General features: G+C 39.0%; 2 protein-coding genes across 2 annotated transcripts in view; both read right to left on the reverse strand.

The window, feature by feature from the left end:
* vtg3 (vitellogenin 3, phosvitinless) overlaps positions 1-174 on the reverse strand; it is a gene marked incomplete at its 5' end in the record, with an annotated part of 17,253 nt that extends 17,079 nt beyond the window's left edge. Inside the window, one exon of the mRNA XM_081357049.1 lies at positions 91-174. Coding sequence (XP_081213175.1) covers positions 91-174 — 84 coding nt within the window. The remainder of the gene's footprint in view (positions 1-90) is intronic.
* Positions 175-5,672: 5,498 nt separating this feature from the next.
* adgrl4 (adhesion G protein-coupled receptor L4) lies at positions 5,673-37,482 on the reverse strand. The gene is made up of 16 exons (XM_081357469.1): positions 37,369-37,482; positions 36,167-36,310; positions 28,304-28,453; positions 28,041-28,190; positions 27,805-27,875; positions 18,797-18,964; positions 13,905-14,088; positions 12,701-12,811; positions 12,407-12,606; positions 12,131-12,307; positions 9,194-9,397; positions 8,854-9,074; positions 8,325-8,391; positions 7,859-7,950; positions 7,451-7,619; positions 5,673-6,059 (listed from the first exon to the last, which is right to left on the reverse strand). Exons 1-16 carry the CDS (start codon positions 37,412-37,414, stop codon positions 5,997-5,999), a joined length of 2,217 nt encoding a protein of 738 aa, XP_081213595.1. The 5' UTR covers positions 37,415-37,482; the 3' UTR covers positions 5,673-5,996.
* Between the last annotated feature and the right edge of the window lie 34,607 nt (positions 37,483-72,089).

Raw genomic sequence — 72,089 nt, forward strand, 5'->3', positions numbered from 1 at the left:
TGAGTCAAGAATAAATATATCATACATCTTAGTTTAGAATAGATTTAAAAATATTACAATGTGATGGAATTGGAGCAAAAGTGTTAGTACCTGAAGGACAAAGGTTTGTGGCGTTTCACCGATGATTTTAAAAGTGCACCTCAGCTTCAGCGCTGACTCAACCAGGTCTGGCATATCCTGTCCCACTTGTACCAATCCCTCATATTTATACTCGTATGTTTTTTTAGAGTTCAAGAAAGGCTCTAAATTGTTGGCCATTGAGAAATAATGAAACAGTATGTATGAGTAACAGTAATAACAGTATGAGTCCTATTTATATTTATAATATATATTATATATATTATTTATAAATGATTTATAGACATATACATCATGTATAATAGTAAAAATAATAATATAGTATATCTTAGAATAAAGAGGCAATCTCTGTAGGTTTTTGTACATTATTTTGTTTACATACCATAATTGTCAGTCTCGCTGGCTAATGGAGGAAAAATAAAAACATTATTATTCTCCTTTAAGCATTAAAGTACAAGTTTAATGGGAAAATACTAATTTCTAAATAATATTTAAACAGAAATTATTATTACCACAACATGTGCATGCAGTTGAATCTGGCTTAACTGTTTTCTGTTTTTTTTTTTTTTTTTTTTTTTTACTCACCAGCCAGTGCTACCAGGAGACAGAGATACAACCGCCACATGTCTAAGTCCAGATGTGGTATCAGTCACTTGAACATCATCTTTTATAACAGGGAGCTCCCTCCTACTCCCTTATCTGATGCAGTTAGTGAGGTAAAGTGACCCTGTGGTATTGATAATACCTAGGATATCGTAATCATCTGCTGGCAGTAGATCCTGTTCCTATTTAGCAACTAAACTCTGAAACAGTCTTCCTAGAATTGTTCGGGAAGCAGACACACTCTGTCAGTTTAAATCTAGACCAAAACACATCTTTTTAACCTGGCGTACTCATAGAACATTATCAATTTCTATTTAAATCATGTAAAATGATTATTAGGCTGCATAAATTAGGTCAGCTGCAACCTGGAACACTTCCCATAACACCTGATGTAGGCCTACTTGTTACATCATAAGAAGAATGACATCTACGCAGCATATTAGTCTCTCTGTTTATCCAGAGGTTTACTGTTGTCAGCTGGATCCGGGCCGTTTCCAGATCTGATGAAGGACCTGCGCCTAGACACGACCACAACGTGTTGTCAACAAAGACCGTGTCAACCTCTGTACAGATGAAAACATTATCAAAATAACTAAACGACTAAAAATGCTGTATTATGTATACCAGACAAGTAATTGGCAATCTCACTTTGTAAAGAAAGCCCTCACGCCCGTGCACATAAGCATTCAAACGTGCATCCCTATAGACTAAACACGTAATACACATATGCATGCTGTCACAGTTTACACAGATTAACGATTTTGAAGTTTACATGGAGATTATATCGGTATCGCTTTCAAAACTTATTTTCAAAAACTACTTCAAAGTTTGCGTTATCAGGCCACCAAAATGCTGTTGTTGTGTAAATGAACGGCCAGAACGCACTCAAAGTTTTCTGTTTTCCGTGTGCAGTGTAACGGTGTAGTGTAAACGGCCCCTACATTGATAACTAACAATGAAATTAATCAATCACAAACTTACTTTAACTAGACAATGACTTTCTTCTAGAACTGTTGTATATAGCCAAAACAATTTTTGTTGTATTCATTTCCTATTATCAATGTACAGCTGTATTGTAAATCTGTATTGTAAAAAGGGCTATATAAATGAAGGTGACTTGATATGACACATTTGTTCTGGTGCAACAGGTATATATATATATATATATATATATATATATATATATATATATATATATATATATATATATATATATATATACACTTTTTGATTACTTATATATATATATATATATATATATATATATATATATATATATATATATATATATATTTTTTTTTTTTTTTTTTTTTTTTTTTACCAAAAATTTTAAGAATATACAATATAAAGTATATTTGTTATGTCTTATGCCTGGTCAGCAAGGATTTTCTGTAATTGCATGAGTATTGCAATAATATTTTTCAACATAAAAAAGTAGAAATTGTTCATCACATTGGCAGTATGCACATATGTATGTTAAGTACATAGGTACATAACCTATTTATGTAATTTAATGGAAAATGTTAGGTAATGGAAATTATTCTGTAAATGCTTGTCTATGAGAATGAATCACACGGTTTGTGTTGTAGAAATAGTTTGAGTAAACAGAACTAGGGGACAAAGGTGTGAGACAGGTCAGTGTGATCACAGACAGTGTCATCACAACTTATTACGAGACCATGTGACCTGCTAAACAAATAACAAGATCACACTACAAAATTTTAGTAGTTGGATCCCCTCCCAAGGTTTCTTTTTTTTTTTTTTTTTTTGCCTGTCTGCCTGACTGCTTTACAATGGCTTTTTTGACAGTCAATTTAAAGAAAACGACTAATAAAATAAAACTCACAATTTAAATAGAATTTCTCTCACGTAGCCTATCACTTGAAGCAAAAATCCATCATTCTGTCCTGTAGCTTATGTCCGTGTTAAAAGAGCATGTTTGGCCATTTAGTGAAGCCGCTGTATAGCCTTTAGTCTATAACTTAGGTGTGGGGCCTTTTTTATTTTGTAGCGGTTTTTCGAATGGTAGTGTAGCACAGCAGTCTGTTTGTAATAGTTGTGACTTGCTGTTTTCTATAGCACCAGCATTTATGGGGTTAATGCAGAGAGATTAGGAAGTGCTGTATGAGAAAATATAATGGCTGCTATGACTGTTGTTATGGTTGTTTGCGTTCTGCATTAAAGCTTTCAACAAAGAGCTCCTTTGTTTGTCTTGCTTGAGACATTACATCAGTTTGGTAAATTCGTTTGCAATCAAATATTCAAAATCTTCTCCATAGTTGATATATAAGCGATAGCAGTTCAAACTAATGTACATCTCTTCGTTGATTGGTTGATATACCAAGGGAGGCTAGTGTACCGGACGTAGACCTGTAAAGCCCCGTTCACACCGCCAGCAACACACAGCGACAAAGCGACATGATCCCATTCATTTCAATGGAGCACTGGCGACTTCCGGCAACACGAGCGACAGTGACCGTTGGTGACAGAATGAGGGCGTGTCAAGCGACACGAGACGCGCAACAAAAGTTCAGAAATTTCAACTTCATGCAAATGGGAAGCGATTTTCACGAGCGACAACCAATAGGAAAGAAGACTTTCAGTGGAGCTCAGCTCACGTCACCGTCTCGAGTGCAGGCAAGACAGAAGAGTTTGAGGGCGATTTCACTGTTTTACATGATTTAGTTTGTAACCACATACATGGATATAATAAAATGATGCATGGAAAAGAAGCTGTCGACAGTCTCAGTGAGTTTAATACACACATTTAGTACGAGTGTTGTAATTTTATGATGCAAGTTTAGCACTGCTGCAGTTCATTTTACAGTTTCCCCTGCATATCTTGACTATTAGGGACAAGAAAAATGATTATTTGTCAAATATCGAATGACGTTTTAATAAGTTATGACAGTATGAGTTATTCCCTTGATTGATCGATCGTTAACCCAGTAGGCTAAATGATTTAATACACTGAACAATTCTGTGGTAATATAAAAACACTCTCCCAACAGCATACTGTTTCTTTTGAGCCTAACTCCTAGTCAAATTAAAATGATATAGTTGTATATATCACTTATGATGGTATTTTGTATAGATATGGCCAGACGTGCAGTCTACCAATAACATCAGAGTGACAGCACTACGAATGCCCACAAGCGACTTCACAGTACAGAGACTAGCGACATATAGCAACAAAGTCGCTGGCGGTGGTAACGGGGCTTAAGAGCTATGCGTGTAAATCAGGGTGTAACCTATTGGGTGTAATGGCCAGTAAGAGCTGTTTATGTAAATCAGGGGAGTCCTCCCATGCCGGAGACCTCAGCTCGAATCCCGCTCGGAATGGGCTGAAGAGGACTAGTTATAATACCCTCCTCTGCCATGTTTCTTTTCTCAACTCTCCTAATAGCTGAAAGTGAAATACTCAATGGTGATTGGCTAATTATTATTATATTTATTGTTTACCAACAGAGGAACAAGTCTCCAGCTATGGATTTGCCTCCCCCGCCCCTTCTCTATCCCCACCGACTCACCTTAGCACAGTTTTCCGAACATTTGGAAAAACATCGGCAGATGCGGGACATTCGGGGAAGAGCTCGGTGGTTAAACTTACAGTGGTAAAATTACAACAAGAAACACAGATTCTGAGACATGAACATAATAATTGGGATTTTTTTTTTAACATCAACTTGTCCTCTGATTTTCACCTCAAAATTTCAAGTAGGCTATATTTTTATTTAAATATTTAAACACACACAAATGCAATTATCGTAATTAGGGGTCATTTCCCATTTTAAAATCTTAAATATTATTGCAATAAAACATTTTGTAAAAATATTCCTTCATTTCCTGTGACAGAAATACTTAAGGTATTAGTTTAACCATTTACAGTACTGATCATCATGCCATTCCAAATCCCTAAAACTTTTCTTTTACTTTTATATATACTGTATAAACTTAAAAACTATATATATATATATATATATATATATATATATATATATATATATATATATATATATATATATATATATATATATTCATTTAATGTCCATGATAGAAACAAATATGACACAAATTTCTAAATCTCTGAGGTCAATTTAAATATGTAGCATTCTTAATTAATAGAAGAATGCAATTCCTTGGATCCTTTAAGGATTATGTGGCTGCTGCTCTCTACTTTTCTTGTTTCTGTGTTCATTTTGTGCATATGGCTGTCTTTGGCTGTGTATGAAAGCTGAAAAATTTAAGTATGGAAGTAGAAAGGCATCCTGTCTACTGAGATACCTTCATATGATCGATTTTTGAAGGAAGCATATATATATATCCTTCGCTACACTCCCTCTGATACCCCACTTTCCTGTGCCTTCAATTCTGTGACTAAATAAATTACATATATTTTTTTTTTGTGTAAATGTAAATTTTGACCAACTTTTCAACTTTTAATTAGTACTTTAGTAATTAAATATCCACTGAGTTATTGTCAATCCTCCTTCTATTTTCTTGTAGATGTTTAAGCCATTATGCTTCTTCAGAAGTCTGTCCAAAATCAGTTTCATGCACAAACACTGCCTGCAGTCATTGCCTGATAGAAAAAAACAGAACCCTGCCTAAGCTTTTGAATGCAGACTTTTTGTCTCTGACATGTGCTCCCCTTGTCCCGACCCCATGTTTCATTTTGCCACGCACCCTCATTTAACCCTTGTCTAGTTCACGTTCTGTTAATTGCCAACACCTGTTTCTCATGGTTTTCCCTCTCTATTTATTGTGTTTCCTCCTATCCATAGGATTGTTTTGTGCAATACGCCAGGAGTGGATTGTGCCCTTTGCTCTAGTTCTTGTGTTGCTCTTTTTAAGTGTTTTTCTAGTCCTGTTCTGTGATTTGCCCCAGTTCTATACCCAGAAGGGCCTGCCTACTTGTTCTGGCTTTGTTTGACTTTACTGTGTATTAAATATAGTTTCAGATTTATTAACTCTGCACTTGGGGCGACATGAACACATCAAAGGAGATAAATGTTTTTATTAGTCCATAATACAGTACATAGAAAATCATCTTAGACAATCAGTTGTCAGAAAGAATTTTTTATTTTTTTTTTGCTATTGACTGTAAAACTTAAAGCTGCTGACTGCAATTGGTTATAAAACTTCTACATCATAGCATTCAGTAAAATTTTAGTTTTTATAACATTTTAATACTTTTCTCTCAAAAAATAAATATATTGGAACTTTTGCACATATTTTCATAAGTACATCTTTATAGTGCTTAGATTTAAAAGCATTTGTAAACTGGCGCTGAAGTTAATCTCTCTTGATAAAGTTTATCGCAGACACTCAAAACAACATGGAATATTCTTGAATAATCTGTAGTACTCCTCTTGAATCTGATGATAAAAGTGAAAACATTTGCAATTTAAGGTGTAGAATGGTAAACATTAATACTGAATAAGAAAAAAATGTACATCTCTGATTAGGTAACCCAGTTCCCTGATAAGGGAGATAAAGACACTGCATTATGATGACTAAAGCATGTGTGGAAACACAGCAATTTCATTGGCCAAAGCGAAGTCAGGTGACAGTGTAATCACATCATCAAGACTATAAATAGGCACTTGAAATAAAATTCATCAAATTCAAATTATCTGAAGGAAGACACTCAGGCATGCATAAAGTATGGCAAAGTGACTCAGGGTCTCGTTCCCTTCTCATGGAACTAGGTTACATAACCAGAGACGTTCACTTTCGAGGGAATTCAACGCTGATGTTGACGCTATGGGAATGTTAATACCCACATTGCCATACTGAAAAATGCCTGGCTAGCAAGTTTGTGAACTACGCTACACATAAACCCTGTGGTCCACTGAGAGACTGGAATCTGCGAGTTGACACCCTTTGGGGCCAAACCACAGCTTCCAAATCTTGGGTCAGGGGTGGAGAATCCTGAGCCTAAGACTAAAGATCCCTCCTGGTTGGAATCTCCAGTGGGGAGCCTTCCGGAGAGACAATAGGTCCAAACACTAGACTTGGGGTGGCCAGAACAGAGCCACTAGCAACAGGCGAACTCCATTCTGGCGAACCCTGGTGAAGCCTTGACCATGTCTGCATCATGGCATCCAGCCGTAACGGAGCTGGAGGTATGAGGGCAAACCATAGGGGACAGTGGGTTGACTCTGCTGAGCTAAACATGTTCACTTCCGCTCTGTCGTACTTCTGCCAAATTAACTTCACCACCTCCGGGTGATGTCTCCATTCCCTGGGCCTCAACACCTGTGTGGACAGGATGTCTTCTCCTAAGTTGAATGCCCTGGAATATAAACTGCCCCCAGTGAGAGTAGTTTGTTCTCAGCCCAGAGCAGGAGGGGTCTTCTGCATCAACATGAAAAAAGTCCCAAACGCAGCCCACCCTTGTGATTACATAGGAGACTGCTGATCTGTTGTCCATCTGGACTAACACATGGTAGCCCCTCAGTATTTCCATGCTAGAAAAACAGCCCTCATCTCCAGACAATTTATGTGCCATAACACAGAGGGTCTTCTCAAACACAACCCTGGCTTCCTAAAGCAAAGAAGCTGATGATCTTTATTTCAGGTGACTATTTATGGTCTTTATGACACGCTTACACTATGTCCGCTAACCTCACCTTTGGTCAGTAAAACTGACACTTCCACACATGCTTCAGACACTTGCTCATTCAGGGGCATTCCCATAGCATCAAAGTCATGATGCAGTGCTGAGTTCCATCTAAAGGGAATTGTAGAATAGTGTGCACCTTACCCTTCTGGATAGCACGCAAAGGAAAATGAAAATGAACATCCCTTGGAACACATTGGCGAAGGTAAAGAGATACGCTGTCAGGGTGGTCTCATATAAGATGTGCATGACACCAAAAGTCCAGGTAACTCCCAGAACAAATAGAAGAGCAATAGCTCCTCTTGCACAAGACCTGTGGAATAATTATTGAATAGCAAAAGTTAAAAATATGTTTGTAATATTTTTAAGTCAGCTGTTTGATTATTAACTTTAGTATTTTGCTACCCTGACATAAATAAAATAAAATTTTACTTTTACTAAGAGTGGGATATAAAGGATGGAGTCCAGGTTACTTGCAAACACAAAGAGTCATAACATTACAGAATATGAGATGTGACATTTGACAATTGAAATGATAAACAATTTCTTTACCTGATATTTTCATAGTGACTGATTTCAGGTATCTTTACTGCAGTGTGACGATAAACCTTAAAGATGATCACAGCAAATGCCAGCAGATTAACCTGGGAGGGAATAAATGGCTTCGATGTAATATTTATCCAACAAGAAAGTACAGTATGAACTACATGCAGCAATTAATTTGACTAATTAAACAGCATATCATGTTATCAATTAAATACGTTTTTTTCTTTTTCTTTTTTACATTTCTTGACAGCTCTAAGGAAATTACATTTTGGATATTATTTTATTTAGATTTACAATTTATTTAGATTGATTAAAAATACAGCAAAGTCCTAATGAAAAGGGTTGTATTAGTGTAACTGAGATTTGTTGCTGAGTGTACATGAGCCCAGAGTACTGTTCATATGGGTTACAGATAGTTTATGGTACAGTGTATATTACTGGATGTTACACTAACACAAGAAGAGATGCTCACCAGAATAATCAGACAAGCTGGTCCTATGAAACTCCATATGAAGTTATTTTCAGTGCTCAGCCAACACCTTAATAAGATTAATAACATGAAATAATAATTACAATTATTGTAAAACTGAATTTACATTGTTTGAAGAAAATGTGAGTAGCAATCCACCTTATTTTGCAACCTACTGTAGATATAAGCCATTTTTTTTTGTGTGTGTGTGTGTGAATGTATGAGAATTACGATTTGTTAGCCGCTATACAGTACATTAAATAACTAGAAGAATAAAGTTAAATAAATGGTAACTATTTGAGCTACAAACCTGTGTTTATGATTATGACAGTAAATAGAATATGTAAGCAAATACCAGTTTTTAATATCAAGCAGCATAAAATACTATATTTGTACAGCTAAAATAACTGAAGACAATGGAAGCCTTGCACATTCAAAATAATATTGGTGGATCAAAATAAGGTGGATTGCTCATAGTAATAGTCATACTTTCTTTAACAAATACCACTAAATTTAAATTTTAATAACTTACACAGTACTGGTGCCATAATATTTATATCCAAGTGTTGCAGAAATTGTGACGACCACTGCTGGGCTCCCATAACCAAATATGTAGAAGTTCCGGTGGAGGAAACCTTTGTTATAGATGACACCAACAACAATGAGATACAAATGGATCCCCTCTATACACATCCAGGCAAATGCAGACAAGAAGAAATAGTGCAGCAGGCCAGCGATAAGAGAACAGAACCACTGAAACACAAAGTGAACAAACATGAATCAACATTACATTGCGCTACATTACTTAAAAACTACTTTTGTAAAGGGTTTATGTTGCCATTTGACACATTAAAAAAGCCTGAGGAGAGAACCTTGTGTGCAATCTTGTTAATCCCGATGAGGAAGATGAACTGGGCCATGAAAAGGCTGCAGCACAGGTTCTTGTGGATCGTGGTTCTGGTGTTCTGAATGTCTCGGAAGAACCAGAATGTGAAGATACACAGGGACAGGCATATTATGGAGATCACCATTCCCAGCTGCGTTATCCTCGTCAGAACATTATAATGCGCAAGCAACTAAATAAAACAGAGCAGGAAAAGGCATTTAGGATTGTTTACAAGCCAATTGTGGATTCTGCTCTAATTGTACCAACTGACAATCTGAGTCAGTTTTTTTTTCACAAAGTAATAATAGCATACATTGAAGAAAAGGTGAGTGACACTCACCTGTGCCTTGTTGCTAAGGTGTTCTGGGTGGTTTTATAGCAAATTGGGTTACACTTTATTTTAAGGTGTCATTGTTACAGTGTAATTATATATTTAAGTACTGACTGAGTAATATTTAACAACTATGTACTTACTATAGGATTTGGTTGAGGGTTAGTTGTAATTATGCATAATTTACTGTTATTACTATGGTAAGTACATGTAACATATGTAACAAGGACACTGTAAAATAAAATGTTACCACACATTGTTACGTGGCTGTTTTGATGCCCTAACTGACTATGATATTTAAAGGGGTGATGAACTGAGAAATCAAAATTTCCTTGAGCTTTTGACATATAAGAGATCATCATACTATAATAAACCTGTAAGTTTCAGAACTGAAAACTACCTTGTTAGTCCAATAAAAGCTTTTATAGACATCAGGCTCAGCAAACGACTCGTTTTTCAAAGTGGGGAACTATGACGTCAAAGAGGATAAAACACCGCCTCCACAAAAGAAGATCAACGCCTGTTTAGCCCCGCCCACCGATTCGCCCAAACATGCTAAATAACATAGGAAGACATGATAATTGCTAAACCGGATCGAGCTTCTTCCAAGCAATAAACATGCTGTTTACTATTGTGCAGTGCCTGTTTGTGGAAGAAGACAGTCTGCATAAGCTTCCTTCGGATTCCAGCATGGTTAAACTTTATTAAATCAGTCAATCACAATTTCCCGACACGGATCTGCCAGCAACATGTAAGTAACCATGTGTATTCTAATGCCTGATCTGCGATCAGTGATTTCTGTGTAATTATTCAAGTTCAGATATTTCTCTTAAAATCGTTCAATACTGTTTATGCATCAGTGACTAAACGATCAACTTCACATAATTTCTCATAGTATTATGAAAATAATCTTTTTTAAACTGTTTTTAAATTATATACAGAAAGCGATCAAAGAACGATCCCTATTCAATCGCCCAAGCTGTCAATCAAACAGCACAGCGCCAGCCGCGAGAGCTTATCTGGACACTTACCAAACTCGTGATGAAATAATGACACTGTTACACTACACAACAAAGCTCTTACTGTGTATTCACATCGTGTTTGCATTGTGATTTGGTGTAAGCATTTGTGAGAGTGCAAAATTTGCGTTGCAATGATAAAATCTTTATTCACGCAATCAACAGACTGTCATCTGCTCAGTCAGTGCTCATCATGCTGCAACCTTTCATGTGATGGAATAGATTTAAATATAATGCTTTAAACGATACTGTTCACGATTTGTTAATCTCGATAGCTGTAATAGTAAAAACGTAGTAAAAGTTTTCGAGAAAGTTCATGTAATACTAGTTATTTCATATGCAAGCATGTCAGCCAATCACAGCAGTGGGCGTTTGCACTGCAGTCTCACAGCAGACACGCCCCTTAAAACAGAGCGTTCAAATCTGAAGCTGAAATCAGGCTTGGAAAAATGGCTTTTATTTATAAATTATGACAATTTTTGATGTAAAAATCATACTAACATTATAAGGGTACCCCAGGCAACATTATAAAATAATAAAACAATCCAGTTCATGACCCCTTTAAAATTCCTAGATATAGTTTAGGGTCCTGCATAAAAGTTCTATTGTCTGCCAGTGCCAGCTATTCTCAACAAACCACATAATTAAATGTTTCATAAACCGACGTAGCACAAACAATATGTGATGCATTATATGCTGATGTTTATAGGGTTAGTAGTTTGTTCAAATTCCTAACAAGTATGAGGGAGCATAATAGTGAGGTTTAGGACAGCAATCACCACTAATAAGATATACTGGACTGAGCAAACAGATCAACTATATTCTTTATTTCTAATAATTAAGGTAACTTCATAGTAACTTTAAATGTTACTTTAAGTAACATTTAAAGTAATGTTCTTACTTTAAAGATAACATCAGTCTAAGACATTGTTTTCTATGAATTTAGAAGAAATATAAAGTCTTACACAGTAAAAAAAATGGTCAGGTTTATTAATATTTAATTTGACTTAATCAATCATAAACATAGTGTGTGTGTGTAATATATACACCGTAAGTTTGGGGTCGGTAAGAGTTTTTAATGTTTTTGAAATAAATATCTCGCAGTGTTTTCACCTAGGCTGCATTTATTTTATTAAAATTAAGTAAAAGAGTAAAACAGTAACATTGTGAAATATAATTACAATTTAAAATAACAGTTATTGATTTTAATATATTTTAAAATGTAATTTATTTCTGTAATGGCAAAGCTGAATTTTCAGTCTTCAGTATCACAGATTCAAAAATCATTCTAATATGCTGACTTAGTGCTTAAGAAACATTTCTTAATATTTTCAATGTCGAAAACAGTTTTGTGGCATTTTTACTGTCACTTTTAATCAATTTATTGTATCTTCGCTGAATAAAAGTACTAAAAAAAATATATATATAAAAAAAATATATATCATACTGACCCCAAACCTTTGAATGGTAATGTAAAATTGTTTAAACGGTTCAGGTAGAAATAACAAGAAATGTTGGTTGGGCCACCGTATTTTGTGAGGAGACCAGTAGGGGACAGCAGTAGTTCACTTACATTGGCATGAGCAGAGGACATGAGAATAGCAAAGTGTGTCAGGTGATCACAGGAACATGAAGTATGAGTGGAATTCACATGAGTGCGTTTACAGCCATCCAAACTCCAGTGTCCCATCATGCTCTGGGAATACTCCCAGAATGCACACTTAGTCTCATCATGGGCAGGATCTATCTCCTTTATAAAAAAAAACAAAAACAAAACTTCAATGCATATTAAAATGATATTCAAAGCAACAACTATTTCAAGTTATTTAATCACTCAGTCACACTGCACCTGTGTGTGTTTGAGAGTGAAGGTCACGTTGTTCAGTGCAAATGTCTTTGGATTGCTGATGGCTGCTGCTATTACTGGCGAATTAACTGTAATTTCACCCGCTGCTGCATAGCGAGAGTAATCGGCCACACCAGGGTCATCAGTTGGCTTTAAAATATCCCCAATACTGTTATAGATTAGAAATACAATGGAGGTGCTTCCTACAGCAGAGACAGATGGAAGACATGCATTTGAATGAGTTGGTGCATTTGTATTCAATTTGCTATGACGTTAAGAAAGAACACTATTACAAACCATTATTGCTTTTGCTTTTTGCATTCTTAGGGGTCAGTGAAATGGAGTTTCCTTGGATGTTGGTTGAAACTGGATGTGCTTGGTGGGGTTCAAATGTGTATAGTTTCATTTCTAGAAATGATTCAACACAATGATTAGCACCTTCATCAAAAGCAGGTAAAAACCAAAACAACAACAACAACAACAAACAACAACAACAACAACAACAACAACAACAGGTAAATTCAATGTAAAGTGTGCTGCAAAAAAAACAAAAACAAAAAAACAAACAAAAAAAAAACACTGTAAAAATATGGTGACATTTTTCAAGTATTATGGAACAAAATACAAAAGGTATTAAAAAACAAACAAACAAACAAACAAAACAATCAAATATTATTAATCATGCAGGGACTTCTATAAAATGACTCGATAACATATTTATATTAAACAATCTCAAGAAATAACAATACAACTATAAAACATTTTACAATAATGTACTTTGATTTTATTGTTGAATAAAGCATTCAATTTTATTCAATCTGTATTTTCCAAAGATTTTCATACTTTTTATTTCTAAACGCTATTTAGGTTAACTAATTATGATGTGTTAATATTTTCAGTACATTTTTTAATAGTGTATCCTATAATTGATCTGTCATAAAGTTTAAGATTTACAGTATATATTAAAAATGAATAATGCACTGTAAGAAATAAATATGTATGGAAAATGGAGAATGTACTGGTCATTTTATGCCAGTGCATTATCCATTAAGTTTTTAGACATTTATTTTAAACCCTACACTCAAACAAACAAAGGTTATTGCTGTCTATGGTTCAATGAGAGCCTTTAACAATCAATGGAACCTTTCTATTTAACAAAAGTTTCTTTATAGTGGAAAGTTTATTTGGGAGACCCAAAATAATTCTTATATTGCAGTGCTGAAAACAAACAAACAAACAAACAAACAAACAAACAAACAAACAAACAAACAAACAAACAAACAAACAAACAAACAAACACAACAACAACAACAGAAAAAAAACTTTTGGGGAATGAGGTGTTAAAGTGTGTTAAATACAACGCAATGAAAGGCATAATATAAATGGTTAAATACCTGCGGAAAATCAAAATGGAAAATTTCCTAATTTGAAAATTGGGACCAGTTTTTACAGATTCTTCTTAGAGAGTGGTTGTTTATATTTTAGCCCACAAAAATCTCACCTACTTCACCGGCATCCACCTGCATCTGCATAGTGTGTGTGTATCCAGCAGACAGGGCCAGTGTTTCCATCTCTGCTGTGTGAAGGAGTGTGGTGATGTAATACTTCCTCAAATCCTCATTTATCCTGTCCCATTCCACCTTCTCATCCTTCTCGACTAAGTTATTCACACTAAAAACCAAATTCTACGAGAAAAATACAGAAAACACAGAACGTCTCAGGTTACGACTGTAACAGGCAGATGGAGAAAATGACAGGGCCTGCGAGTCTCCTATCCTCTCAAGGGACTCAATAGCCAACATAAAATACATCTTTAATGTTAGTAACTTCTCTGAAATTGAGTCCAGGGGCTTGAAGGATGCCAGAGACAAACCTTCCAGAACCACTGCCAAATCCAAGGCTGGAAGTCTTACATGGCAAAGTCCAACTAATGTTCTCTGCACCATAAAGTGAAGACAAGTGAAGGAGGAGATTGGTAGCTGCTACTTTCTTCTCAGTGTTGGATTATTTTGATATGATCTATCTGCAGCCACCCAAGCATTGTTTAAAGGCATTGGATTCAGTTCATGGAGCTTTAAGATTTATTACCAATTCAAAAGCCCTTACCCATCATTGTTTACTGTACTCTTGGGTTGGATGGCCCATACTGTCAATCTATAGACTCAAGCAATGGTACATCTTTATATACAACTTTCCTGGGTTTGCTTCCCTCCTGTTTACAGCAGTATACCATTCAAAAAGGTGTAAAAATGTATGGTCTTCGTTCACAAGAATATTATCTTTTAAACATCCCAATAGTCCAAATATGGGTAAAAGGGTGTTTAGTTATGCTGCTCTGTCTGATTGGAATCAGTTACAAGATAAATTATGCTTTAAAGAGTTGGTCTCTCTAAATTAATTTAAGAGTATTTTAAATGATTTAGTTATGGCTTTACCTATTGTTATTGTTTTAACTGATATTGTATATATAAAAAAAAAAAAAAAAAAAAAAAATCTATAATTTGTTTTCATGTTTAAACTTTTTTCATGTTTAACTAAGTGTGCTGCTTGTCTTGGCCAGGACCTTCTTGTAAAAGAGATTTTAAATCTCAAGAGTTTTTTCCTGGTTAAATAAAGGTTATAGGGCTCCCCAATTTAAGGTATAAAGTTTCCTCGTGAAGGGAGTTTTAGGATGGTTTCAACAACCTCAGCTGAGAGACCATAGTTTAAGTTAGTTCCCTCAGGGGCCAAACCAAAAGTTTTCCGATCATCCATCGGCCTAAAAAATGGCTTGTCGTTTAAAACATGTAAGTAGCAACTTTACATGGCTGCTCGCTTTAACATTAACCTATTATTAGGCGATATTCAAGTGTGTGGAGTGTGGATGCTAAAGTATAGCGCCAGCGCAATCCCTTGCATTTTTTCCAGACAACAGCAGAAACAACTTAAAATACTCTGTCATTTTTGGTCATACAGAAAAGAGTATCATTAGGGACTGTTCGTTGGGGCCACTGGAGGAGTTTTGAGATCTGTAGTCAAAAAAGACATGACCCTCCCTTCGCCAGCAATACATTTTTCTATGACCCTCCAAAATTTTGTTTGTGAAAAAAGGCATGACCCTCCCCGATAATTTATTGATTAACCTACTTCTGTACTGGTTTGCGCTTGGCAAAGGTGTTCAGATAGCCATTGTTTGTTTTTTTTACAACCATAAACTCTTGCTTTCTCATCTTACTAGGGCTGTAACGATAGACCAAACCTAAGATTCGGTTCGTATCACGATTTTTTTATTTTAGATTTGAAAAAAATCATGTTTTCGGTGCTGATGCGGTGTGACGCGTTCAACATGTGGGTGGCGCTGCCAACAAAGCATCTAAAAGCTGTCACAAAGAACCGGCAAAAGTAAGGATTATTAATATGTCAAATATAGCAAGGAGACATTTTAATTGTTTATTAATAAACAAGTGTTTTCTGTGTCGACTGTAAAGATGAAGTTGACGATGCATCGCAATCTTCTCAGAACGCGCCAGAGAGAAATGCACATTTCATAAGCAGAAAGCAGTCTGTTTTCCTTCGTTTTGAATTGTTCTGTTTAAAAGTAGACATTTCAAGCTTTCTATATATTTCTCAGTTCTGTGAGGCAAGTAGCCTACCTTACGCTGAGTTTCGGTTCATTTATGAGACAAGGGTCCAGGGCTGGGTTTCCCGAAACCTTCTTAACGCTATTTCGTTCTTAAGTTACACCTTAAGCTGTACCTTATCGTTAATACGTGTTTCCCGAAACGTTCTTAATTAAGTATGCCTTCTGTAAGTCATACTTTCGGAAGGTTGGTCTGGACCACTCTTAGCTTTACCTTATCACTGTTGCAGGTCTATATGAATATAATTCTGAAGTTTTAATACACCCAGACAGTGTTCAATTAGGCTAATTCAAGTGTTTTCATGCAAAGAATAAAATTGTCATTACACTGATTGTTAATAGAATTTTGATTATATTATTATATAGGCTATAATAAAATGTTATACATTTATTTTAATTAAAGAGCACTTTTAAATTAAAGCCAATGAAAGCATAGGCTACTGTCAGTTAAGTCCTATTCGGACGCTAATATTGTTTCTAATATGGGCTCGTACAGTAAGTCGGTTATTTTAGTGCCGTCCGATTCCATAATATCAGTGTTTTTTCTCACCCAACCCGCGTAAAAATCCCTGGCCAAATTAGTACCTACTGTTTTTTGACAAACATGTTGTACGTTAATTTAATTGCCGTCTGAATCCACATCTCCGAGTTTACAAGAAGAGATTCAAAATCCACTGTTTAAATCCTTTTTGATCACTGCCGAGCACCGTACGTAAAGAGAAGAAAGCACAATAAATAATTGAAATGGTTATTATGGCAGCAATATATGATACAATTTTAAAATATGTAGGCAAGGCTATTATAGGCTATTATAGTTTGGGTTATTTTTTATAATATCCCATGAGTCCTAATAAATGCAATTTCAACTATTTATGAAGTGCTTATTTTATAAAGATCACCGCTTTCTCACATAAACAGCCCCTGCACGAGAGAATAATTGATTCTCGAGCCATCGATATCAACCAATTCAGCACCATCGCCACGGACAGCACCGGGTAACTTCGCACGTAAGAAGGTATATCTTAAGCGGCTTCCTAAGGTATAGTTCGGGGAACACGCCTAGAAATGGTATACCTTCAGTTAAGTTATACCTTAAGAGTCTTCGTAGCGTGCTAAGAGACAACGTTATCGGGAAACTCAGCCCAGTTCACTCGCCCGCGCCTCCGAGTCATGATTATCTATTTTCTACTATATATATTATCTATTTTCTACTATATATATATATATATATATATATATATACTTCTTATTTATTAAATCCAGGCAATTGGTTGATGAAACATTGATCAAAATTAAGATACAATTAATAAAAAAACGAAATTCACTTTAAAGAAAGGCTTTGTGCTTTCTGCTTGAGGTCTCTGTGAAATTTTTAAAGTCGCTTTCAGAGCAGTCATGTCCGTAATGGAGAACTGTCACGCCCGTAACATTTTTTTTTTTTTTTTTTTTTTTTTTTTCACATAAATGCCAACTAAATAAAATAAAAATAATCTTTTATGCTCTGTGGAGGCCGATCTTTATTCATCCGGTGGGTAGCCTAAATATATTTTGGTTTGCACAGTGTAGTTCATAGAATTACTAAAACATATTTTGCCACCTAAAAGTTAACAGATTTTTTGTGTCACGTCACATGTGTATTTCCCTCATATTAAATATAAAACGCATGTGTAGACTGATATTTTTCTAATGTCTTGACTCCTTTCTTGAGGGAGTATGGATATATTAATTAACAGACGTTTCAAAATATTGGTATTAAATGCATTTTCTGAGAATTTATATTTCAAGTTTTAACTGCAAATGTCACGTCCATAACGCTGGAATTGCCCAATTTTAACGAATTTATCCTCCACTAGTTTTTGGGTGTAGGTCTACATATTTTATTATGTTAACTTAAATAATACTAATAGTAATTTAAAGATGTGGTAGCCCTACATCTTACACATCGTGGAAACAAAATAAGAATGGAAACTAAAATATGGTAGTATTGTGCTACAGCGCACATTCTATCAGCTGCAGTTCTGGTGCCTCAGTCCCAATACTGTAAAACTCGACGTACATTCACATCACATGTTAATACAGCGGTAGAGTTACACACTCACAGGACACTGTGCACTTATTCGCAATCACAAAAGTTCATTATTTGCTCGTGCTTTAAAGCTTTGCCGGGTAAACATTTCATTGACGTTCTGTTCTGACATGATGCACTTTTTCTGAGCGCGAACTGAAGTGCGCGCGCACTGTCAAACAGCGCCAAACTGGATTTTTGTTGGGTCAGACCCATCTGATATCGATGGGGGGGCTGATAACGCGAGATCAACATGGAGCTAAATGAAAAAAAATAGTACCAAACAAGCCACTTTGAAATGTTGCTGTTTTCATGAATATAAAAGTTGGGTGACCCTCCCCCTAGACTAAAAAAAGTTGGATGACCCTCCCCTCAACAAAGAATAAAAAGACATGACCCTCCCCTATTTTCCTCCGGTGGTCCTTTCCATAAATACCGAACGGTCCCTTAATAGACATCATAAGAAACTGTAAAGGGTCTAGTTAATCTCTCAACTGCTAGAAAATGTTGTGCTTTTTGTAAAATAAAGAAAACAAAGAGGACACACTTTCTGCCATCTCAGTCTCCGTGAATTGGAGCACATTTAAAAAGTTTTTGGGGGTTAAGTTTCTATTTTAAACTTTGGTGTAAACCATTCAGGCTTATTAAAACTGACTGGTGTGTTTCTGTCTTATATCATGTCCTGTATGTGGAATGGTACACAAATTACCACGATGGTTTCATTGATGTGTTCCTCAGGATGTTCAGACTTGTCTCCAGTGCCTAGTTTATGGCTGGCCATGGCCTCGATGTATGATATGAGGAGAATAGGGGAGAGTTCAGCTGATGTTTGATGTCTTATCTCTTTCAGACGCTCTGGAGTTGACAGATTAATCATCTACAACCCAGAGAGAAGAAAAGAAAATGAATATTTACTCAAATATACAATGTTATTAAAGATCACATTATTTGAAATATCATAAATTACAGGGAAAAATCAGACAACACACAGGTGTTCTAACATGCTTATATCAGAGGCCTTAATCAGCAAGCACATTCAAACATTTCCATACAAACATTTCATGGATAATCTTCCTAAAAAATTGTTTATAGGATGATTAGTCTTTTGTATTTTATAAATTAAAAAAAAAAAACTTCTAACAAGGCTAGTACCAACCAGATAATAAGCAAATGGAATCAGTTTAAAGGGTGTTGAAATTAAATTATAATTTTCTTGGGACAGATTTGCTAATTTGCCAGCAGAGGACGCCATTTTCTCACACTTACATTGTGATTATAGATTGAATTCTGCAAGGACCTAAACAGCAGCTGTGTTTTGTCATGAGATTTTAGTCATATAGCAATCGGGATGGACAGAGTATTTTAGGAAATGTTATCAATATTTCATGAATGGTGTGAGAGGCCACACAGGAACATTAAGAGATTATTTTCTTGTGATTTTGTTTTAGTAAACATCATCCTTCACATTTCACATTCATGAATATTAAAACTAACAAGAAAAGTAAGATACTAAGATATAAAATGTTTCAGTTATTAACGTAGTCTTGGTTGCCTAAGATAACGGGAACGAGCATTGCATCAGTAATTGAATCTTATGGGGAAAACACCTGCATCAGCACAGACAACGGACGACTGCCTATTTAAGTTGCGCTGATTGCTTATTTTGTCAGAATTTTTCGACTGAGGAGCAGGAGCGTCGACTCATGTATAAGCTTAGTAGCATGGCAAGCTATTTTTTATGAGGCGGTCCATTCCAGGACAGCATATCTGCTTCTGTATTCATGGAGCCCAGCAGGTGCACCACTCTCACTGAGCGAAGATTGTGCTGTGCCCACAGAAGGAGGCGGTATGCCAGCTTGTTTAGCACATGAGACCAGGGTCCCTCTTGGTTTATATATGCTACCACTGTCATACTCTCCCAACGGACCAGGTTGTGGCGCCATGGGCGTAGGTTTAGGGGGGGACGCTAGGTACTAGTCCCAATCGATATTTTGAGATGACAAATTTGTCTCCACCAATATTTAGCAAGCTCCTTTGAACTGCTATTTGGATCTTTGCGCTGCTATTTGGATCGATTCCAACGGCCAAAACAACGACAGTACAAGAAACGCCGTAATTTTATTGGCGGCGGTGTATCAGACAGGCTACACGCGCGGGCCGGGACTACTTTTGTGCTTGCACTGGCAGAGAGCGGGTGGTGTGTGTGTGCGCGCGCGCGTGTCGAAGGCCACATACAAAGGCCAGAGTAAAACATTTTAATATTCCGTTTTTTGCCACTTTTTGTACTTTGTAGATAGATCAGCTATGCCACCCAAGAAGAAGAAAGGGGACATACGAATCTTTTTCATAAAGCAGAGTGTAAGTAGGCAAAATAACTAGCCACACAAATAAACTAGCAGTAGTAGTGACTGACCAGGCTTTCAAATGCAGATTCTACTGTGGAAAATAGTATTGGTGATAGTATGTGTTACCCAGGATGTTGTTACAGTTAAACCTAGCAGCAGCAATCTTTCAACTAAGGTTAAGAGTATTAATTATGCTGTGCAGCACAGCACTGATAGACTCATAGAAGTCGCGCTATCATGATAGAATGCTACGTTAGCAAGTCACTGAATTTTAATTAGCTGACCTTAACTTAGAATCTTGCAGTCAACATAAACAGTGGATCTGAGACATTTTTCGTTTCTACATTCTATTTATGTAATGTATGTAATGTATTTATGCGTAAACCTACGCCCTTGTGTGGCGCCCTCTAAATTCTGACTGGAACTCCTTCAAAGCCAGAAATACTGCCATAATTTCCAGGCCGCCATTCCTTTTTCGGAACGAGGACGTAACGAGCCTGACTTGCCATGGGAACTTTCTTCACAGCGGCCTTTGCTAGCAGAGCTTGTACTTCATCTCAGAAGACGTATGTGTCGTCGTCAGAGAATGAATTGTGAATCACACCCCTGAAGCGGAGGGGCCTGCAAGTGAACTGGAGCGAGTAGCCTCATTTAATTATTTCCAAAACCCAATCTGACATGCTGGGAATGGCTTTCTAAGCTTGGCTCCGTGGAGGCGAGGGGTTGAAAAGGGGTTAAAAATTTAACTTACTCATCAACATATATTAGATTTTGTCTAATAAAGCCGATCACATTAATCTGACATCGCTAGCTTTTAACGAAATTGTTATCGCTAGCACACCACGCTAGTATATCGCTAGCCTGTTAACCTGCCATCCGTGCTTGCCGTTTTCTTTTTTTCTCTCGCGCCTTTTTCAAGTCTATCAGACAGCTGTGGTGAGTTGGATCAGTCAACAAACACGGTGAGTAATGTCTTCTCCTGTTATTGTCACTTGGACTTCGTGGCACATGTATAGTATAGCATTCTCTGTCAGCGTTGAAGGATTTACATGTGATAAATGCAGGGAGATAGTCAGGCTGACGGAGAAGATTTCAGAACTAGAGACACGCATCCAAACTATAATCAAGGATAGTAAGAGTGCAAGGGCTTTGGATACTGCTTTGGATGCGACTAGCTTAGTGAACTCTGTAGTTCACTCTGTACTCATCTGGGGGACCGTGAGACGCTGTAGTTGCAGAACAAAACACCGCTCTTCCGTTCCGATTACAATAACAATAATAAACAGAATCTCCCCACTCAGTGAAACACCCACTGTGAATCCTGTTGAAAGTGTCCTAATTACTGGCGATTCTATTACACATAACGTGAAAATAGAGACACCAGCAACCATAATCACATTTGCCGGGAGCCAGAACGCCTGACATCGCCTGATTATAATTCACGTCGGCACTAATGATGTTCAACTTCGTCAGTCGGAGATCACTAGAATTAAAGTTAAAGAGGTGTGTGAACTCGCAAGTACTGTAATTTGCTCTGGCCCCCTTCCTGTTCGCCGGAGTGATGAGATACTTTGTAGACTGTCCTCACTCAATGGCTGGCTGTCTAAGGGGTGTCCGCAGAATAATATAGAATTCATAGATAATTGGAAACGTTTTTCGGGCAGACCTGGCCTGTTGAAAAGAGATGGTATTCATCCCTCCTGGGATGGTGCTGCTCTTCTCTCTAGTAATATGACACATATTCTTGGCTGAGCAGCAGATGGATGGCTAAACCAGCCATCTGCTAGCTGTCTCATATCACTGAGGCCAGATAAATCCCATCACATAGAGACTCTTTCACCAAGATATCATCATATAGAGACTGTGTCTGTTCACTGAATTCCTAATTGTATTAGGAAATACAAAAAAAACGTGTGGCGAGCAGGACGAGGGCCGTGGGAGAACGGCGCTAGGCCGATGCAGTGATTGCTGATGAGCGACACCTGCGCAACGCACTGGTCTCGTATCTCTCACGGAGGAGCGGAAGCATAAAAAGAGGGCCGTCGATCGTGAAGGACGAGAGAGGACCAGGACTATTTGATTTGCTGTTTTGTTTTATTATGTGTGGCGGCAGTCGACCGTGAGGGGCTGCCGTCTTTACTTTCATTTTGTAGTTTATTTATTTTTCATCATTAAAGTTTTTAAATGTTCGCCGGTTCCCACCTCCTTCTTCCCACAACATCTACCTGCGTTACACTGGGGTCCCTGGCACCTGGGAAACGGGTAGTGCTAACCTGGGTGGAAGCAATGCTTCACCATGTGTTCCACCTCGGGCTGGGGGAGATTAGGCACAGAAGCTGGCTTGGTGTGCTGCTGAGTCTACGATGACTTAGAGCAACTAGAAGCAGCAGAAGTATGTCTCAGGCTACGCATGTAACCATGGTTCCCTGAGAGGAGAATCAAGATGCAGTGTCCAATGACGATACTTTGGGGAACGCCATGACTGCGTCTGAAGCACGTGTGCCACTAGTCCAATCTTGATAGGTGCGTAACACGTAAGCTACTAAGTGAAGCCGGCAACACAGCGTTCCAGTGTCTCGATCCCCTTTCAGGGATAATGGTTATATGCATAACCTGAGATGTTCCCCTTCAAGGAACAACACTTGCACTTCGTCCAATGACATTTTGAGGAATGAAATACCCACTTCACTATACTGAAAATTGCCTGTCCTGGTGTGAAGCTGTTCAGGCACAACTCCAGATGAAATCACTTGAGATCCCGGTGTGGCCAGCAGGTCCAGGCTATAAAACTTTATAAATGTGTGTGGGGAGGACCACCCCGCCACATCAACTTCCTGAAGGGATACCCCCGACAGTAACGCTTTGGAGGATGCCATACTTTGTAGGGCTGCACGATTAATCGCAATAAAACCGCATGCGATTTGGCAAAGGCTGCGATTCTTTTATGCGCAGCTTGTCAGTGGAGTGCGGCTGATCGGTAGTAAATACTGCTCCATCTGAACACCAGAGGGCGCTCTCATGCAAACACGATAAATATGCCCCCCCGCAGAAGTACAATAATGGTGCATCATTCCAGGAAATCCCTATCGCTGTAACTGAATAAACAGAAGATTGAAACACTTTGATTAAACATGACTTATAAATACACGACTGCCTTATTCTGTGTAAGAAGGCACATCATCTCACAGAAGGATACTCAACTGTCGTTATGATGCTTTTCAAATGCACGTTGTAAGTGACTCACTCACAGTGCTTTCAGATGGAGCAGCGTTTACAGAGCCGTACATCAATGACAAGCTGTGCATAAAAAATAATCGCAGCCTTTGCGATTTTAAAATCGTGATAAGCCAACTCGATTTAAGTGTGATTACATGCAAATTGCGATTAATCGTTCAGCCCTAATACTTTGTGTGGAATGTGCTTTGATTAGAAGAGGCAAAGACACAATGTGTGCCTCATTAGCCAAAGAAATCGCTTCCACAATCCATCTACTGATTGTCTGTTTGGTGGCCGAGCAGCCCTTTTTGGTGGGCCCGAAGCATACAAGCAGTTGATTAGTTTTCCTCCATTGATAAGTCTTACGCATATAGACTTCAAAGGCTCAGATGGGCCCTCATTTAAATGTAGCTTCTCTTGTTCCACCAACACATAAGGAAGAGGATGAAAGGCCTGGAGGGCTGTAGACGAGGCCACATTAGTGGGTACCTTAGGTACATAGCCCGGCCTTGGGTGGAGAATAACTTTCACCCTACCCGGACCAAACTCTAAGCAGGAGGAAGCAGCTGGCAGGCCTGCATATCTCCTACTCTCTATAGTGATGTGATCGGCTGCAGAAATGCCATCTTTAAATCGATGCATTTATCTGATGCTGAGTCCAAGGGCTTGAAGGGTGCCAGGGACAACCCTTCTAATGTTACTTCTAAGTCCCAAGCATGGACTCTAACATGAGCTGTAGGCCTCATCCTCAAGGTGCCATGAAGGAAACAAGTTACTAAGTGGTGCTTTCCCAATGGTCCCCCACTTAATGGCATGTGGAAGGCAGTTTGCCCAGGGTCAAGCAGCCTTCCATGACCACTCCCCACCATGTGAGGGATGCATCTTTCGACACAGTCTTGCGATGACAGGATGTTCCCAACACTAGGATTTGGAAGGTTTCTTCCACTAGGTTTCTTCCAAAATTTACTCCACATGACCAAGGAACAAAGGCGTAACCTTGATCGTGTGAAACAGGTTGCCACTCGGGGAAAACCCCCTTGTCCTGAGCCACAACTTCAAGGGTCTCATGTACACAGCAGGCCAAAATGTATGATGTTGGATGCAGCTGTCATGAGCCCTAACAGTCTCTGAAACGTTTTTACAGTGATCAGCTGGCCTAGCTTGATTCTGGCTACTGCTGCATCTCGATCCCGAGCCACCATCTCCTGTGACTGGGCTAATATTAACAAGTTATCTAAGTAATTAAAGGGGTCATGACATGGTTTTTTGTTTTGTTTTATTATGTTGCCTTAGGTACAATTATATTATTACTATAGTTTTTTGGACAAAAAAAACTTTAAAATGTAGTGATTTATGATCATTTCCCATCCTGTTTTTCATCCTCTGATTCAAACAGTCTGTTTTAGGGGTGTTTCCCCTTTAAGAGTTCAGTGTTAACACCCACTGTTATGATTGGCTAACGTCAGTGCTTATGCATCAGTTATTAACATAGATATAGAAAGCCAGAAAAGCCAGAAAATGAACCATCTGTCCACCACTAACAACTAAGAATGGATTACCCCGTGTCCACATGGACAGTGTGAAGCTATTTTGAATGAATATGTTAGATTTGTAACCAGAAACACTTGAATACGGGTTATTTTGATGCATATGCGCGAGGGAGGGAGGGCGAGAGAGAGAAAGGCAGTGAGAGTGCGCGCGCGCGGCCGGGGCGCTCTCGCTCGCTCTCTCTGCTCGTTCAGTAACATTCGCCCTGTCACAATCGTCTCTACACATCACTCACCGATCAAATAAGGCTTTGGCGGCCCCATAGCAATCTTGTAAAGAGACCCACTCGCTGCACGTCGACGACTGAACTCCTGTGGGGCGCGTGACAACGAATCATGCGCCGATGCGAAATGACTATGAGGCACAGTAGTCTTGTGCTGGAGGCGGTATTATGCAAACGACTGGTGCGTCACTTCGTACCCTGACGTCACTTCTTACCATGGATCCAGAACGAGCTGTATTTAGAGCTTGATTAAATAAATGATTCGTTTATAATGGGGAGGGCGTCTAAAGCTATGAAACTTGCAGGAAGTTTTAATGGTACAAAGACCTCTTATATACCAAAAGATAAAGGCAAATTTGGTTTCTCATGTCATGACCCCTTTAAGAATAAGCATGCCTTGGAGTCTCAGAGGAGCCAGAGCTGAATCCATACATTTTGTGAAAGTGTGAGGGGATAACAGGCCGAATGGAAGAACCCGATATTGGTGCAGTTCGTCCCCAAAAGCGAACCTTGGGAACTTCCTGTGTTGTGGAAGGATGGAAATATGGAAGTAGATCGTCTTTTAGATCGATCATGACATACCAGTCCTCGGTCTTGATTTGAGTCACGATAAGAGGAATCGTCAGCATCTTGAACTGGAATCTCCTCAGAGAGCGGTTCAAGTGATGTAGATTTATAGTGGGACACAACCCTCCATCTTATTTTCTGAGCAATGAAATACCGGCTGTAGAACTCAGTTTTTTTCTGAATCCTGAAGCCTAATTGGTTCATGTACAACTGCAAATGGCAATCAGCCCGGCCAAAACAGACGGGCCCGACTGACTATTTAAGCAGTGCTGATTGCCATTTTTGTTCGAATTTCTCTCCTTCAAGCGCGAAGATCATATCAAGAAGAAGATAGATCAAGAAGATGATAGAAGCCTTTCTGCTCTCCATTGAAACAAGCCTCACCCAGCAGATTAACAGCACTTTAGTGACTGCAGCTGACTCAACGCTTCTCCCCTGCAGCTATCCAGTGACTCTTTAAGAGCAAATTTTAAGCAAAGTTTGTTGCAAAATGTCGCGCCATTAGTGTGGCTCATGCAGGGCTACAGAATCCAGTTTGAATGTTGTCCACCCAGGTTCAACAGGGTGTCACCTACAGAAGTGGGCCCCGGGCAGACTCGGGTGATGGAACAGGAAGTTCAGTCTCTTTTGGCGAAGGAGGCCATATAATGTATTCCTCCTTTAGAGAGAAATGCCGGGTTTTCCATATAATATATATATATATATATGCGTCAGTTACCGACACAGTGCTAGTGAACCATATTGAAAGGGAACTAAAATTACAAAAATATATAAAGAAATAGCTTAGCCTTATAGTATTATACTATAATTTATAATATTGTTAGTATTACAATGTCTTAGAGTATTATAGTTGTTAGTTTAAATATTTTCATTCATTTCTTGAATGTGAAGCACAATTTATAAATTTATTTGTCCTTTTTTACTAAAATAAAATAAAAGGAAATGAATCTCTGAATGTTCCTGTCTCACACCATTCCTGAAATATTGATGACATTTACTAGAATACTCTGTCCATCCTGATTGTTATATGACAAAAATATCATGACAAAACCTCCAGAACAGCTGTTTCCTGAGCTAGAGCTGCTCTCAGCTAGGTGAGAGGATAAATCTGAGAGAGAAGTGACTGAATTCTAGTCACAAGATTTCCAGAGATCACTGAGAGTATAAGTACTGACCTATTACACACATACAACTTTAAAAATTAAGACAGAAAGCAGCGCCGTCACATTCTGCACATTGTTATATTAAAAACTTTCTATGAAGCCAATGTACATAATGAACAAAATGTTTTCTTAATGTTCCCATTTTATATTCTCTATACATTTTTGCAACCAGTTACATTACCTTGAAAATATTTGGACACTGATGTCACATTTAGAAATCCACAAAAATACCTTCATGCCAGTTGGTAAAAATTATTCATAGAAGTAATATTTCAAAATAACAATGTTTTTGTAGTATTTTGGATCAAATAAATGCAGCCTTAGTGAGCAGAAGAGACTTCTTTTAAAAACATTAAAACAAAAATCTTACTGATCTTAAACTTTTGCTTGGTAGAATATATACACAATACGTGCACTAAATCAAATAATTAATTTAAATGTTAATATTTAGTAGAAAAAGACTCTAAAGACCCTTAATACAAAATGGGAACCAATTTTTTATATTATTTATTTATAATTGCAAAAAGCTAGTCAAGTAGCTGACATTTATAGTTTGCCTAGCAAATTGCGATATCATAATAATAATAATAATAATAACGTTTATAATATGGGATTATTTTGTGAAACCAATACTTAATGTAAAAATGTCACTCACTTTTTGCAGTGTGTTGTTAACAGCCTCTTTAATACATTTGTGGTCCTGATGGCAGTGCTTCTTTGGGTTTTCTGACACAAACACAGAAACACATAAATGCATATGAAAAATGTATATTATTAAAAGTTTTACCTTTTACATTTTATTCAGTTAAATGTTTTTAAATATGTCAAAATGTGGGAGAACATAAAATGATTATCCATTTTATACTGAGAGCAGAGTTTAACTTTTCTCACCTGTGCAGTCTATCCCGCTTTTTGGCTTGAACCAGGGCCCGGCTGGGGACGTATAACCTCTCAGACATGAGCAGATGAATGAGCCGTTTATGTTGTGGCATTTAGAAGAGGGTCCACATCTATCAGGATCATCCTCACACTCATCAATATCTACAATTCAAAGACGATCCTTGCTCATATTCATTATAAAGTAAATTGTGTACTCTTCTCGCCATTCATACATTTTTATGTAGTGTCCAAATATCTTTTGGAGCCATTCATACCTTTGCAGTTGGTCCCATCATTAGTTTGAAATTCCTGCTTTCCGTTTGATTTAAATCCAGACAAGCAGGTACAGTAGTAATTTCCAATAGTGTTGTTGCAGTTGGCATGTGGGCCACATATTCCAGTTACATTCTCACACTCATTGTCATCTGTGAGGGGTCAGATAAACAGATTCATTAAACCAAGAAGCAGAGTGTTTCAGCAAGACATGGGAATATTCAAAAGAGAGTAAATGAAAGAATTAAAAATTCCAATATATTAGAAATAACGATAGGACATTTAAATGTTAACTTCACAAAGCCTTTTCTGAAAGTGTCCTGTGTAGTTTGAATACTTGAGAATTTGAAGTTTGAAAGGCAGCTGCTAGATTTTGTGTTGGAAGACAGGTTAGCAATAAAAAAAAAAAACCTTGATTGTGAGAGTGACATTGCTTGTTTACAGCTGCTCAATAAACAAGAAGTTACATTTGCAGCCAACAAAAATAGTCCAAATGGTCAACGTGTCTTAAGAACACACAGTAGTGCTGTTTCGTACCTGAATGCATCATGTTTTTGAATGATTCAGTTAAAGTGAATAATTCAATGACTGATTTATAACATAAAACAAGACTTGTTGCCACTCAATAGTGAAACCGTCTCAGGTTACGACTGTAACCTCTGTTCCCTGAGAACAAGGAATGAGACACTGCGTCGTTTGATGCTTTGGGGAACGCCTCAGGCGTGACGGGTTTCTGAAATCGCAATCCTATTGACTGGCGACAGCCCGTTAATCATTAACGTGCGACCTGGTAGTATATACGGGTGCCTTGCAAACATGATAATCCCCTTTTCGTCTGAAGGGACTGTTTGGTAGGCAGGCCCCGAGGCATAGCGAAAAGACACAGTGTCTCGTTCCCTGTTCTCAGACTGTAACCTGGGACGCACTGCGAACGATATATTTGGGAATCGATATATACCCACGCCGCCATGCTAAGGGGAGTGCATGCCAATTGGCAGTGACAACTGTCAGATCCAGCAAAATTCAAATGAAATGCAAGAACCACTCATCCTCAGGTTACACTGGGCTGTCTAACACAGTCTCACCCCAAAACGTCACATACTGACGGGTCTTGACCATAGGGCAACATACGACGAAAAGGGTACTCCTTTAATGTCCATGTGTGACGATTCGGGTTATGGGTAGGTTTAGGTATGCGTTAGGGTACTGCTAGGAGGCGCTGCTGGTGCGCTTATGTCTGCGTCTCATATTGACATTATAGGGGTACCCTTTTCGTCGTATGTTGACGTATGGTCAAGACCCGTCAGTATATGACGTTTTGGGGTGAGACCGGGCTGGGCTGTCAGTGACAGCATTCCCCACAGTCATTGCCCAAGCTATACATTCCACAGGAAAACCTCCATAAACACTGTTTAATGAAAGGCCTACCTGAGCCTACTCAAGGGCCTAGGACCACAGCTTCAAATTTAGAATGGGTCCCTTCTAGGGAATGTGGCTAGGGAACCCAAAGGAGCCCCAGCCAATCACTATTCAGGGGAACATACTCACCCGAAATGCCACCAGGAAGACCTGGTGTTATATACAATGGACATTTCAGTCTGGACAAATTCCTGTCTATCTGAAGAAAGAGCCACTGGACACTTACCTTTAGATAAGTCATCCAACCCGAGGGACTGCGAAGTTGACAGTAAACCACTCGGCCCGGATCTCAGAGACGGGGTATCCAGGAGAGCATGACTTAGCATAGCGCTTACAACCCTTGCCAGCGAGGGGAGTTTCTCTGCTCAATCCACAGATCTACCCAGCGCTTGTGTTTCAAAGCACTGAGGAAGGATTGATCTAACTGGGAGGCCTCACAAGAGGCCCACGCCCCAGACTGAGGAGGCTGAGTACTCATAGTGACCCTCAGTGAGGGCAGCACATGGCCTGCTTGGTAGGCAAACCAGACTGTAGGCTAGATAAAAGAGGTTCTGGGAGGGAAGCAGTAGCGGAAAATTACCATTAGTCATGCTAGGGTGCAAGCTCGCCTTCAGAAGCCTTCGCCTTCACCTAAGGACAGCTGAACTGATAGCAAGTGGCCACTAGCTGCCAGAACCCAGCGTCGCTGGGAGACCTCTTACAATGAGGCCTGGTGAGGCCTACTACCTGATAACCAGAGGGCTGGCTACCTAGTGCCCGTATTTGGGAACTCGCCTTAAGGGGGGGCCTAGTGAGGCCTACTACCTAGCAACCAGTAAAGCTAGCTGTGCAGTTGCTCATCCTTGGTACTTTGCCTTCAGAGAGGCCTGATGAGGCCTACTACTTGCCTTTAGGGAGGCCTGGAGAGGACTACTACCTGATAGCTAGCATCCATGGGAACTCGCCTTCAGGGAGGCCTGGAGAGGCCTACTACCTGATAGCAAGCTAAAACTGGTTATTGCTATGAACCCTGATTCTGGGTGTCAGACCCAGGACGGCCTGCTAAGGCCTGCCAGTCTTGGGGTTCAGTCTCGGAGCAGCCTGTTAAAGCTGGTCATCTGGAAGTTTTCTTTAGGTAAGAAACTGACTGCCATGGCCATAAGGTTGGGACCCGAGCTACATGGTGGCCTGATAAGGCCAACCGCCTAACAGTCGTCAGTCCTATTCAGCTGATCGTAATCTGGGCTAGCCTCCAGAGAGGCCCACTGAAGCCAATTGTCTGATTGGCCTGTGAATTAACAGTCGAGCACTCCATGATGGGGCTCAGGGTCAAGGATGCCCTTGCTAAGGTCAACGTGTGACCATCAACACCACTGTTTGTATACCCCGTCACTCAAGACTCACTTAGAAGATTGAGAGGTCTGCTAGGCCTGTGGCAAGTCAGTGCTGTCAACCAAATTCATACTGCTGTGGACTCGCCATCAGTGAGGCCTGGTTGGGCCTACTAGCTGATAGCCAGTCTATTCTGCTACAAACATATACCGTTGGGAACCATACTACACCAACACAAATATTGAGGCCACCTACAGGAGGCCTAATAAGGCTAGCTACCTTGTCACAGCTAAAAAGTATGTCCCACAACGTAAGAACCCCTTCCGGGGAGGCCTGTTTAAAGCCTACTACATGAACTACTAAGGCCAACCAGCTGAGGTAAGTTGGCCTACCTCGCCCTTTTGGGGGCTGCCCAGTCAAGGAGGCCTGCTAAGGCCTACTACCTACTGGCGCAGCCTTCGTTGGCAGATAAGCTGTTTACACAGTGCCTACAGCATCCTGGTACCTAATCACATTGCCCATGGCAGTGTACTCAGCAAAAAACACAGCACCCTTTAAGCAAGGGGAGTACAACATACACCACTCTGCCTCAACGGAGGCCCGGAGGTCTCAATACTACCACCTCACCCTGAGATTTAACAGGGTGTGGGCCCGCCAGCGACTCTAGAGGTAACATAACTTTTACCTGAACCCAGCCTAAGGGAGTGTGCTTGTAAACCAACCACCTACAACCCAACGCTTGAGCAGTAGCTCAGGATGTGAGTGGAGCCTATTCTGGCGGCTCAAATCCATATGCTAGTTCTACATGGGGGGGTCAGGCAGACAAAACCCAATCTCTTTGTGAGGCGAAAGACGGCCTAACCCTGCTCAAGAAAGACCCATTGTATCAGGGAGACCTTATTGAGGCCTAACCCAGGGTCTTTATAAACCATGCTTCGGCACCAATCTGCATTACTCTTCTCACCCCAGAGTGCAGAGAAGGGGGCGGGCCTTGGCCTAATGACTCCCATGGGAGGGGACTATCATATAGGGATGCTAAAAACTTTCATTCAAAAATTTAAGGGCCAGAGGTAGAAATGCTTTGACAGAACGCCTCCACTATCCATAGCATAGCCTAGGCCAGCTACAGAGGCGGCCATGGTGAGGGCCAGCCTGTAAGCGTAGATCTACCATACACGGGGCAGGGTGGCTGAGAAGATTCAGGATCTATCCGATTATCACCACCCTCATCAGCCATCTCCTGTTCGTCCGGAAGAGCACTCGCTGCTGGACTAAGTTCTCTTTTTTATAGAAAAACTTTCATCATCCACCTCACCTGCAGCTCACCCTCGCGCGCACCCTCACCATTACACCCCTCTCAAGGCGATCGGCAAGCTCCATCTGGGAACTCCATAACGAACGTCGCCACTCTGCTTTTTAAAAAAAAAACATTTTAGCATGAGCGGGACCTGAGCCGCGAGGTCCAGTCACTGAACCCTCTTCTCTCGAGAAGAGGGCCAGACAAGAGCGGAGCATTTTGTGAGAAAAACGCTCACAATTTGCACAGGCAGTTCCCTCGAGACCTGCCTGTGCATGCTCTTCCTTCCCAGACAGATAACGCACAGTTCGTGTGTGACGCGGTGTCAAATATCTTGAGCGCGGGTCTGCACACTTCTGAAAGCACTCAGCCTTCTCAGTGCATTTCATAATTACCTGATTTTCAAGTGGTTACAGACAGAACAATCCCTGAACACGAAAAGATGATTATCATGTTTGCAAGGCGACCTTATATTTGTATATTTGTATTTGAAAATAATTATTGGTTACACTATTTTTTAAGGTGACGTATTTACATTGTTCTTATTCAACTAAGTCCTGAGTAATATTAATCAACTACATGTAATTACAATAGAGTTATGGTTACGGTTAAGGTTTGAGTTAGGGTTAGGGTTAGTTACTTGCAATTAGGCATAATTTACTGTTATTACTAGAGTTAGTACATGTAGTAATGTGTATAACAGTCAGTGTCGGCTGCTGGTATTTCAAAGAGGGGAAGCTCATTTTCGGCCTACATCATAAAAATTGTCCATTTATTTATACGTAAATTCTGCCCTACGTTCCTTTTCAAGAAAATGCTCTGTGACCCTGTCGTACCAACTAGGCATCTTTTCCAGTGACTTGACCAGTGTTCTCTCAATGGCCAGCAGAGTTAGGTATAATTGTATAAATGGAATAAAATAATAAAGGTATACATAATAATATAATAAAGTGTAATACTACTACTAATAATAATATTTTTTAATTATTTTAATAATTATTTTTTTAATTATTACTAATAATAATATAAAAAATATAATAAGTAATAATATAATAAAGGCATAAATGTATAATTGTGTAAAATGTATTATGAAAATTGGCTAGCAATTTCGACAAGCATAATCGCAGCATTTATCCAATGACCATCTAGTTTAGAAGCACTGAAAAAAAACTGTTCAAAGCAGCCCCACTGAAGTCAATGGACGCTGGGCTTCAACAGGGAAATGCACTGTGACGCTACGTGAATTTATGAGAAGGAAATCGAGTCAGCCAACCTGCTATATGTAACTGATTCTGAAAGAACTCGTCTTTGAGATGAACGTTTTCTCATGCATTTTTAGTCAATACAATGTTAACACAATAGTACATATTTGACCATTCATTTTTGACACAGATTTTTTTCCTTTTGACTAGTAACCAAAAGTCCAAATCACACTAAATCCTCTCACAATACAACTTTAACATAGTAGGATGTCCTGTTACTTTATCCTCTACAGTAAAAGACCTGGGTGTTATACTTGACTGCAAATTGTCTTTTGAAAATCATATTTCATATGTTACAAAAACAGCCTTTTTCCACCTTAGAAACATTGCTAAGCTACGTAATATGCTATCAGTTTCTGATGCAGAAAAGTTAGTTCATGCGTTCATGACCTTGAGACTAGATTACAGTAGCCTAATGCTTTATTTGCTGGTTGTCCTGCATCCTCAATAAACAAGCTACAGTTAGTCCAAAATGGCCCCGCTAGAGTTCTTACTAGATCAAGAAAATTTGACCATATAACACCAATTTTATCATCACTGCATTGGTTACCTATAAAGTTCCGTATTAATTACAAGGTATTGCTACTGACTTATAAAGCCCTAAACGGCTTAGCTCCAGTTTATTTAACGGATCTTCTATCGCCCTATAATCTACCGTGCTCTTTAAGATCAATAAATTCTAGGCTTTTGGTCATACCTAGGATATCCAGATCAACCAAAGGAGGGAGAGCATTTTCACATTTAGCTCCAAAACTCTGAATAGCCTTAATGATACTGTTCATTGCTCAGACTCGCTCTCCCAGTTTAAAACTAAATTAAAGACGCATCTCTTCAGCCAAGCATTTCTATAATATTTTTAATCTTACAGTTAAATCTGGTCTCTAGTTCATAAACGCCAGAGGAGAACCCCTGTTCAGCTGCATTTTCCGAATTCTGGGTGGCAGTAGAGAGTAGAGTTTCCGTGATGACTGTGGCACATCCTCAGACAAAGAAAGAAGAATATTTTAAGGAGCCACTAACTCTTGTCTCTCTCTCTCATTTACTGCTAAAGGTTAGATAAATTAATTAAATTTCACATCAGACTGTAACTTACATGTTTTAATGTCCAAATGATTTGTTTCAATTGGCAATTTATTATAATTTAAGTGAATTTACTATTTATTTCAACGTTTTTATGAATCCTGTGATTCAGTGTCTTAAACAACCCCTTAAGTGTACAAGTTTCAGATTTTAGGTTGATATCTCAAAAAATGAGCTTTCAGTAAGATTTTGTTTGGGTGCAGTACCAAACTTTTTCACTAGGTGACTACCAGACTCCATTACTGCCCATATAAGGGCACCTCTATTTCCATATGTGGTTTGAGTGATCTGAACCATTATTTCCAAAATTTTCATACAATTTATGAAGTAGACATCCTATTCAGAAGTAGTATTGGAAGACTGGCAGATTCTGAAATGAATTCAATCTTTAAGAAACACATAAAAAGACCACCTATGTGCGTTATAGCTCGCTGCCACATCACAAATGGTGAATCTATTATTTTTTTCTTTATATTTAAAACATTTTTAGACCTTTTTTTCAAAAAAAAAAAATCTTTCATGATATTTCATGTTAATTACTATTTCAAAATAAAGGTCTGAACACGCCTTAGGAGTATGAAAATATTCTTGTTGCAAATTGATAAATTACGGCTCCTCAGTAATTTATTTCTCTGTAATGTAATTTATTTAAAATCAGTCACCAAATATGAAAATTAGAGATTGTAAGCTTTCAAATGATATATAGTTTGTCAATATTAGTTTAAGTTTAGTATAGGATAGTCGTTTAAATATGTAATGCCTGTGGGCCCGGTGGGCCGGTGAGACTTAACACTTAACACTTGTTGCTTACAGTCCCCCCCGAGGACCCCGGGACCTGTAACAAGTACAATGTACTGTAAATATTAAACACTATAAACACTTTTGGGTTACACTATTTGGTAACTCTTTATTTTACAGTGTCCTTGTTACAAATATTTCATGTAGTTACCATAGTAATAGTAAATTGTGCATAATTGCAATCCCTATAGCAAATAGTTCTATAGTAGGAGTTCTCTGGCCATCGGACGAACAGAGTATGATTATGATTCAGTCAGCATTAAAGGTCAGAAGTCAGAATGGATTGGAACAATCAGAATATTATCCAAGAGAATGTGCAAAAAGAATGGAATGAAAAGTGCAAGAGAATGGTCAACACTGCAATTATAAATGTTATTACAGAAACTAAGCAGTAATTAATTTGTAATTAAATTAAAATTAATTAATTAAAAAAGTTTTTTTTTTAGTACAATGTACAATGTAAACATGGACGTACACAATAAGTTCATTGTATAAAAATTCTTAATTTAAATGTTAGTACTTAGTCGTAAAAGGCACCTAATATAAAGCGGGACCCACATATTGTAACAAGTTCTACTCATAAACTACTCATACAGTACAGTTGGACTACAGTATTTTCTGTTTGAACTTGTTGCTTTGTTGTTCTTACACTAATAAGTTTACCAGTTTGTTTTAATGTAATAAAATAAATTGCAAACCCTGGCAATTTTTGATTCCATCACCAGTGAACCCTTGTTTGCACTGGCATTCATTTTTGGAATCAGGCTTGCAGGTGGCATTCTTGTGACAAGGCGGGCAAATTTCAGCAAATCTGCATGGATCCAGCACACTTGTAAACCAAGCTATAAAAAAAAAGAAAGAAAAAAAAAATGAAGATATATATCAATATAAATATATAATAGAAATACAATTATTTTCAAAGATAGATGCACATGAATTACAGACCTTCATGAGTATGTTTGAGACATGTTATTTGTCACATGGTTAATACAATTTAGCATAAAACGTCCTGTTACACAAATGCTTGCTTTCCCTACCTGTGGTTTTGTACCTTGGTTTCAAACACCAAGTCTGATACTTTCTTAAATTAGAATATTAGAAAATTCTTAAATTAGAAAAAAAAAAAAAAAAAAAAAATCAAGAAATATGTCATCTAGATCCAAAATATCTTTACCATAATGTTTCTGCAATAGCTGTTGTGTAACCAACTGAACAACAAATGAACACAATAAAATCACTGACATTAGCTTAAGGAATACCTGTATAATGAAGGCATATTTTTATTGAAAGATTGAACGATTGTGTCATCAGTACAAGGGTAATTTTCATAAGTGTCAAAAAAAAAAAAAAAAAAAAAAATAAGACATTGGGCATGTTGTCACATTAATGCTGACATTTGTGTGTGTGTTCATAATTGTTTTATTGTTTAAATTGAGCTGAAAAGCAAATAAATAACCTTTAATACATTTAATACATAAATATGTATCGTTTGTACTTTATTTAATTTTATTAAAACTTGTCAATAAAAGCAGGTCCCCATTTTGACAAATTACGCAACATGCTGTCATGCTCCACTACAGGCGATAACATATGATCAATATACTGTATATTTTTCCTGGCCAGTCATAGAAAGCTAACAGTCAATACTGTATGTACATGTATAGTATGTAGCAACAGAAACTTACTGTCACAAATAAATACATCTTGAAAAATAGTATTAACTTGAGTAAAAAGTGTAAGAATTACTGATGAATATTACACACACACACACACACACACACATATATATATATATATATATATATATATATATATATATATATATATATATATATATATATATATATATATATATAATTATTAGAAGAATAGATCATAGGATGTGATCAAAGTGACTTACCAGCAAAAAGCAAGAGTTTCATTGGAGAACTGTGGAAAAACTTCATTTCAGAGGTGAGGCTGGAATGTCTTTAAGCAGTGAATATCTGTGTGACGCACAATACTTCCTTATGTCAGCTTCCTGTTTCTCTAATCCTGACCCTTCCTGTCCGGCTCACATGCAACTCACAAAAATGTAGAGGGACAAGACAGCTCATCCTCACGCACACAACACTATTGTACACAATTATACAAACAATTTACTGATAAATCAAGCATATCTGAAGTCTAAATGTTTTGAACCAGTAGAGAAAATGCTTTGGCATAATCTCCAATGAGTTTGTGCAAAACCTGAAGATTCAATATGTCACCCAGTTTGATTTGAGAATGTTCTAATCTGTGTAATTCAATGAAAGCAAGTATACAAAGTGGTCAGTGTCACACATTTGCTTATGTGATTGTCATTGAAGTGTAATTGCTTGTTATTTGGTTACAAAATTGCTCACACTTCTTGCAGCCAAAAACTTTACACTTTATAGAAATTTCTATCAACAGAGTCTAGGTATCAGAGTTGGGTGGAGGTATATTTTTAACCACAGACCTCTTTGTTGTAGACGTCTGCAAGAAATGTGTGTTTGAAGATAAGAAACAAAACCACTGAGGACTGGCTGAACCACAACACCCACTAGATTACTTCACTAGCCAGCTGAAGCTGAAGACAAACTTTGACCTTTGTTTCAGGATTGCTTAATACTGTCCCTTTATTTCTTGGACACTAGATGTCAGCGGTCTCAAAAAGTATTTTTGACACTTAAACAGTCTGAATATTATTGCATTAGATAACAAAATGTCAACCCAGGCGACATCTGCAAACAAATGACTTTAAAGATTTTCTCTTACTATATGCATCACGTTAGAGCAATTGCTCTGTTTTTTTTTTTTTTTACCAACTGGCCTGTTTCCTAAAAAAAAAAAAAAAAAAAACATTTTTTTTTACATTGTTTCATCATTAAAACCTAACAAGCTTTTATAGTTAAACGTGTTACTTAAAAAGATGTGTTTATGATAAAGTTGAACTTTTATCCTAGTGTGACCCTTGACAGCATAACAGAGGGTGCGGCTTTTCCTTCTGCCTTCAAACAATAAGACGGGACCTTCTGCCCCCACACTTCCGCTCTGTACTGGGATGGTGTTTACTGTAAGCACTGAATAAGTTGTCACGCAAATTATCTTGACTGCCCTCTTGTGGCTAATGATGAATAAGCCAACACACTTTGTTAAAACTGGTTAAAACATGCAGTTCAAGAATTTGCTCTTTCTTATTGTAAAAAAAAAAAAAAAAACTTGACACAACCTATAGGCATACTCACAAAAGATAGACATTCATAAAAATAAAAATAATAAAAACACTTTTACAAAAAAAAAAATGCTGTTCTTTCTATTCATCCAAAAATCCTGAACAAATATGTAATGGTTTCCTCAAAAATATTAAGCAGCACAACTTTGTCAACTACACTGATAATAATACTCCATATTTCTTGAGATCCAAATCAGTATTTCAGAATGACACTAAAGTGTGACACTGAAGGCTGCAGCAATGGCTGCTGAAAAATCAATCTGTCATCACAGGAATAAATAAGTAGTTTTATTAAAACTATTAGTATTATTGTTATTATTATTAAATTGTAATAATAGTTCACAATATTACAGTTTTACTGTATTTTTATCAAATCAATGTAGCCTTGGTATTGGTATTGTACTGTATGTATGGACACAAGTTAAGTCAAATGTCCAAACTTTTTTCAAAACAAAAACAAGTTTTCCCCTTTAAACTAAAATTATCACCATATACATAAACATATTTTTGCAACTGGGTTACAAGTGAACAATTAGGCCACACTGGCATACAATCAGGCAAGAATTGAAGGTAGAAACGTGTTGTCAAGACACTTCTTGAGGCAGGCTGTCACAGCTGACAAAACAATGATTTGTCATTTTTGCATGTTGCCTTTAGTGTTTTCCCTTATCCCAAAACTGGACTTCAAATATTAAACTAGGAAAATACATCACAAAATATGTTTGTTACATGATTAACATAAAAAAAAGAAGAAGAAGGAAAAAAAAAAGAGTAAAAAAAACAAACCATTTCAATGTTTTGTCCTTTATGGCAGTGTCGTTTGGTAAGTCAGTATTCATGGCTGTCTTTGTTCATGTCCTCTATCTTGCCTTCACAAATAAAGCTGCACCCTAGATCCTTTTAACTTTGGCACTTGAGCCTACATTATACAATCACGGTGAAACAGTCTGCTGGTGCTGTAGTGAAGTCTGGACCATCTTTGAAGATAAAATAGATGGTTGTGAAACTCTAAACAAATTAAAATGTATATTGCGATTTTCTCTGGGACTGAAGTTTCAAGATGAGTAAGCACTCAAAGACCAGTCCTTATAAAGCACTGCCCCTCCTGCCTCAAAAGCTCATAAATATATTTGTCTTGCTGGTCTTTGCCTGAGATTCACCACAGTTGACTGAACTAATCCATATTCCCTACAGTTTAAGGGCAGTATTTCCATTTTGAGAACCACTTTTCTTGCGAATTTGCACATGCCTCATGTGCAGCAAGTATGGACAAATGCATCATTTGCTCTCCTGTGACGTGTAGCTCATTTTAAACCTGAAAGCAAGAAGCGAGGAAAACACTTTTTGAGCCCAGAAGAGGATGTGTTCCACTTGCCAATGTGCACATATGAGACAGACAGTAAATTCTGATGAAAAGATAGGTGAATTGTTGGAGAGCAAAGAAACTGTTTTTGGTGAATTTTAAAGCTCTGTTCTGTATTTGGGGTTGAGAGTTCCTTGGAGTAAAACAGGGACTAATTATTTTACTTTGCTTTGAGTTATCAGTTACTGATATAAATTCCAAATAATATTAATGCATTTATATATATATATATATATATATATATATATATATATATATATATATATATATATATATATATATATATATATATATATATATATATATTATATATATATTATACAAATCAATGGCGTTAGTTCTGGCAGGTCATGTCAGTCAAGCTTGTATCTGCTGACTCTCAGATGATCCTCGTCTACCTACAGGAATACGACGTCTATCACAGCATCCCTATACATAAGGACCATTTGGTACTATCAGCAGCTTTCTTTTGCGTTGCTCAGTACCTACTTAAATGACAAATTCGGCGGGCAAAACCACATCATATAACTAGAAATTTGTGCAATCTGTAATTTAGCGAGAGGAATTTGTTCCCCCCACGGATTTCACCTCAATTTCAAGTATGTGAACTTGAACACATAAATTTGCTGCATTGATCATAAGCTGCTTGATTTGGAACTGACCCAAGTTAGCATTGTTTCTAGCAATGCTGCATTATTGACATGGACTCGCTGAAGTTATACTAATGTGACTGCCTAAAGAACAAAGTTTAGATGAAATTTGCACTCCACGCATGAAGAAGGATATCATGCATCCACATCACAGCTGGCTATAATTCACTCTCCATTCATCTCTGAATGTCTTTGCACAGCTAAGCCAAGTTACCTTTTTATGCTCATTGCTTAAAAGCTATCAGGTTATTGGCAACATGCTGGACTCGCCTGGCATTTTTCTCTGAGACTGCACCTTCGCCCGCTGCGTTGCCGCGCCGTAAAAAGCGTCGCACTCAGCGGGTCCCGGCACCTCCTCCATCCCGCGAATGCTCGCCGGTGCGCCCACCAGCTTCGCCGCCTGCTTCACCCGAGTCTCTCACTGCAGGTCAGTGGCCGCAGTCTGCTGCCGCTTCCGCCATAGGAGACTACGAGGAAGCTGTGTGTGTGGAGGACGACAGTTGCTCTCTCCTAGCGTCGGGCAGTGAGGACTGGTCGAGCTCTCTGGATCTCGCACCTTCTTCTCACCGGCCCTCTGGGAAAAGAGTCAGCATTGAAGCGGAGCTTATGCGTCTGCTCGAGCAGGCCGTCGAGAGCCTCGGTCTTGAGTGGTCGACGCCCCAGACACAACCGTCTGGACGGCTGCTATAGGGCGGAACATGGCCTCTCTCACCGTGGCTGAGAGACACCTCTGGCTCACGGTCTCTGAGATGTCGGACTCGGAGTGCTCTGCGTTCCTCGACGCCCCCGTCTCTCCCGCTGGCCTCTTCGGATCTTCTGTCAAAGATTTCGCAGACAGATTCGCTGAGGTACAGAAAACATCGCAGGCCATGAAACATTTCCTGCCCAAGCGCTCAAGCTCCGCAGCAGGTCGCTCTAATCAGCCGTCTGCTCTAAACAGCTGTCTGCTCACAGCTCCCAGCCGCAACCCCCAGCTGCTGCCACTCCACAGTGCCGTCAGACCCGGGGTCAGAGACCGCACTCTCGCTCCACCGGCCACCGCCCCCTTCCGCGTGGGCCCCGGCCGAAGATTGAGGTAAAGCCCGAGGCCTCTAAGTCTTCCTAGCCAGTCCAGGGAAACGACGCTGTTTAAGTCCCGCCGCGGCCGGACTTCCACCGAAAATTTTCGCTCGTTTAGTTCCAGTAATTGCGACTGTTCCAGCGTATTCTGCAGTAAACAAGTGGGCAACACAGCCCGCTTGCCTGCACACAAACGCCGTTTTTACGGCGACCCAGATAAATCCCATAAAGAGTGTATTTTCTGGTATTCCGGCCACGGCCGATGGTGTTATGAGTGTAGTAAAAATGCCCACTGCCCAGTGCCCATTCCTACACACAAACACAGCCCGCCACACACGGCCCGCACAAATAAAATCCACTCACGTCGATTGTGCACCAAATGTAGTCATTGTGCCCACGTCCCAGTGCCCGCAAACACTACACACTGCATGTCTCACGGTTTCTGTAAAAACGAAACAACAAACATACAGTCTGCACAAACAGACGGTGTTTTCAGCATTTTGTATGGGCCCGCTGTCCCGCGCCCTCATTCGTTCACAGACATGATAAACCCTACGTGGTTCGCCCCGCTCGCTCGCTCTCTCTGAGCACACCGCTGTAGGAGAACTGAGTGCGGGCAGGCTGCCCGCTGTGGTCAGCGCGCCCCCAGTCTCACACGCTGCAAGCACGGCGTTCATGTTACAGCACACCGATGCTTTCCGCTCGCCACTAGGTCGCGACCAGAGCCCCGATTTCATTCTACCCCTAGCCACTCACGCGAACGCTTGGGCAGAGCTTCCGGGGTATCAGAGTGGGTGCTGAACATTATAAAAAGAGGCTATTCGCTACAATTCGTTCGATGCCCGCAACGCCAAGTGGCGTGAATCGAAACTACGGTGGAAAAGGAAGTAGCACACGAGCCGAAATAGCAAAGTTACTGAGCAAAGGGGCTATAGAACCCTTACCACAAGCTCAGAGCGAAGGGGGCATGTACAGCAGATATTTTCTGGTACCCAAAAAAGACGGGGGTCTCAGACCCATACTAGATCTAAGACGACTAAACAAAGCACTTCTGAAACAACGGTTCAGAATGCTCACAACCAGGAAAATCCTCTCGTAAATTCGCCAGGGGGACTGGTTCATGTCGATAGATCTGAAAGACGCTTATTTCCAAATACAAATAGCATCACGTCACAGGCGATTTTTGAGATTCGCCTTCGAGGGCCAGGCATATCAATACACAGTCCTGCTGTTAGGCCTATCCCTGGCACCTCGTACATTCACAATGTGCATGGATGTAGCGCTCGCATCCCTCAAGCTCCGGGGCATACGAGTGCTGAATTATTTGGACGATTGGCTGGTTCTAGCTCGATCACAGTCAGAGCTCATAGAACACAGGAACATATTACTCGATCACCTCGAGAATTTAGGTCTCAAAGTCAATTGGGCGAAGAGTTCGCTATCTCCCAGTCAGAAAATATCTTTTCTGGGTACAGAACTGGACTCGCTGTCTATGACAGCACAACTGTCGCCGGAGCGCAGACTGAGTATTCAGCGCATGACAAAAATCTTTCACCTTGGCACTTTAGTCCAGCTCAAAAAGTTTCAGAAGATGCCGGGTCTCATGGCTTCAGCATCTTCGGTGCTTCAGCTGGGTCTGCTTCGCATGTGCCCGCTGCAGTATTGGTTGAAAGTGCGTGTACCGCGCCGAGCGTGGACCTCTGGTCTCTTGCACCTCAAGGTCGATCAGAAATGCATCTCAGCTCTGAAACCTTGGACAGCGACCGATTGGTACCGGTCAGGTGTAAACCTGGGGACTTCCTCGAGTGTGAAGGTGGTGTCTATGGACGCCTCACACCTCGGGATGGGGAGCGCTGCTCAAAGGCAGACCGTTCTTACGCCAGTGGTCAGAACGGGAAAAGCTTCTACACATAAACTGCCTGGAAATGATGGCAGTCGACAACGCGCTAAGGCGTTTTTGTCCCCAGATAAAAGGACACCACGTCTTGGTCCGTTCGGACAACATGTCGGTGGTGGCTTATATAAATCACCAAGGAGGTATCAGATCCAGAACCCTTCACAGGCTGATGGAACGCCTGAATGTAGGACCAGACAGACTGTCCAAGCGAACCAAGCTTGGTACACGAACCAAGCTTGGTTTCCAGTCCTGATGCAGCTGACGAGTACCGCCCCGTGGCCGATAGGAGGAATCTCCTCTCGCAGGCCAACGGCTCGATCTGGCATACTCGCCCGGAGCTTTGGTCCCTACATGTGTGGGCCATCAACGGGTACCCGTTAACCTCCCAGCGGGAGTGTTAAACGATCATGCAGGCTAGAGCTCCATCTACTAGACGGCTCTATTCCTCAAAATGTCTGTGTTCACTAGCTGGTGTACAGCTCATGGCACATCACCGTCAGACTGTGGGGTGTCGGAGGTTCTTTCCTTTCTACAAGAGCTTCTGGATTAGGGCAGAGCCCCATCCACGCTCAAAGTTTATGTGGTGGCCATAGCAGCGTTCGCTGAACCAACGCTTGGTCAGTCACTAGGAAGAAACGATCTGGTCATTCGCTTCCTTAGAGGAGCTAAGATGCTGAATCCTCCCAGACCTCCCTCAGTTCCCGTTTGGGACCTTTCCACGGTTCTGGAAGCCATGAAAGGTGCCCCATTCGAGCCAATCCAGTCAATAGACCAAAAACACTTATCTTTCAAAACAGTGTTTCTTCTGGCTCTCGCTTCAGTGAAGCGCATAGGGGACTTGCAAGCGCTCTCAGTGAGCGCGACGTGTATGGAGTTTGGGCCTAATGACTCGAAAGTCATACTCAAACCAAAGCACGGGTATGTTCCTAAATCCCTCAACACACCGTTTAGGGCACAGGTGATCTCCCTGTCGGCCCTGCCGGTATCTGAAGAGGAAGGGGACGCGGGCTTCCTTTGCCCGGTCAGGGCGTTAAGAGCCTATGTGTCTCGCTCATCTGTTTTTAGACAGACAGAGCAGCTCTTTGTTTTGTTCAGCGGACGTTCTAAGGGACTAGCTGCGTCAAAACAGAGTTTATCCAGATGGATAGTTGATGCTATAGCGCTAGCTTATACATCTAAGGGCCTACAATGCCCGTTAGGTGTCAAAGCGCACTCCATGAGAGGCATGGCCTCGTCGTGGGCTTGGTCTAGTGGGATTGCCTTGCAAGATATCTGTATGGCGGCAGGCTGGGCCTCCCCGTCTACATTTATAAGGTTTTATAACCTAGAGGTTCCCGCTTTGCAGGCTAAGTTGCTCTCAGTCTAATATTTTAGTATTGTCTGCCCGATGCTATCTGCTCAGGATGCTGAAACTGCTGGAGCATCGATCACTGATCGACTATATACTTCTGTGGGCAGTGTGTAAGTCCCCCAATACTTATCAGTCCAGGCCGAGTTCGCCCTGGCTGTGTGGAACACTTGATATAATCTGCTCTTAATAGAGCTCTATATTATACAGGAATGATGCTATCTAGCCCCTCTTCCCGGATTCTCTGTGAGTACCTTGTGATTATGCACTGTATGAGCCCCGGGCACCCGCCTTTGGGACCTTAGTGTTGTATCTCAAGCACGCACGGTGTTTTACACTGTGTTCCCTAGCGTAAAGCTATTTATGCAGTACGAGAGAACCTCTCGTAAGAGAACGTACTCGGTTACTAACATCTTGCTGTGCATGCATCACGCTCTGGTTCGCTTCGGCGATGACAAACCAGTGGACCAGCCTTTCGGGGCCGTATTTATAGCCCAAGCCCCCACCCGTTTCGGCGGGACGTAACGTAGTGGTTCTGACGTCATGAGGAGCCTCTCTCGATAGGCTGGTGCAGTTGCTGCAGAGCAGCCAATGGGCGCGCGAGCCGTCTCGCCCATGTCTGCATGCTGCTGCAACGCGTTTTACAGTATTTAAAAATTAAGGATAATTTTTTGGCTTCAGTATCTTGTGGAAAAGAGTTTTTCCCCTAGCGTAAAGCTATTTACGCAGTACTCGTTCCCTCTCTAGAGAGAACCGAGGTTACGTTAGTAACCGAGTACGTTTTTCTGGTTATATTGGAAAACTCTTATTGCTCAGGCTAGTCTGTTTGTCATTGTAATCCCACTTATTGCATAGGCTTACCTGGTTATCATTGCAAACATGCTGTGCTTTAGATTAGTGTAACAGGGTTCAAGATGTAGCGAAGGGGAGGACAGGGTCGGCTTACGGAGTCGGTGGATGTTTTATTGAAACTATTTAAAAACAAACAAACAATCACGCCCACGGCGCTGAGGCATAAAACTCGGTCCAGTACAATAGTGTGGCTCCAATTTGTTCTGGCACCCTCTCTGAGGTTTCTCCTTGGCACAGTCTCTTTGTACACACTCTCTTGACGTTTCTCTGGACCCACACGTTCAGCCACACAATCTCAGCGTCTCTCTCCTCTTGGTCTGGTTTCCCAGCGGCTTCTATCCGGTCTCTCCACGCCAATTACTGAAACAAGATTCACAAGATGTCATTCATACTTAACCCACTTATGCCGCACCTGTCTCCTGGTCCTGTCATAACTTCGCTAAACCACGCCCCCCTTGCCACAATTAGGTATCAGGAACATGCTAACTAGTTGTTATTGGAAACATGCTTTTTGCTTTAGGCTTATTTGGTTAGTATTGCGACACACGCAGTGGTAATTTTATCCGGGTACCAGCAAACAGCTTGTTGTTAAAGCTGTTGTTTAAGGCTTATCTGTATATTATTTGAAACATGCTTGTTGCTTAAGGCTCATCTCATTATTGGAAACATGCTCGTTTCATTTTGCTTATCTGATTATTATTGCCAACATTCTGTGTTTAAGTCAGCAACATGCTAATTTCTTAAAGCTTATCTAGTGTATCAGTAACATACTTGGTCTAAGATGTTTTTGGGGTCCTTGAGATGTTTTGACATGCCCTGGCATTTGTGCTTTTTTCAGTTGCTTATAAACATATTAATGGCAAAGGTGTAATTACACTCTATTTAGCACAAACAGGGCTACCATAATATGTGAGCAACATGCATGTACATGTTTGTATTTTTGAGATAATAATGTTTATGCATGGTTATTGAAAAAAACCGGCGCATTTTGCTGGATTTTCTTCACATAGTAGGACAATAAACTTAAATTACGTCATTTACGGTCATACAGAAAAAAGAAATATGAAAAAATAATCTGTGATATTTCTACTTTTGTATGTGTCCACTTACAATCAAATCAAAACATTGTGCTTTTTTCAACAGGGTGTGCTTTCTGCCTCTCTATCGCGGTGAACTTTTTTTTCTTGAGCACGTCTATAAACTGAAACAAAACTCAGCGAATACTTGTCACACATTTATGAGCCATATACCTTTATAAACATTTAAGTGTGTACTTTTAAATGATCGGATTCAAACTGAAAATAAATATTCTCTGTTTTAGTAGTTTGTATAAAACCAACAAGATGTCCAGTATCTCAAACACTTGCTCATTTTTTTTAATTTGACCACGCCCACGCGCACAAAAGAGATTTACATGCAAATCTCCACATGGAACGCGAACGTGCTCATTACCTCAAAAACAAAGCATGAAAAAACTTCACAAGTCTCTGCTTTTCGTCAAGTTTGGAAGACGCGCCGTGAGCTTACATTGGATTTACCTCAGAAGAAGAAGAATGCGAATTGAAGACAAGAAAGATGTAAGGTAAGAAATTGTTAATTATTAGTTACTTATTGTTGCATAAACTTCACATTGCAGTTGAACTGTTGCTAGATATATTGTGAATATTATAATATTTAGACCCGTGTTTACTGTTACTGTGTTTGTGGATATCTGCTCAAATGTAGATATGTATAATATGGGAACCACAATGTTTCATATTTTGGATCATGCTGTGCGTTTGAATGTATCATATTTTGGTGCGTGATCGCGTTTGAAAAGCAAAACGCACCAAAATTAGTATTTATGTTTTGACTATTATCTAATTTCATATCATCATAACGAATGGAAACATTTGAAGTAACATATGATAATCTATATATTTTTCTCTCTTTTCTCTTGAGTATGTTCACTTTTTTTTTTTTCAGGGCCCAGATGCCACTGAGTTCTGCTGACTTCAACATTCACATGAGTCTCTGTATATGAACATGGTAAAGTGAAAATCAAACACCATGGAAATGAAACAATGTACAATGTTTTTTTAGGAATGGCACAAAGGTCTCTGTCTTTGGATCATTGTTTTTAATAATGTGTTTTTTTTGTCATTTGTTGTGTATCTTTGGATTATGTTCATGGCTGGACTGGCCATTGGGCATACTGGGCATTTGCCCGGTGGGCCGACATGCTTTTTGGGCCGATATATCTCATACTCATACTTTTTTTTTTTTTAACGGCCCACAATTTGTACATCGGCGGCCCATTCGTTATGTTTTGTTTTGTTTTGTTTTGCTTCATTGGCGGCGCTGGGTTTGTGCCGGTGTAATGCATTGGTCAAAGTCAGTGTTAGTTTTTTTTTTCTTTCTGACAGACCAGCCCATGAAACACGTAGATCAGCGGCCCATTGGCTCTTTTCTTGATTGACACTGGGCTGGCCCAATCACAACTTTAAACGAGTGAGCGAGCGTGCAGCAGTGTCATATGGGGGTATTATTGTTGCAATATTCCAAATAAATAGATTAATATTCACAAATAAATGTAAAGAGATTCACAAAAAAGATCGAATTCACAAATAAATAGATTAAGATCCACAAATAAATGTAAAGAGTTTCACAAAAAAAATATAAAATACACAAATAAATAAAATGAGATTTGCAAATAAATAAAATATTTACAAATGTTTTATTATTTTACAAACACAACTCTGCCTGGCATTTATTTGTGAACCGCTTTCTGTGCATTTGTAAATCGCTGCACACATTTGTGAATCGGTTCCTGTGCATTTGTGAATCCCCTCACGCATTTGTGGATTTTGAAACACTTCTTGCGTTGAAGTGCAGACAGATCCACAAATAAGTGGACTCCACCCACCGCCTACTCAAGCCAATCAGATAACGGCCACATCGAGCTGGCCAATCGTAGCACGTTCTCGCTTCAACCAATCACGTTTGGCTTTACACTCGGGGCGGGAACTGATTCTTGCATCCTTGAAAGGAGCAGTAGTAGCGCTGAACTGTTTGTGTGGTAAAAACACTCTGTTTTCAAAAGATTGTTGGAGTTTATATTACAGACATGCCTGCATAATCATACTCTTAACGGCTCTGATCGTAGTCTACTTTGACTACTGCTGGTTACGTGAAAAATCATATTTCGTGATAGTGTCCTGGACGCGGGGCATTCATTGATAGTAAACGGATGCCCGCACTTCTAGATAGATAGAAGATAGATTAGATTAGAAGATAGATAGATTCTTCTAGACAGATAGCCTCGCACGGGGTAGACACGATGCAAGAAATTACAGGACATACGATTTTGCCTTTTAAAGCACAATTACGGTGACAAATAGCGATAGGACATAAATAAATGTCATGTAGAATACCAAATATGAGGCCAAATGACCACCCAATATGGAACGGTACGAGCCTCAGCATCAGCGTGTGCTGAAAATAAAAATCTTGCAATGCAAATGAAAAACTCGTGTAGCTATTTATGGGTTGACCCAGTTATTCATTAGTCAGCCACTTGATGCTTTTCTGTACTATCTTGAATAATGTGACGTGTCCATAATGCGCTGTTCCCGAGATGTAAAGGGCTGTTGCTCTGGCTTTTTTCAAGGCTCATACAAATTTTGGCTTGGCTTGATGAGCAGTCTAATGGTGTAATTCTAACAAAATCCAAATTTTAAACATATTTTATGGGCCTTTACGCGTACACTTTTTGAAATGCAGATGAATGATGAATGAGCACAGAGCAAGATCGCCCAGTGTAAAGCCAAACGTGATTGGTTGAAGCGAGAACGTGCTACGATTGGCCAGCTCGATGTGGCCGTTATCTGATTGGCTTGAGTAGGCGGTGGGTGGAGTCCACTTATTTGTGGATCTGTCTGCACGTCAACGCAAGAAGTGTTTCAAAATCCACAAATGCGTGAGGGGATTCACAAATGCACAGGAACCGATTCACAAATGTGTGCAGCGATTTACAAATGCACAGAAAGTGGTTCACAAATAAATGCCAGGCAGAGTTGTGTTTGTAAAATAATAAAACATTTGTAAATATTTTTTTTTTATTTGCAAATCTCATTTTATTTATTTGTGTATTTTATATTTTTTGTGAAACTCTTTACATTTATTTGTGGATCTTAATCTATTTATTTGTGAATTCGATACATTTTTGTGAATCTCTTTACATTTATTTGTGAATATTAATCTATTTATTTGGAATATTGCAACAATAATACCCCCATAGTGTCAGTGTGTGTGTATCTGTCAAAATAGTCAGCGAGATGGAGAAGAAACACAAGGAATGTGCAGATAAATAGCGTGAAAAAATTGAACCAGGCCCTTAAAGCAGACGCTGTAAACTGTGTCAAAATATATGTTTTCTGACCTCCATCAGCTCCAGCGGCATATGATGATAGTGAGGACGGAGGATCAGGAGAGAGATGATAGAGTGTAGAGTCTGCGGTAAGCAGAACTACTTTCAAAACACTTAGGCCATGTCATGAGTGTAGATTATTTCCATATCTGCATAGTTGACGATTACCGCAATTCACTAGAAATTTAACAAGACGCGTTTGTATATGGGGGTAAATTGATGCCTAAAACATTGAAAATGGACAGACTAAAAGTCACAAATAGATATTACAACTTGTAAACACAAAACACAATCTACAAATAGATAAAAAATCCACAAACAAAGTCCTCATGATCTGCAAATGTAAAACAAGATTTACAAATGGATACAAAGTCCTCAAACAAACTCTTTGTGATCCACAAATATAAAGCATGATCTACAAAAAGATTAAAAATCCACAAATAAACATATCCTGATTCACAAATAGAAATCAGTGACTTGTACTTGAAAACCAGAATTTAAATGCATTTAAAGTGACTTGTTTGCAGGTGAAGATCATGTTCTGTTTGTAGATTGTGTCACATTTGTTTTCAGAATTCTGAGACTATTGTTTCGCTGTTGTGACAAAATAATGCCATAATCATTGAAAATGAAGAGACTATGAGTCAAAAATGCATATTACAATTTGTAAACACAAAACACAATCTACAAATAAATTTAAAATCTGCAAACAAACTCCTCATAATCTGCAAACGTAAAACACAATCTGTAAATAGATTCCAAATCTGCAAACAAACTCGTCATGATCCGCAAATGTAAAACAAGATCTACAAATATAAAAAATCCACAAACAGACTCTTCATGACATACAAATATAAAATGCAATCTACAGATAGATTTAAAATCCGCAAACAAACTCTTTATGATTCACAAATAGAAATCAGTGACTTGTACTTGACTACCAGAATTTGAATGAATGCAAAGTGATTTGTCTGCGCATGAGGGTCATTATTTGTTTGTAGATTGTGTTGTATTTGTTTTCAGAATTTTGGCACAACTGTTTCGCTGTTTTTTCCATTAAAAAATCTACAAATGCCCTCCTCACAATTTGCAAACAAACACAGTCTAATTTGTATTTTCAAACCACTGTAAAAAGACATTCTTACACATTCTGTGCAAAGCTCAGCATGCAAGTGTTGGATCTGTGTTTGCAGATCACAGGGCATTCACAGATCCCATACACACGTTTGCAGATCACAGGGCATTCACAGATCCCTCTGCACACGTCTACAGATCTTTTTGCCACTATCTTTCCGCTGAGTGTGTGACTACGATCCACACGTGTAGTCAGCCAATCAGGGGTATTGCTTCAATGTGATGTCACGCCCCCTCAATAAGCCCTTTTCAAAATAAGAGCTGACACTTCCCGGATGGGTGGGCTGGGCTCACTGCCATTTACCGTTGCCGGTGTTGGACCGAAATCCGGCCTCCCGGACAAATCGCACTTCCCATCGCATGCACGCGCAAGCGAGTTTAAATGCATTTCCATTTATATGCACTATTAAATGCACTATATCCATTTATCGATCGATTTTTCACACAGCAAGCACCCAGATCCTGCATGGAAGCTTTGTCTACACTTCAATAAATTAACAGAAAGTGAACTAGTGTGGATAAAAGATGCAAAAAACAAACACAAACAAACAAAAAAACATGGCAGATCGATTCAAACTAAACTTCGACGAGTAAGGAATAAAGCCAACAGCTATCAAAACAAAACTGTTAATTTCACTTAATTTAACTGAACTTATCGTTTGTGTGTTAAACACGCTGTGGTTCATAGGAAAATATTGTAGGCTATTACTCTCCCCATTGCACATGAATGTACTTTTTCACGAAGATAGGCTTTAAGAGTTCATCAAATACATATTGTAGCCTATGAGGCAAATAGGCTACCTGTCTTTTTGTTTGTTTGTTTTTTGCTTAATTGTGTCTTAAAAATAGAAATAAAACAAATTATTAGTGATAATTGAAAAAAAAAAGAAAGTAAAGAAACCTTAGACATAAAAAAAAAAAATAATAGTTATTTTCCAGCACATTATTATGGAAGCTTGTTTCCGCCACTGAATAAAACATTTTAAAAGATAATTGCGACTTTTTATCTCACAATTGCGAGTTTACATCTCGCAATTCTGACTTTATTTCTCAGAATTTGCGAGATATAAAGTCAGAATTGCGTGAAATAAAGTCAGAAGTCGCAATTGTGTCTTATAAAGTCAGAATTCTGACTTTTTTTCTCGCAAAAATTACTTTTAACATTTAAAAACAGACGTTTTCAAATCCCAAAGCTTGCAGAATGTTCCTAATGTCAATACTGACTTTACAGCTATACAGCTTTCCTGGTAGCCTTGAGTAAATTAACGTGTCTAAGAAAATGATTCATAAAATGTATAAATATCAGTTGAGCCTATGTTTACTTTCGTCACTGACACAGACGAAAATGAAAAGACTATCAGTCAAAGTTCAGCTTTAGGAGAGGTAGAAGAATACTGAGAGAATAAGAAATATGAAGATGAGGAGAGAGCAGACAAATAATCTAATGACAAGGTTTTAAAGCTAGCCTATTTCTTATAATTTTTTTGGCCTTCAAAAGTCCTAAATTGCACATATGTAGGTCAGAGAAATCCAAATTTTCTCGGGGGAGCATGCCCCCAAACCCCCCTAACTACGGGGGGCCTTGAGTCTTGTTGCCCAGGGCACAGGAAAGTGTTAATCCGGCCCTGCTAACGGTACCTTGTTTGCACACTTAATTATCACGTTGTTTTTCCAATGGATCCTAGGATTTACGAAGAATTTTTTTCCTACAAATCCCATGGGACATACCCTGATGGGTTAAGCAAGACAGAAAAAAACACACTGCGAAAAAAGCGCACAACTTTGAGATTGAAGGTAGCCTAATATATTATTTTTTAATTGAAATTTTAACTTGTGATGTGATATATATATATATATATATATATATATATATATATATATATAGTAATTGATCATAAAATGTTTCATATAAATTTACGTTGGCTTCACCAATTCAATAGCCTATAGGCTAGGCATACCTTTATGCGTTATCAGGATTTAGTTAAATTATTTAATAGAACAGAATAACCGAATTAAGGGACCGTTCGTTATTTATGGACCACCGGAGGAAAATAGGAGAGGGTCATGTATTTTATTCTTTGCTGAGGGGAGGGTCATCCAACTTTTTTAAGTCAAGGCGGAGGGTCACCCAAAATTTGTATTGTATTTTGTATTCATGAAAGCAGCTAAATTTCCAAGTGGCTTGTTTGGTGCATATTTTTCCATGTAGCTCCACGTTGCTTTCTCAGTCTCGGCCCCCCATCGCTAGGGTCTGACCCAACAAAAATCGTTTGACAGTGCGCGCGCGCGTACGCACTCAGAAAAAAAAGCATCATGTCAGAACAGAACGCCAATGAAATGTTACCTGGCAAAGCTTGGCAAAACGGCAAAGCTTTAAAGCACGATCAAATAATGAACTTTTGTGATTGCGAATAGGCCTAAGTGCAGTTTCCTGAGTGTAAATCTACCGCTGAGAAGTCACTGACATGAAGCTGGAATGACTAGCTCAAAGGTTTCACATTGCCTAGCATAATATTATGTTAAAGTTTCAAACCAACAGCAGAAACAGGAATTTAGGAACATAAGTCAAATGTAAGTAACATAACATTAATACCTGGTCGAATTTCTGGCAACTTTATTATAAAATTAATTTTAAATTCCTATGGCCAACATTCTTTATTAAAAAACGGTAACACTTTAAAATAAGGTTTCATAATAAAGAAAAATCCATGTGCCATTGATAAATAAAATGGAATCGCATCAGCACAAGGAAATTAATAATAGGAAATAATACGAGAACAAAAAAGTGCTAGTTATTAATAATAATATACAAAAAATAAACATTTTGAATATTACTGTAGGCCTAATAGTAAACATATTTAATAGGCTTACTGTTTCAAAATGACATCATTGCTGTTTGAGCTGCGGTCGCAAGAGAACGAACATTAAACTGAATCGCTTTGCTAGAAGGTTAATCAACTTAACGTTGCTGAAGAATGCAACTAAACCCAAAGAATTTACAACTTTTTATTACAATAGTGTATAGGCTACTCGCAAGAGAACGAACATTAAACTGAATCGCTTTGCTAGAAGGTTAATCAACTTAACGTTGCTGAAGAATGCAACTAAACCCAAAGAATTTACAACTTTTTATTACAATAGTGTATAGGCTACAAGTATAATGATATGACAGTCCCAATTATAGCTTTTAATGTTTTGCGTTGCTGCTTGATCCCGCGCGTTGAAGCTGAAGAGAACGAGCACCGGGAAACTGAAGAACGTTTCAGGTGGTTTAAATCAACAAAGCGCATCCTATGTCATATTATAATCAGATATTTATATTACATCAAACTTAATATTACGACTTATATCTGCACAAAATGACGTGAATGCACAAGCGAACTCGATTGTTCTGGTAAGAATGTTATCCCTGTTCTGGACGCTCTTTGTCATGGTTGTAAAAAAACAACAATGGCTATCTGAACATCTTTGTCAAGCGCAAATCAGCACAGAAGTCGGCTAATCAATAAATTATCAGGGAGGGTCATGCCTTTTTTCACAATCATTTTGGAGGGTCATTGAAAAATGTATTGCTGGCGGAGGGTCAAGTCTTTTTTGTCAATTTATCTCAAAACTCCTCCGGTAGCCCCTTAAAAAAAAAAACGAACAGTCCCTAAGCAATAATAAAGAATACATAATTTTACTAGTTTTACTTCTAATACACACAAAATATTTTTTTAAGTTATATTGTGTTTAAAATTTAGTAGGCTACTGCAGTTGTGTTAAGTTTCCCAATTTATGTGAATATGTTTAATTACAGATATGCCTATGCAATATTCACCTTCATATTTATTAGCTAAATTATTTGAATCCACGGCATCGAGGTAAATACCGTGACGACGAGTTAAAGTACCAGGATTACGTTCTTTGCTTTGAGGGGAGTGTGATTTCACCAGTCCGTATTTTAATGCTGTGAAAATCCCACTCCCCCTGCTAAACCCATCTCGTTTTTAGCATTTTTTTTTTTTATTATTTAAAAAAGGGCACCTGACCGCAAAGCAATTGCTCCAGCTATTTTAATTGTATATCCATAAGCTATGTAAGATGTAAAATTGAAAGAATGAATGAAATAAATAATGCTTTTTGGGGCAATAATGTGCTGGAAAATAGCAAAAAAAATTAAAAAATGTCTAAGGTTTCTTTACTTTCTTTTTTCAATTTTCACTAATAATTTGTTTTATTTCTATTTTTAAGACACAATTAAGCAAAAAACAAACAAACAAAAAGACAGGTAGCCTATTTGCCTCATAGGCTACAATATGTATTTGATGAACTCTTAAAGCCTATCTTCGTGAAAAAGTACATTCATGTGCAATGGGGAGAGTAATAGCCTACAATATTTTCCTATGAACCACAGCGTGTTTAACACACAAACGATAAGTTCAGTTAAATTAAGTGAAATTAACAGTTTTGTTTTGATAGCTGTTGGCTTTATTCCTTACTCGTCGAAGTTTAGTTTGAATCGATCTGCCATGTTTTTTTGTTTGTTTGTGTTTGTTTTTTGCATCTTTTATCCACACTAGTTCACTTTCTGTTAATTTATTGAAGTGTAGACAAAGCTTCCATGCAGGATCTGGGTGCTTGCTGTGTGAAAAATCGATCGATAAATGGATATAGTGCATTTAATAGTGCATATAAATTGAAATGCATTTAAACTCGCTTGCGCGTGCACGCGATGGGAAGTGCGATTTGTCCGGGGAGTCGGATTTCTATGAAGGTAAATCAGTAGCAAAACTCGAGAGCACGTAGATGTGAATTTGAGAACTTGTACAATAAATATTCGTACTTGTACATGAACATTTACACTCACAGCTCCAATGTGAAAACCTGTAAAATAAAAATCTGAAGTTGAATGTTGAAATTTGCACTCGCAGACAATAGTCACAAACCTGTATTCTGAATCTGAAGCTGCAGACAAGTAGACACAAATGTGTAAAATGCCATTCACAGAAATACAACGACAGACACAAACTTGTAATAAATATTTTGCGTTTAATCTTACATTCACATTCGCGGTACAGCCTCAATTAGGCACTTGCAACTTCTCAAATCTGTCACTGCAAGTTCAAATTTCGCGCCTTGACTTTTGCTACTCTTTTCGCGATATATCAGGTGCAAAACTAACTTGTGCACTTGAAACTCAGAGGCGGTGAGAGAGAAAGGGGGACGGGAGGAGGGGGGGTCAAAGGAGCCGTTTTATTGGTTGGCACCTAGCCAATGAAATGGGACTTCGATGATGTCACGAAACCCACGTGCACTGAAAAGCTATTAGACTGATATTAAAAGAAATAAACAATATTATTAAACTCAGTAAACACCATGCTATGCATACTACAGAAAAGCAGATGAGCACAGAATATGACGAAAGAAAGCAAATGTGTGTTCAGTTCAAATAAACTTGCTGCCTGTGTTTTATTAATAATGCAACGAATTATGTGTTTTTGTTATTGTTTTTTTTTATATATATATATATATAGGCTATATATATATAACTGTTGATCCATTAAGCCTCAAGCGTTTTCTTGGTTTTCTATGGGAAGAAAACGTACAATTGTTGCGTTCATATTCTGTGCTCAATTGCTTTTCTGTGTGCTTTGTTTGTAGCCTATGGTGTTTCCTGAGTTTGGTCTTTTAATACCACTGTCTCAATTAAACGCGTTGTGTTCATATTCTGTGCTCATCTGCTTTTCTGTAGTATGCATTATTAGCATGGTGTTTACTGAGTTTGATAATATTGTTTATTTCTTTTAATATCAGTCTAATAGTTTCAGTGCACGCGGGTTTCATGACATCATCGAAGTCCCATTTCATTGGCTAGGTGCCAACCAATAAAACGGCTCCTTTGACCCCCCCTCCTCCCGTCCCCCTTTCTCTCTCACCGCCTCTGAGTTTCAAGTGCACAAGTTAGTTTTGCACCTGATATATCGCGAAAAGAGTAGCAAAAGTCAAGGCGCGAAATTTGAAATTGCAGTGACAGATTTGAGAAGTTGCAAGTGCCTAATTGAGGTTGTACCGCGAATGTGAATGTAAGATTAAACGCAAAATAAATATTACAAGTTTGTGTCTGTCGTTGTATTTCTGTGAATGGCATTTTACACATTTGTGTCTACTTGTCTGCAGCTTCAGATTCAGAATACAGGTTTGTGACTATTGTCTGCGAGTGCAAATTTCAACATTCAACTTCAGATTTTTATTTTACAGGTTTTCACATTTGAGCTGTGAGTGTAAATGTTCATGTACAAGTACGAATATTTATTGTACAAGTTCTCAAATTCACATCTACGTGCTCTCGAGTTTTGCTACTGATTTACCTTCATAGATTTCGGTCCAACACCGGCAACGGTAAATGGCAGTGAGCCCAGCCCACCCATCCGGGAAGTGTAAGCTCTTATTTTGAAAAGGGCTTATTGTGGGGGCGTGACATCACATTGAAGCAATACCCCTGATTGGCTGACTACACGTGTGGATCGTAGTCACACACTCAGCGGAAAGATAGTGGCAAAAAGATCTGTAGACGTGTGCAGAGGGATCTGTGAATGCCCTGTGATCTGCAAACGTGTGTATGGGATCTGTGAATGCCCTGTGATCTGCAAACACAGATCCAACACTTGCATGCTGAGCTTTGCACAGAATGTGTAAGAATGTCTTTTTACAGTGGTTTGAAAATACAAATTAGACTGTGTTTGTTTGCAAATTGTGAGGAGGGCATTTGTAGATTTTTTAATGGAAAAAACAGCGAAAGAGTTGTGCCAAAATTCTGAAAACAAATGCAACACAATCTACAAACAAATAATGACCCTCATGCGCAGACAAATCACTTTGCATTCATTCAAATTCTGGTAGTCAAGTACAAGTCACTGATTTCTATTTGTGAATCATAAAGAGTTTGTTTGCGGATTTTAAATCTATCTGTAGATTGCATTTTATATTTGTATGTCATGAAGAGTCTGTTTGTGGATTTTTTATATTTGTAGATCTTGTTTTACATTTGCGGATCATGACGAGTTTGTTTGCAGATTTGGAATCTATTTACAGATTGTGTTTTACGTTTGCAGATTATGAGGAGTTTGTTTGCAGATTTTAAATTTATTTGTAGATTGTGTTTTGTGTTTACAAATTGTAATATGCATTTTTGACTCATAGTCTCTTCATTTTCAATGATTATGGCATTATTTTGTCACAACAGCGAAACAATAGTGTCAGAATTCTGAAAACAAATGTGACACAATCTACAAACAGAACATGATCTTCACCTGCAAACAAGTCACTTTAATTTCATTTAAATTCTGGTTTTCAAGTACAAGTCACTGATTTCTATTTGTGAATCAGGATATGATTATTTGTGGATTTTTAATCTTTTTGTAGATCATGCTTTATATTTGTGGATCACAAAGAGTTTGTTTGAGGACTTTGTATCTATTTGTAAATCTTGTTTTACATTTGCAGATCATGAGGACTTTGTTTGTGGATTTTTTATCTATTTGTAGATTGTGTTTTGTGTTTACAAGTTGTAATATCTATTTGTGACTTTTAGTCTGTCCATTTTCAATGTTTTAGGCATCAATTTACCCCCATAGTATATCATCAAAAAGTTGATTTATTTCAAGAATTCAACTTAACAGGTGAAACTAATATATTATATAGACTCATTACATGCAAGTGAGATATTTCAAGCCTTTATTTGTTATAATTTTGATGATTATGGCTTACAGCTTACGAAACCCACAAAATCAAAATCCCAGAAAATTAGAATATTACATGAAATCACACAGTAATTACACAGTGATACCATATAGTCATTGAACCAGGTTTTGGTTATTTTGGCAGTGTGGGCCGGTGCAAATCCTGCTGGAGAATGAAGGAAGCATGAAGAGCGCTGAAAATGTCCTGGTAGACGGCTGCGTTGACTCTGGATTTAATAAAGCACAGTGGACCAAAGTCCTCTTTTCTGATGAGAGCAAATTTTGCATCTCATTTGGAAACCAAGGTCCCAGAGTCTGGAGGAAGAATGGAGAGGTACACAATCCAAGATGCTTGAAGTCCAGTGTGAAGTTTCCACAGTCTGTGTTGGTTTGGGGAGCCATGTCATCGGCTGGTGTTGGTCCACTGTGCTGTCCACTCAATGCAGCCGTCTACCAGGACATTTCCAGAGCACTTTAATGCTTCCTTCAGCAGACAAGCTTTATGGAGATGCTGACTTCATTCTCCAGCAGGATTTGCACCAGCCCACACTGCCAAAATAACCAAAACCTGGTTCAATGACCATGGTATCACTGTGTAATTACTGTGTGATTTCATGTAATATTCTAATTTTCTGGGATTTTGATTTCATGGGTTTCATAAGCTGTAAGCCATAATCATCAAAATTATAACAAATAAAGGCTTGAAATATCTCTATATAGGCCTATATGATCCGAAGTAACTAGTTACTCACTACTTGAGTAGTTTTTTCATTGGATACTTTTTTACTCTTACTCAAGTAACTATTAAGATTATTAGTTTTACTTTGAGTAAATATTTCTATAAGTACTTGTACTTTTACTTGAGTACAGTTTTTGGATACTCTACCCACCTCTGTAAGTGACTCTTTCGAATTCCCTATAAATTAATTAACCCTTTCACACGTAAGTTTAAAATATTCTGGCTGACCCCCCAGCGTGAGTTTTTCAAGGCGACTGTTATTTAGAACGTGTCACTTTATGGTTTCCATGGTGACGCGTCATTGCTTGTCACGTGACACACCACAGCAGCAACAGAGCTGAATGAATGATGATCTGCTTTTATGTCATTTTTCCTTTTTTATTCAAAATATTCACACATTTGTTAGCTATGGCATGAAATATCTGATATTCCGATTGTCAAATATATGCAAGTGGAAGTGTTTTGTTGTTTAAACACCTTTATAACGATCGCGTTAGTTGAGCTGTATGCGCGATGGGCGCCGCCATGTTAGTTTGTGCCGCAGATGCAGTTCAGAGAATCGGATCTGTTGGATTTATAACACGTGAATTCATCCACTTCTCCCGAAATACATAAAAGTGGCTGGTTAACTGGGAGAAGAACAGAGTAAACTTTAAAGTTACTTACACAATGTGTATCTGATATGAATAAAACGTGTCTAATTATAATGGAAAGGATTATTATTGCCTCTTCCATAGACATCAGTGTGTATTTTATAAACTCTAAATTAATTTTTTTAGTACATATGTGAATTTATATGTCTAAAGCCTAAAATAAACATGTGGTTGAAAACACTGAAAAGTGGTGATATATGACAGCTCTGAGCGCACCTGTGTCTGGCTCAGCACCAGCCAACGCGCGAAAGCACATTTGAATTTAGCAGTTGATCACGTGATGCACTGACCGTTGTAATCACACCGGTGTGATTGTACACTCCAGGGACCAGCCTAGACTGATCACACCGATGTGATCGTACGTGTGAAAGGGTTAATAATTCCTTTGAGCTAAATTGACGAATCACTACAAATACAAATATCTTACAGTTTATTAATGATAAAGAAAACCACGAAACAGTGAGCGTGTGCTCAAACAATAACCAGCAATGAAAAGGAGTGAGAGGGGAACTTAACCCTCTGGGGTCTGGGGTGTTTTTGGGGTCCTTGAGATGTTCTGACATGCCCTGACATTTGTGCTTTTTTCAGTTGCTTATAAATATATTAATGGCAAAGGTGTAAATTCACTCTATAAAGCACAAACAGGACTACAATAATATGTGAGCCACATGTATGTACATGTTTTAATTTTTGAGAGAATAATGTTTATGCATGGTTATTGAAAAAACTAAAAATAAAAGTTTCTGAAATAAGGCCACAAAACACATACTAAATATGTGGCAATAAGACTTTTGACTAATGGATGTCGTCGCATAGAGTTTTTACTTCAAAATGATGTGAAAATCATCCTGCCTAATCATTCACATAAAACGGTACATTGATTTAAGTTGTGTGAAACACTTTTAGTTTGGAAAGCCAATATGCGGATGGGGCGTAAACGCTTCAACAGCATCATGCATATTTAGTAGTTCACACCTGATGAGACAATGTCCCTGCATACTTAATGAGCCATTCATTCAGGTGTGTCACCTATAGCTAACTTAAATATACAAGCTTCATAAAAATGATCATTCTAGAAGAAAATTTCAGATGGCATTTAGGGGCTGTTTACACCTGGCCACTTCATGCGTTTTCTCAGATCGGATAGCTATCTGATTTATCAAAACGATTCCATTTACACCTGGTCACATAAATGTGTTTTTTGCGAAACGGATTTAAATCCGATCTTCAATTCCCGCGCTATATGCAGATTTAATGGAGTGCATGTCACGAAAGCAACAGATATGAGCTGCATTTTATTGATCATCAGCTAAAATTTCTAAATCAAAGACCGCAATAAGAGAGAGCGGCAACAGCCCTGGTAAGATCATTTCGTTTCTTTACTTTTAATGATGATGATTGTGTGTTAAGCGTCTGCGACTTACTTTCACTTTGATTTGCGATAGTTTGCACGTTGGCTTAATGAATAGATGCTCAGCTGTTCATCTGCGGTGACGCGCGTGTTCCAGTAGCGTCGTCATATCTGGCTATAACATTACATATAGCCTATAACATGCTCTCACACGTTTATATTTTAGCATTTTTGGGAGGAGTACAATTTACATATGTGGTTTCAACAACCAGATGCGTTTACACTTGTCCAGTTTCGTCTGGAATGCGGCCCAGACCACCTCCTGAAGTGGTTTGAGCAATCGGATTCAAATCCGTCTCGAATGCGTTTCGGAGGGCGTTTACACCTGGTCTTTTCTATAGCTATCCGATCTGAGAAAACGCATGAAGTGGCCAGGTGTAAACAGCCCCTTAGAGGCTTTTGCATCTGAACTCTTCATATATACACACACACACACACACACATATATACATATATATATATATATATATATATATATACACACACACACACACACACACACACACATATATATACACATACATACTTTATAATCTATTCAAAACTAGTCAACATCTTTCAAAACTAAAGTATACATTTTATCATACGTATTTCAAAGTAAAGGATTCATTAGTTAGTTGATGACTTTATTTTTGACAAAACACATACAGTATATATTCCTCATCTCAGTATAGCAATAGAGTTTGCCAAAAGCTGTTCATTCAATACAGCAGTATTTGAAAATCGATAATATTTTGTAAAATTACATTTATATTTGCATTTATGTCAAAACCTAGACACTTTTAAACATCAATAGGACATTTATTAATATGTATTCATGTCAAAATGACATATAAACAGATTTTCCTATTCAATTTTGCATGGAGACGCTTGCGTATCGCGTGAAAAATAGGCGTCGGTTCTATTTCTAGCATGCACACGTTATGCACGCGTTTCCCACGAGCCGCGGCTGAGACGCGTGTCTCACACAGGCAGTGTGCAAACTATAAATTGTTAACATGGGAGCCGAAATAAAAACGGACATGCCACGCAGCTGAGACGCTTACCCCCGCATCCAGTGTTTCAGTTTTTTTTATAAAAAATACTTCATTTAGAAGAAGAGAATTCAAGCTTCATGCCTGTGTGTCTGTATGCCTCTTTGACTGAGAATTCGCTGAGTTACAGTTCATTTTCGGACGCGTTTCAGAATTGACTTCACTGACGGAGAGTAGGCAGAACTCGCATCATGTTTATTTTTCTTTATTTGGTGAAAAGCACAACACTTTGTTTTTATTATGAGCATACACAAAATAAAAAAAAAATACACACTAAACAGGATCGATTGATGTATAACACAAGCATATAAGATAAAAATTAATATTTTTTATTTATTTATTTTTTGCACTCATAAGGAAAAAAACAAGTCTATCGCACCAGCGTGATAGCCGACCCCAGGGGGTTAAATACACAGATAATGACAAAGACAACAGGTGATGATGATGATGAGGGTGATGAGGAGCAGGTGCAGGTGATGATGACAGAGGATTCTGGGTAGTGTAGTGAAGACACAGACGATGAAGAAGGCGGTGAATGTGACATTACTCCCCCCTCTCGCTAGGCGCGACCCACGCCGTACAAGACAGAACACGGGAGGGGGGGTGGGCATCCTGGAGTCCGTGATGGGAAGGCGGACCAGGTGCACCTGGACGGACTGCAGGATGGTTCAGGCGGTCATGGTGAAGCAGGCTGAGGAGGTGGCCATGGCGGAGAGGACCCTTCAGCTGACCATGACGGAGAGGACCCTTCAGGTGACCATGGCGGAGAGGATCCTTCGGGTGGCCATGGCGGAGAGGACCCTTCAGGTGACCATGGCGGAGAGGACCCTTCGGGCGGCCATGGCGGAGAGGATCCTTTGGGCGGCCACGGCGGAGAGGACTTTTCTGGTGGCCGTGGGCCCTTGGGTGGCCACAGCGAGGACATATGCCCCCCCCCCCCCCATAAAAAATAATTCTTGGGGAGAGTGACGGCGTCAAGACAAGGCTTTGGGACAGGCTCTGGAACAGGCTCTGGGACAGGAACTGGACAAACGGGACGCGAACAGTCTCCGGCTGGGCAGACGGGACGAGCGGAGAGGGCTCTGTACTGGACGGGACCAGCGGTGAGGGCTCTGTGCTGAATGGGTCCAGCGGTTAAGGCTCTGTGCTGGACGAGACCAGCGGTGAAGGCTCTGGGCTGGACGGGACCAGCGGTGAAGGCTCTGGGCTGGACGGGACCAGCGGTGAAGGCTCTGGGCTGGACGGGACCAGCGGTGAAGAGGGCTCTGAGCTGGACGGGACCAGCGGTGAAGGCTCTGGGCTGGACGGGACCAGCGGTGAAGGCTATGTGCTGGACGGAACCAGCGGCGAAGAGGGCTCTGAGCTGGACGGGACCAGCGGTGAAGAGGGCTCTGAGCTGGACAGGACCAGCGATGAAGAGGGCTTTGAGCTGGGCGGGACCAGCGGCGAAGAGGGCTCGGAGCTGGATGGAACCAGCGGCGAAGAGGGCTTTGAGCTGGGCAGGACCAACGACTAAGAGGGCTTTGAGCTGGACGGAACCAGAGGCGAAGAGGGCTTTGAGCTGGACGGAACCAGCGGCAAAGAGGGCTTCGAGCTGGGCGGGACCAGCGGCGAAGAGGGCTTTGAGCTGGGCAGGACCAGCTGTGAAGAGGGCTTTGAGCTGGACGGAACCAGCGGCGAAGAGAGCTTCAAGCTCGGCGGGATAAAAGAAAACATTAGTTCTGCATGATGCTGTCAGTCTCTAGCTCGGCGGGCATGATGCTTACTGTCACAGGCGCGGCGGACATGGCGCTCACAGTCTCAGGGGCGGCGGGCAAGACGCATACTGCCTTGGGTTCGGCAGATCTGGCTTGAAGTGCGGCCTCGGCTGGACTGGCGTGAAGTGCAGGCTCGGCTGGACTATGGATGAGGATTGATGGCGTGGCGAAGATGGCTGGAGACGGTGGCGTTCCGGGGCGCAACACTCATGGTATATCGTGGTTCCCCTGAGCCAGGTTGATGAACTGGATGCGTTCCTCCATATTTGTGGCTGGTTATTCTGTAACATCCACGGATCGAAGAAGACGAAGGTCAGGTGAAGATACAAAATAGCAAAGGTTTATTAATGATAAAAAAAACACGAAACAGTAAGCGTGTGCTCAAACAATAACCAGCAATGAAAAGGAGTGAGAGGGGAACTTAAATACACAGATAATGACAAAGACAACAGGTGATGGTGATGATGATGATGACCTCTCCTATAGACCCCTTCAATGTTTGTAAACATCGAACGCCTAGGTTGGGTGCGCGCGCAGCATGGGGTCAGAAAAATGGTGCGGTTAATAGACCGGCATATATATGCACTGTCTTTGCTATCTCAGGAACGGGAACAGAACCATAATGAACTTGTTTTAGCTAATGGCGATTGTCTGCCTGATTAGAGTCCTGCACGTGTTCGGACGGGTGACCCGCAAATTTTGCTCAAACGGGTGAAAAATATCCAACTGTGTCGTGTCGGAAACGGGGGAAACACGGGTCTAAACACGGGTTTTAAACAATCATATGCAAACGTAAAAATATATTCAGAGTTTTTAGGAACACGTCTACAAAAATATGCCTGATTGCCTGTATTTCAAGTTGATAAAATAATTTAAAATCCACATCAGTTTATTTGCCCACGCGCCACGCCCTGATCTTTCACTTTAACATGCATCATAACCGCACGCGCGACCTTCTTGCAGTCGTCGAGATGGATGCTGAGGAGTTGAAGAGAAGAATAGCTAGTGGAGATTTTAAAGTTGTCGACAGTCATCAAAAATCAAGTCCAGTGTGTGGGAGAAATTTGGAGTTATCTGAAGAAAATATTGTGAAAGGCTTATTTGCTGCATGCATTTTCGTGTTGGATAGCCGCACATGTGGAACTTCATCGCCGAGGAACCACGCAGATAACTGTGGTAATAAACCAAGCAGTTCTGTCGAACAGTACTTTTCAAATTTAACACTGTTAAGTATGTGTATTTTTTTATATAATAAACGGGCAGACAGGTATGGGGCGCCGTTTGTAAAGCGGCTCACGCTGAAAATAACAGCAACATTTTGTCACATTTAGCTTCAAACAATGTTTAAAAAACTGGTATGAATTTTTGACGGTCACTTTTTACCACATTTACAACAATATTTGTCAACTTAGAGATATTTTAAATAGTTAAATCTAAATATTAAATGTTACACCTAAATGTTAAATATTAAATCTAAATGCTAAATATAAATCTAAATGTTAAATCTAAATCTAAATGTTAAATCTAAATATTAAATCTAAATCTAAATGTTAAATCTAAATGTTAAATCTAAATCTAAATGTTAAATCTAAATATTAAATCTAAATCTAAATGTTAAATCTAAATGTTAAATGTTAAATCTAAATCTAAATGTTAAATCTAAATATTAAATCTAAATCTAAATGTTAAATCTAAATGTTAAATCTAAATCTAAATGTTAAATCTAAATCTAAATGTTAAATCTAAATGTTAAATCTAAATCTAAATCTAAATGTTGAATCTAAATCTAAATGTTGAATCTAAATGTTTTGGGTGAAACTAAATATTTAACTAATATGCAAATTCAAAATGCCGGAAGTGCCAAAATAAAAGCTCGAGGTGGTCAGTGTGTGTTTATAGCATGGTTTATAGTGTCAAATAACGAATAAAAACCATCTCATAATAATAACTATAATATAACGATAATAACTTCCTAAAATAATAAACACGTTTGGAGAAACTGTAGAGTCTCGTGATGACAGAGCGATGACATGACATTCAGTCAAAGTGAGCCCCCTAGTGGCTGGCTATTATGGCTACAGGTCATAAGTCCCGCACTTTTCATAAAAGTGACACTAGCCTACTCTTCAAATACAGTTTCTCCAAACGTGTTTATTATTTTAGGTAGTTATTATCACGATAATCTATGTCCAAGAGTCCATTTCCTCGGATGAGATGGTTTTTATTCGTTATTTGACACTATAAACCATGCTATAAACACACACTGACCACCTCGAGCTTTTATTTTGGCACTTCCTGTTACCGGCATTTTGAATTTGCATATTAGTTAAATATTTAGTTTCACCCCAAACATTTAGATTCAATATTTAGATTTAGATTTAACATTTAGATTTAGATTCAACATTTAGATTTAGATTTAGATTTAACATTTAGATTTAACATTTAGATTTAGATTCAACATTTAGATTTAGATTTAACATTTAGATTTAACATTTAGATTTAGATTTAACATTTAGATTTAACATTTAGATTTAGATTTAATATTTAGATTTAACATTTAGATTTAGATTTAACATTTAGATTTAACATTTAGATTTAGATTTAATATTTAGATTTCACATTTATATTTATATTTAACATTTAGATTTAGATTTAACATTTAGATTTAGATTTAGCATTTAGATTTAGATTTAGCATTTAGATTTAACATTTAACATTTAGGTGTAACATTTAATATTTAGATTTAACTATTTAAAATATCTCTAAGTTGACAAATATTGTTGTAAATGTGGTAAAAAGTGACCGTCAAAAATTCATACCAGTTTTTTAAACATTGTTTGAAGCTAAATGTGACAAAATGTTGCTGTTATTTTCAGCGTGAGCCGCTTTACAAACGGCGCCCCATAGACAGGGACAATGCTACGATCAAAGATGTTCGTGTTTGTAGTGTTATTGTGTTATTGACAGTTATTGTGACAGCAACGGTATAGTTAAGCCCTGGTAAGTAAACAAATGTTTTCTGTAAACTGTAGACTGGTTTAATAGTTAGGTGAAGTTCGATATCTGGCATTAATTGTGACCTGTGTCATGCTATAGCAGTATCTGAACCGTAGACTGTAAAAAAAAATAGATCTGAACAGATGTCGTCTATTTTTTTTTTTTTTTTACGGATGAGATCCTGCAGGAATCCTGAAAAACTTGACTCCACAACCGGTGTGATTTTCACAGTCCACGACGCAACAATAAGGCATTTTTTCTTGACGAGAAATTCTCTGGTTAACACACAATTCAATGGGATGGAATGAACTTTCTGACACCGACATGCGCACTACGAACTTAGAATTTTCCTGTGACGTCGACCGTGAAGGGGTCTATAGCTTATTGTATCTCCAGCAGTGGAGAATACCCTCTCAGAAGGGATAGAATATGCTTGAACACACATGTAAGATCCAGACAGGTGAAACATAATATTTCGGTTTGAATGATTGATTCATAAATACTTCACTTCATTACTGGATGAATCAGCGCTCTAGCAATTAAATAAACAGAACTGAATGCGTCTTGCGGAAGAACATTGTAGCCGGAGCTACTTCTCTATGTTTATTTCTATGACGCGGGTGAGTCACTCAGGCACTGTGCTACTCTGCAGCGGTGCCGGTGTAAAGTAGTCCGAGTATAAACGCTTATTACAGGCTCTCCGCAGTGATTCAGGATAAGACAAAAACACGGTTTGAAAAAAGGCATTCATGATGTACTCGCTCATTATATACATTTAGTAAATTCTGAAGCGAATTTTCGTTATTTGAAGCGACTTTCAAAAGGTGATTTACTCTGTTTTGGTTGCTACCGTAGACATCAGTGTTTATTCTCGAGCTATAAACTTGTATTTCAGTACTTCTGTGATCATTTGAATATTTGTAACACCTAAATACTGATACTGTGTTGTTGAAAAGATTGGGAAAGTAAAGCTGTTTCATATTGACAGCTGCTCTCTCAGCGACTGCGCAAACAGATTTGAATGTTCCAGTGTGAAGTTTTTGTCATTTAGGAATAAGATTGCGTGGGTGTTTGAATCGAGATCGTCTCTCTCTCTCTCTCTCAAAACGTATATGAGTAGCACGAGTGCTTTCATTACTATTTTAATATTCTTGAGGTGAGTGTGAGACGTCGCTATTAAAAGATAAGCTCCCAGCACTTCGCCCACACATCGGCCCAGAACCGTTTTTGGAACCGAAACTTAGGAATTTCGCACGATTCCGATATTTTTCAAAAAACACTTTCTTATCCAGAACCGGTTTTCGGTTCCCAACCCTACTTGTGAGTCAGTGGAACAGATTGGGAAGCTCCAAAAACTGAACCAGCGGGGTCATGTGAACCACAGACGTACCCACGATGGGGCAGCAAAGCGGAATACCCGGCCCGGACGTGGGAGGTGGAGCATCCCAGTGTGGGGGCACGGTTATATGCCGCGTCCTGACAGAGGAGGCCAGGGAAGGACGAGCGTTCCACGGGGGCCTGCTCTGACAGGGGTCTGGCGACAGAGGGGGACGAGAGTGGCGATGCGGAGCGTCGCATACTGCCACCTGCGGCCTCTGTGGGCTCAGAGATGGGAATGTCAGTTCCTTGTAAGAAGAGGTTCTCCCCTGGCCCTCCACTGGGGGAAGGAGTGGCCCTGCAACCACTTCCTGGAAAGAATTGCAACCCATCTCTGCCCGTAATGGGAGCGCCGCATCGCCTGGCATTCGGCAGGCTGCGGGGCTTGTACGGGCTGGGGTGCCTTCCTGCGACTACCTCCACGGTGCGGCCCGGGTGAGGGCTGCTGCTGGGGCCGGGCGGAAGTCGCAGGGAGGCACCCTCGGCGGCGAGCGGACTGAAGCGTCTGAGCCGGCGGATGGGTGGCAGCAGCTGGCCGCGGGGTCAGAACATGTTTGATCAATTAGTATAAACAGAGCCTTAGTTTGAACAATCCCACTTCTCTCTTAGAATAATTTAATTGTTTCTAGTAATTTGATATAATAAATATGCACAGCGTAGCATAATTAACAATGACAAAGCAAAAGCACTTATGATCATGTCATGTTATGCGAATAATATATATGGGTGACATAAAATAGACAATGTTTATGGTCTTGCAAATGGACAAGTGAGCAAAACAGGCCATATGTGTTTTTTTTTGGTTGTATTAAGTGGGATAAGGGCCAGTAGAGGAGGCTCTAACCCTTTAAAAAAAGAGAAAATAGCTCTTAATGGATTCAAAGAACTCTGGTGTACTGTAGAAAATAGTTGGAATTCTTGGTTCATAAGCTTCTGCTGATCCCAGAAGATGGTATTCCCTTTTTGTTCCTCATACACAAACTGTAACATCATTCTCAACGCTGTTATGTTGTTTTTATTCCATAACATGCACATTTTTTTTTTATATACACTCTTCAGACCAAGCTTTCTTTTTCTCTTTTCCTTTCTCCTTCTCTCTTTTTTCTTCGCTTTTAAATTATTCATATGCGTTCTCTCCCTGTGTGGGTCAACTTGAAGTTAGCTCATAGGATGTTCAGTATTTAAACATTAAAAAGACAGGCTTCATCTTTTGAAAGCCCCAAAAAGTGCCTCTGACTGGGCGCCTTGCCTAACGCATACAGAATTCATTATGAAAGATGACATCTGATTGGACAAATCATTGTCTCCACTGAGTCCACATCGTCCACATGTCCCTGCGTTTCAAAGATCAAAGCTAAAAAAAATTCTGCCTTACACGACATCAGTCTTTTATTAATATAAAACCTATAGTGTAAAATACAGCTCTCTTGGATCTGTATATTGTCATGTCTTGTTTGCTCTGTGTTTGTGTTTATTTAAGTTGGACTTTGAGTTGGTTTTCTCTTTGTAGATCAGTTTCCTTTGTCAGTGTTTATTGGTAAGTCACACCTGTCCTGTTTTACCACTCATTGTGACTATTCACACCACTTATCAACAGTTAGTTAAAAGTAAAGTAAAGAAAACTAGTTAGTTCTGTGAAAAGGTATCTATTCATTTGTTTAAATATAAAGAAAGACAATCCTTTGTTTTATTTTAAACAATTAAAAATATAAAGTTACACCTTCATAGTGCTACCACAAAGTTTATGGCAAGAAAAAAAAATCAAATCGAGGGCAGCATATGTAGTGCTATGCAATGTTTAATTAATATGCAGTGTTCCCCTCATTAAATTCCCAGTGTGGATTAATTTAATGAGTTGCATAAAATGCAAATGTGATTTAATATGCTGCAGCTCCTTTAAAGAGCAACAAACAAACTTAAACATATTTGTAAATCATGTTAAAAAAAAGTTATATCCATTTCTTTGCCAAATGTTTTGAGTGAGGGAAAAATTAAGAGGGAGTGTACACCTATATTTAACAGAACAGACTGTTTCTTTCTAATGGATTTTGTCCTGACCTAATGGGTTTCTGTTCCTGATGCAAGATGACATGATTCAACAAACACTGGTGAAATAACAGTTGAGGAAAGTCGGCAAATTACATTTTGAAAAAAAAAAAATGCTGTAATTAACAGGAATGTCTTCCCATACTCCCAAAAGCAGGTGTTAATGCGAGTTGTGTCTAAATACTAAATGGATGTGACTTTAATGGATTCTCCCAGTTTGAATGTCATCAATATTCTCTCTTGCCTGAGGGATACATCTGTACTAAATGTCCTTGATGATGATCCAGTAAGTCAACACCTGTCACTGAGTATACAATGTCCAAGGACTTTTAACATCATACTATGAAATGATTTGAATTAGTTAATTAAATGTATGTTTGTATATTTATGAATTAAGTATATTATATATATATATATATATATATATATATATATATATATATATATATATATATATATATATATATATATATATATATATATATATGAATGGATGCACTGTTCGGTGAGGAGGGAGACATTGTACTGAATGAGACAGGATGCCAGTGGACTGATTTGATGATGGGGGTGGTATGTTCGTATTTGCGCACCCTCATCAGGATCCTAGCAGTGCTGTTCTGGATGTACTGCAGCTTCTGGAGGCTTTTGCCCGGAATCCTGATGAGTCCAGCCTGGAGGAGACAAAGGCATGGCAATCTTTTTCACATCTGCAAAAGAGAGTTTGGAAGAAGGAGGTCTTGCACAGATGTTTGATGTGAGCCTCAAAGGCCAGATAATTCTTACACCCAGGTTGGTGGCTGATGTTGAAAGTGGAATATCCTGGCCAGAGAAGGTAATGCTGGTAATGACGAATGTCCCGACCTCGTATGGGGTGCCGACTATGATGGCTTCAGTTTTAGAGCTGTTTAGCTGCAGGAAGTTTTGCTTCATCAAGGGGATT

The sequence above is a fragment of the Scardinius erythrophthalmus genome, assembly GCF_964197995.2.
Source record: "Scardinius erythrophthalmus genome assembly, chromosome: 25".
Lineage (NCBI taxonomy): Eukaryota > Metazoa > Chordata > Actinopteri > Cypriniformes > Leuciscidae > Scardinius > Scardinius erythrophthalmus.

What these genes read in the sequence shown, in the direction of transcription:
- adgrl4 (XM_081357469.1), bottom strand. Translation starts at nt 37,414, where the DNA reads ATGAAGTTTTTCCACAGTTCTCCAATGAAACTCTTGCTTTTTGCTG. An exon ending in GGTGGATGCCGGTGAAGTAG is followed by an intron (nt 12,812 to 13,904) that starts GTGAGATTTTTG and finishes AATCATTTCTAG; the next exon opens with AAATGAAACTATACACATTT. An exon ending in TCACTCTCAAACACACACAG is followed by an intron (nt 12,308 to 12,406) that starts GTGCAGTGTGAC and finishes TTTTTTATAAAG; the next exon opens with GAGATAGATCCTGCCCATGA.